The 66,456-nt window shown below is 44.1% G+C and overlaps 1 protein-coding gene across 1 annotated transcript; it reads right to left on the reverse strand.

The window, feature by feature from the left end:
- Positions 1-26,749: 26,749 nt before the first annotated feature.
- LOC126413233 (uncharacterized) lies at positions 26,750-52,025 on the reverse strand. Its single transcript, XM_050083131.1, has 3 exons — positions 51,897-52,025; positions 41,258-41,532; positions 26,750-26,936 (listed from the first exon to the last, which is right to left on the reverse strand). Exons 1-3 carry the CDS (start codon positions 52,023-52,025, stop codon positions 26,750-26,752), a joined length of 591 nt encoding a protein of 196 aa, XP_049939088.1.
- Between the last annotated feature and the right edge of the window lie 14,431 nt (positions 52,026-66,456).

Genomic DNA, 66,456 nt, shown 5'->3' on the forward strand with positions numbered 1-66,456 from the left:
GCGGCTCCAGACTGTAGCGCCTAGAACCGCTCGGCCACCCCGGCCGCCCTGACTCAATAGCCATAGATATCAATCATCCTGTACTCCTGTTGAACTTGGACGGCCTGTGCGTCGAGATTCTCAACACTATCCGCCAACTAGAACCTATTCCAAGTACGCATCACATCACTTTATCTCCGGTGCACGGGACGAACAAAGTCCCTGGCTGACAAGCCTTCTATGCGTAATATGATGAAGCAGACCCGGTCATTGGTCTCTATTGTCCTTCATAACATGATGAATATCCACTCTGCTCTTCCACAGACATCTCTAATGCGTCCCTACTGGTGTGTTACTTTCAACTGAAATGCTGCAATCCATTCGAGTTCCGCGTTCTACCCGTAGGTACTGCTCATGGTAAATGCATGTTTACAAACAACGTTAGGAGTGACCTTCCGATTGGTAAGATAAGATTCACAATAGCAACACGCCTGCACTACGTATTGGGACTATTCCATACTTTTGTTGATGTGTATATACCAATAACCATGACTCGATGCGGCGGAAATGGTAGCTCATCTGCGGCCAGCGTGAGGTGACCTCCAGTCATAATCAGATCCAGGTATCACTGGGCACACCTCTACCGACCTGTTAGACGCTACGTGATTCACTGTCAGGAATGCCAACGACGGAAGCATGTGCCGCTGTTACCTCCAGGGCCTTGCATTCGGAAGGACGACGGTCCGATCTCGCGTCCGGCCATCCTGATTTAGGTTTTCCGTGATTTCCCTAAATCGCTCCTGGCAAATGCCGGGATGGTTCCTTTGAAAGGGCACGGCCGACTTCCTTCCCCATCCTTCTATAATCCTATGAGACCGATAACCTCGCTGTTTGGTCTCTTCCCCCAAACAACCAAACAACAAAACAACCAAACTCTAGGGCATCTGGTACCGATCCCATCCCCAGTAGTGCCATTCCGCTAAACTGGGATCGTGTGAAGGTTACCAAAAGTCGACAACTGGAAATCTATAGCTGATACCAAAGCTGTGGTGACTGCCAAAGGTCCGGAAATTGCTAAGTTCCTTGAAGTAGCACGGAACTCCCCATCTATCTCTGATCGTGGAAAACTTTTCCAGTCGAGACTACTGTCAAAGATAATTTCACGTCGCGCCTTCACCGACAGGATGACAACTGTCTATCATCCACTGACGAATGGCCTCACAGAATGCTTTAATGAGACATTGGCAGATACGCCGTTGATGCACACTGATGTCGAGCAGAGAGACTGGGATACAGTACTGCCTGACGTGACATTTGCACAAACAAAACGAAGGTAGGCAGTACGTAGTCATCTTGAGTATCGTCCTGCTGAAACAGGAAACATGTTTCCGATGTCAGTTCCATCTCGCGATCGTGGAGCAGAAAGAATGCTGTTAACAATCCAGAGGTGCATATCAATGATGGGGAAATTGAAGAGCCACTCGACGATCGCTCACTACGATGGAAGGGGCTACCTTCGATAATTTGTCATAGTGAAGAAGCCGCAACAACACGACCAGAACATGGGCATCCGTCAACGGCGCCATACAGACGACGATTGACAAGATCTAGTTCCATGCTATTGTGGTCGGCTCAAATGATGACTCCTGGAACAGCTGGTCGTTGTTTCTCCAGGAGAGGAAGCAGTGGCACGATCTCTGGTGTACGCGATATGGCAAAGTGCTTGGTCTTGCTGGCTAGTGTGCCTCGTTGCACTGGTTCACAGCCATTTTTTTATTGCTTCGTATTGATCTTTCCTGGAAGATTCTTGAAATGTGTTACGTTACATAATGTTTGTCTATCTGGCATATTCAACGTTTATGCAAAGTCCAGCAATCTGGAATAATCTGTGTTCGTGTGTAAATATCAGCATTCTGGAATATTCGATGTTTTTATAGACCCGTGAGGTCAGTTCCGTTCTGGCTATGCGTTGGTGTCAGTAATAAAAGTGCTCCAGTGATCGGTGCTGTATTTCATTGACGACCCTGGTTTCGGATATCTATTAGATTGTCGTCTCGACGCGACGATATTTTAGAAAAAGAACAAAAAAAGTTCTGTAAGAGTACTGTTACAAAATAGAGAGAGAGAGACCCTGTATAAGCCCATAGCCTATTTTTCTCGAATAGCAACCGAACGAAGTAGTGCGGTTGTTGAGGCTCCGGATGAATTCGACGTGAGTGGGCTTCAAATACTCTTCCGCCCATTCACATTTAAGTTTCCCACCATTAAGGCTAAGGCCGAGACAGTTTCTGTGAGAAAGACACCGTCGATTTTGTTCCCCATCGTTCCACAATCCGCGCCTGCAGACTTTCTTTAATCACCATTTCGTTGACGTGACGGAACGTAACATTCTAATATGAAGATGGTATCTGTTCTTTCAGACATGTCCGAACGAACATATACCATCTTCATATATTTAAGGCTAACCGACTATTGACCTTCTTCTTCTGTGCGGATGCACACTACGAATGTAGTGTGTGGACATCAAGTTGGTAATGTGGGTCTCACGGGAAGCGTGCAAGGAATAAGACGCTGCAGTCGCACTATCCTCTATGCCGTCCGATGGCTCAGATGGATAGAGCATCCGCCATGTAAGCAGGCGATCACGCGTTCCAGTCCCGGTCGGGGCACATATTTTCAACTGTCCCCATTGATGTATATCAACGCCTGTCGGCAGCGTAAGGTCTTAATTATCATTAAATTCTAATATTCCTCTCTACGAGGTCTGTGGGTTATAAATCCTAACCTCCTTCGTTTCTGATAGGCCACTCTAATTTTTGTTTCACTATAAGACAGTTTCAAGGTAGCACTCGCCTTTACAGGTTCCCTGCACGATACAACGCCTTTCTGGAAGGTAACTTCCCTCTCTTGGAGACGAGTTAGCCGGCGGTGGATGAGCAAATATTTCAAGTTCCTTCGTGGTCGTCTTTTAACCATCCTGGACTCTGCCGGACGCCGGCCATGATAATCATCCAGGCTGCCGTCTTTGCCGGATATCATATGAAACGTTAACGCCTCAGGGTCGCCGGTCTCGCCTACTAATTAATGCCCTGAGAGACTGGAGCTATCCGAAACTGATTAATTCCGCAGGCGCTCAGATCATCTCCTCTGCTAGTGCTCTAGAGATCCGTTCGTCGATTGCCAGGAAATGCATGTTAAAGTATTAAGCTAGAACTTTTGTTCTCAGACTTTGACAGTTCTAATTTTTTATCTCATTATAGCAGTTTGGAAATTATTTTAACACAAAGAAAGCCAGAAAAATATTTTTCTGTCTCTGTTCCATTTTTTCAAAAGCGACTTGAGAATGCTGTCAGGTCACGATGGTGCAGCCATCGGCAAATGATATTATTTTTGATAAAGACAGTGTTTTGTCTCATTGACGCATAGAGAGCACCTTACATTTGAACACTTTGGAAGAGGACTTGATTCTATATTATAACTAGCACAGTCTTCACAAACAGCAACAAAATCTGACCACGAGATGGAAAAGTCTGGGTACGAATTCTATTTGGAAGTGAAAACCCCTTCATTCTTCTTTTGTTCTGAAAGAGTTGCGAGATTTTTTTTTGTTTCTATCACAGCTATCTTCATATTCAGTTTCTTTTGTTTCTGGGGAATAAGTGCAGACTGATCTATGGCATGGTTTCATTATCCTTTTGTTTGCTCAGCGAACTGTTCAGCCCTATTCTTTAGGAGCATCACCTGTTTCAGCATCACTAGTTTTCTCATTAGATGTACCAGTATCAGATAGAAAATCTGCCTGGAACAATTGCAACATATTATGTTTCAACTTTATTGCAACAGCCCGTCGTGCAAAAGCATGGAGCTATAAGTCTGACGAGATTTCTAAGTACAGAATTTTCTATACTAATCTTTTCTAAAAATCACCAGTATCTTGTCTTTTAAACTTTTAATACCGTAGACATTCCACAAAATGGGGAAAATATATGAAAACCTGATTATCACAGAAGGCTCTCAGAAGCAAGCAAAAAAGGACCGTTTTAGAATCGTACGCAATAGAATAGCTCGAGGATTCCGTGCGCTGGAATTGAAACTGACGCCGCTCGTAAGCAGCAGACAATACATCTAAACTAAGAATAAACGAGATACCGCGGTGCCGTCGGAGCCTCCTTCTTTAAAAACATAAATATATAAAAATAAAAAAGCGAGATGCAGAAGCCCCGGCAAGTTACAAAGGATTAAATTACGCAAGGAAATAATTACATTTAATGGTTTATTTAATTTAAAAATCGCTCTCTGTCATTCCTACTTTTTCACAGTTGGAAATACAGTCATGTCGAGGTTTCACTCCTTCCCTATCTGAAATGTAATCTTGAGTTAAATCTTGAAAATTCTCTCTATGATCACTTTAAGCTCTCTCCAAAACTATCGTCAACTCTAACAATGTCCTCCTCTGTGATCATTTCTAACCTCTCACCAAAACTGAAGTCAAAATTTTCGTCAACTTTCTATCAATGTCCTCCAACCAGAGAATGTTCCAGACGTTAATGGATCGGCTCTAATCACTCCTCGCTCCCACAGGTGTTTCCAGAATCCCGTCTGTCCTTTCGAGGCCCGTAAGCCGCACGTAAAACTACATCTACATCCACACACTGCAAACCACAGTCAAGTGTATGGTGGAAGGTCTGCTCAATGACCCAGCTATTAGGGCTTCTTCTCGTTCCATACACGTATGAAGCGTGGGAAAAATGACTGTTTAAGCGCCTCTGTGAGTGTTGTCATCAATTTAATTTTCTCCTCTCACTGCTTTCGGGAACGATAGATAGGAGGTCGTAATACATTCCTAGATCCGTAATTTAAAGTTTGTTCTTCAGACTTCGTATGGAGGCTATCTCGCCAGTAGCTTTCGTCTAGCTTCAAGAATCCGCCCTTCCAGTTTCTTCAGCGTCTCTGTGACAATCTCCCATGGATCAAACAAACCTGTCACCACTCGCGCAGGATGTCATGTGAGAAGAGGGTGAGTTGGGTTTCATGTGATCGATGTTTCCGGAAACAGTGCTGGTTGGCTTGGAGGATGTCATTCTCTTCGAGATACTTCATTACGTTTGAACTCAGACTGTGTCCTAACATTCCACAAGAAATGTATGTCAAGAGAGTTAGATGGAGGATCACTTCTCTTATCCTTCTTGTAGACAGGTGTGACCTGTGCTTTGTTCAAACTACTGATCTTTATTAAAGGGTTCTACGGTGGATTGTGGTTAGAAGTGCAGCTGACTCAGCGGATATTCGGTATAGAATCTGATGGAAATTCCATCGGGCCCTCGAGATTTGTTCAGTTTTAGTGAAAGTATTTTTTGTTTTCGTCAACACCGCTGATACTAATGTGTACACTGCCCAATAAAGAAAGTAAACTACCCAGAATGGCAGGAGGAAATGAAACGTAACGTGAACAATTACGAGGGTACGTGATGTTATTTCAGTGATCACAAAACAAGACAAATTTATCAAGATCTTGGAATATGAGTCCACTTGTCAGTATCACGTTGCACATCCTCTGACGTGCATGCATGCTGATTTAGTTGGAAATGTGTGATGAGGTCTTTGTATCCTCCCCTAGACAAGCTGGGCCACAGCTGTAGCAACTGGGCCTTGATATCCTGCATATGGATACTTGGACATACATGATGACTGAACTGATACCACACGCGTTCTGTCATCGACATGTCCGGGGATCATTCTGGCCACAGTAGTACCTCAACATCACGGAGACACTTTAAGCTTTTCTGGCGGTAGTGTTGTAAATACTCTTCACGGGTTTGCCGCCGTCGTACCTAGCCACCAACAATGTTGAACCACCTGACGATGTCGGAAAGTTGCTCCGAGGAAATATTGTGGAATTTGCACAACGTGTTCCGCATGCAAACCCGTGAACACTATTTACATCACGGAGGCAATTTGATAGACACCCATACCACTCGTGGACGAGCAATGTTCTGTTGAAAAATGGCATCACGACACTGTAGCATGTAACACATTAGGACGCACGCTGTCAGCAGTGACCGTTTTGCTGTCAAGAGTTCCCTCAGTCACTACCAGTACGAGTAACACAATTTTGCATCTCCAGATCATTGACAAAATGGGACATCTCCTCAAGTCGCCGCCATACTCGCAGGCCATGGTCACCGTCGTCAGCACATAAATGTCATTCATCGCCAGACACTATGCGACACCATTTATCTGCAGTTCCTAGTTTCTGGTTCAGCTCTTGCTAGTCTCCGATCAATGGTGCAGGACGGCACATGACGTTGCAAGGAGTCCATTACTTGTGTTCGGATAGCATCTATTTTTACATCTCCATGATTACTTAACAATTCACAAATAAGTGCCTGGTAGAGGGTTCATCGGATCACCTTCAAGCTATTTCTCCACTGTCCCATTCTGTCCATGAGGATGGGTGCCAAAATATTGAGAGGAGAAAGTTGCTGACTGACATTTCCTGAGAAGATCCCACAGCCAAGAGAAAACATCTTTGGTTTACTGACTGCCACATCAATTCGCGTGCCGGCTGGAGTGGCCGAGCGCTTCTAGGCACTACAGTCTGGAACCGCGCGGCCGCTACGGTCGCAGGTTCGAATCCTGCCTCGGGCATGGATGTGTGTGATGTCCTTAGGTTAGTTAGGTTTAAGTAGTTCTAAGTTCTAGGGGACTGATGACCTCAGAAGTTAAGTCCCATAGTGCTCAGAGCCATTTGAACCAATTCACGTGTGATACCCATCCAGTTTAAGTTTTCTATTTATTTATTTATTTATTTATTTATTTACAAGTGAAGTTCCGGAGGACCAAATTGAGGAGCAAATCTCTAAGGTCATGGAACCTGTCAGTACATGAAATTACAAGATAAATGTAATACCAGATAAAAATAAAATGTTTATGAATTCGAAAAAATTCAATCCATAAGTTTAAGTAAACGCAGTCAACAATATAACAAGAATCAGCTTACTTTTTCTAGGAACTCTTCGATAGAACTGAAGGAGCGACCCATGAGGAAACTCTTCAGTTTCGATTTGTAAGCGCGTGGATTACTGCTAAGATTTTTAAATTCGAGTGGTAGCGTATCGAAAATAGATGCAGCAGTACAATGCACACCTTTCTGCACAAGAGTTAAGGAAGTACGATCTAAATGCAGGTTTGATTTCTGCCGAGTATTAACTGAGGGAAAGTTACTTATTCTTGGGAATAAGCTAATATTGTTAACAAGAAATGACAGTAAGGAATATATATATTGAGAGGCCAATATCAAAATACCCTGACTCGTGAACAGGGGTCGACAAGAGGTTCGTGAACTTACACCACTTATTGTCCGAACCGCCTGTTTCTGAGCCAAAAGTATCCTTTTAGAATGGGAAGGGTTACCCCAGAATATAATACCATACGACATATGCGAATGAAAGTAACCTGAGTAAATTTTCGTGTCGAATGCTCACTCACTTCAGATACCGTTCAAAGAGTAAAAATGGCTGCGTTAAGTCTTTGAACAAGTTCCTGAACGTGGACAGTTTACTATCCATCTGAAAACCTAGAAATTTGAACTGTTCGATTTCACTCATCATATGCCTATTCTGTGAAATTAAAACTTCAGGTTTTGTTGAATTGTTTGCTACAAACTGTGAAAACTGAGTCTTACGGTGATTTTGTGTTTTTATATTCTACAAGCCATGAACTTAGGTCATGAACTACACTATTTGAAACCGAGCCAATGTTGCACACAACAGCTTTTACTATCAAGCTAGTGTCATCAGCAAACAGAAATATTTTAGAGTTACCAGTAATGCTTGAGGGCATATCATTTATATAAATGAGGAACAGGAGTGGCCCCAACACTGGTCCCTGCGGCTCTCCCGACTTGACTGTACTCCAGCCAGACCCCACATCACAGCCATTCTCAACATTGTGAATAATGACTTTTTGCTGTCTGTTGCTAAAGTAAGAGGTGAACCAATTGTGTGCTACTCCCCGTATTCCATAATGGTCCAATTTTTGGAGCAATATTTTGTGATAAACAAACGCCTTGGTTAAATCAAAAAATATGCCTAGCGTTCGAAACCTTTTGTTTAACGCATCCAGTACCTCGCAGAGAAAAGAGAATATAACATTTTCAGCAGTTAAGTGACTTCTAAAGCCGAACTGTTCATTTGATGGCAAATCATGTGATATAAAATGATCAATTATCCTTACATACACAACCTTTTCAGTAACTTTAGCAAACACTGATGGCATAGAAATAGGTCTAAAAATGCCTACATTGTCTCTTTCTCCCTTTTTATAAAGCGGCTTTACTACTGAGTCTTTTAATCGTTCAGGAAACTGAGTATTCCTAATGGAAGAATTACAAGTATGGCTAAATACAGGGCTAACATGTGCAGCACAGTACTTTAATATTCTGCTAGGCACTCCATTATAACCATGAGAGTCCTAAGTCTTTGCCAAGAAAGTTATATGATTCCCTGTAGAAACTAAATTTTTATTTAATTCACCAGCAATGCTCCGAAATTGATTGTTAAATACTGTACATATATCTGGTTTATCGGTAACAGATATATTTTTACTACGACCTGACTTTACATCGCCGGCCTTGTGCTGCTGACCAGACACTTCCTTCACAACTGACCATATGGTTTTAATTTTATCCTGTTAATTAGCTATTCTATTTGCATACCACGTACTCTTTGCCTTTCTAATAAGATTTTAAGCACCTTACAATACTGTTTGTAATGGGTTACTGCAGCTTGATTGTGACTACTTCTAACATTTTGATCTAATTCCCGCTATTTTCTACATGATATCCTTAACCCACTAGTAAGCCACAATGCCCATCTAGTAATGAAAAATGAATAAAAATATTGTCTATGCCTGTGCTACTGTTCCTCTGCACTCTAGTTGAAAAAAAAAGCAGTCTGCATCAGATCATCCGAATTTAGGAAATTTACCAACATCATTTTTCTTGCACCATCATACACAAAATTTATATTGAAGTCACCATATATATAACTATTTCTCGTACTTCCTACAAAGTGAATCAAGAGCCCTCTCTAGCTTGTGCAGAAATGCTCTGAAGTCAGAATTAGGGGACCTATAAACAACAACAATTAGAAGTTTAGTCTCACTAAATTCAACTGCCGCTGCACAACATTCAAATACCTATTCAGTGCAGTGCCCTGATAGGTTTATGGACTCAGATGGAATACTGTTTTTTACGTACATAGCCACTCTCCCACCCCGCCAGGAACTCCTTGAAAAACAGCCAGATAACCTGTATCCTGGAAAAGGAAGCCTCTGAATTGTCAAATTATTTAAGTGGTGCTCCGACATATCAATAATTTAAGGGTCAGCATCTATAAGCAGTCCACTAACTTTATCTCTAATACGTCTTATATTTTGATGGAGTATGCTAATCTCTTCTCTACTTGGAAACATGACATCCTCTGAAGGTGGGCCCTTTGTTAGAGGGACTTCTTTTAAGCAGGTAAGCAGGTATACCTGTCAGCTGACTTCAATCTAAAAAAAAGGTGCAGCTCTAACACCGACTGCTACAGGAATTTTTCCATGAGTGACCCCACCACCACCACCACCACCACCACTCACTACAGTGTCACCTATAAGCTTAGCCAGTCTCCCATTCCCATACCTATTGATGTGCAGGCCATGCCTAGTAAATCCTGATCTGCTGATAAAACAACTGGCGCCACTGAAATGTGACCCATGCCCCCTGCCATCAGCGCCCTGCTCAGCCCCATGTTAACGCGCATAACAGTCGCATTAGGATGAGGCCGATCATGACGCTGAAACAGTTGCACGAAATGCACTTTAGTGCCACAAGTTTTAGTAGATATCTTTACCAGGTCACCACCTACATCATATTCCCCGTCCCTATCAAGACTGTGCCCTGCTCCACCCACTATCACTACCCATTCCTCCTTTGTAAAATTCCTACATAACTCTCTTTGCTGTCAGTCACCTGAGCCAACCCTGCACTAGGCGTCACAATGCTGGTGACCTGGTAGTCACTCCCCAGCGCTTCCGGCAACTGCTGGCCCACACCTCTACCTTGCGAACTGCCTAGTAACAGAACCTTCTTTCTGTTTGACTTTGCAACTAACATAATCCTTCTAACTGCTGAGGACTGCTGCATGTTCCCTACATCTACAGCTACAAGAGTCTCCTCTCCACTCAGCTCTGACAGCTGGTCAAATCTATTGCATATACGCAAAGTATAACTGTCTGTATATCTCCTCCTCATAGCTGCCTTCTTGCCAACTGCCAGTTCCCATTCCCCACCACCCTTCACCCTCCTCAACCTATCTGGTTCCTTCTTTGCGCGTTATAACTGCACCTGAAGGGCACAGATCTTACACTCCTGCTCCTCTATCAACTTATTTCTACTACAGATTCTGCATTCCCAGAAGAGGATCTCGCTAGAATGCCCACTGGCTTCTCCACTGCATTCCCCCCAATGAAAATACTTTGAACAAATCCCTCACCGTAACCCACTGCTCAGAAACCTACGACAGGGCCCACACTTCTCACTCACGGTAAAATTTTACTGTTGCCGGAAAAAAACTATAAGTGTACGTTATCTAAGTTCAATTACACCAGTAGAACTATTTATAGAACTCACAATAGCGGTCTCGAAATTCTCTGTCTACTACGAAAGCAACTACTTGTATTAATACTACTACACCACAGCCAATACCAATACCAACAAAACTTCACAAAATTATTAGCTAAAACCAAAAATTCAAGTGGCCACTTCAACACTCAACGAAGTTAAAACACTGATCGAAAATTTTACTGAAATACACTCCTGGAAATTGAAATAAGAACACCGTGAATTCATTGTCCCAGGAAGGGGAAACTTTATTGACACATTCCTGGGGTCAGATACATCACATGATCACACTGACAGAACCACAGGCACATAGACACAGGCAACAGAGCATGCACAATGTCGGCACTAGTACAGTGTATATCCACCTTTCGCAGCAATGCGGGCTGCTATTCTCCCATGGAGACGATCGTAGAGATGCTGGATGTAGTCCTGTGGAACGGCTTGCCATGCCATTTCCACCTGGCGCCTCAGTTGGACCAGCGTTCGTGCTGGACGTGCAGACCGCGTGAGACGACGCTTCATCCAGTCCCAAACATGCTCAATGGGGGACAGATCCGGAGATCTTGCTGGCCAGGGTAGTTGACTTACACCTTCTAGAGCACGTTGGGTGGCACGGGATACATGCGGACGTGCATTGTCCTGTTGGAACAGCAAGTTCCCTTGCCGGTCTAGGAATGGTAGAACGATGGGTTCGATGACGGTTTGGATATACCGTGCACTATTCAGTGTCCCCTCGACGATCACCAGTGGTGTACGGCCAGTGTAGGAGATCGCTCCCCACACCATGATGCCGGGTGTTGGCCCTGTGTGCCTCGGTCGTATGCAGTCCTGATTGTGGCGCTCACCTCCACAGCGCCAAACACGCATACGACCATCATTGGCACCAAGGCAGAAGCGACTCTCATCGCTGAAGACGACACGTCTCCATTCGTCCCTCCATTCACGCCTGTCGCGACACCACTGGAGGCGGGCTGCACGATGTTGGGGCGTGAGCAGAAGACGGCCTAACGGTGTGCGGGACCGTAGCCCAGCTTCATGGAGACGGTTGCGAATGGTCCTCGCCGATACCCCAGGAGCAACAGTGTCCTTGATTTGCTGGGAAGTGGCGGTGCGGTCCCCTACGGCACTGCGTAGGATCCTACGGTCTTGGCGTGCATCCGTGCGTCGCTGCGGTCCGGTCCCAGGTCGACGGGCACGTGCACCTTCCGCCGACCACTGGCGACAACATCGATGTACTGTGGAGATCTCACGCCCCACGTGTTGAGCAATTCGGCGGTACGTCCACCCGGCCTCCCGCATGCCCACTATACGCCCTCGCTCAAAGTCCATCAACTGCACATACGGTTCACGTCCACGCTGTCGCGGCATGCTACCAGTGTTAAAGACTGCGATGGAGCTCCGTATGCCACGGCAAACTGGCTGACACTGACGGCGGCGGTGCACAAATGCTGCGCAGCTAGCGCCATTCGACGGCCAACACCGCGGTTCCTGGTGTGTCCGCTGTGCCGTGCGTGTGATCATTGCTTGTACAGCCCTCTCGCAGTGTCCGGAGCAAGTATGGTGGGTCTGACACACCGGTGTCAATGTGTTCTTTTTTCCATTTCCAGGAGTGTATTTCACAAGAAACAATAAGAAATGTCAGCTGGAAGCTAAAGCACGAAATTCACTAAACGCCTTCGACGCACAGAAAACTAAAAAGCACAGGGAGCGAACGTTTCCAAAAGTTTATTTGATTGTTATTTAGCCACAAACAGCACTAAACATCACTGAAAACTATTAAATTTAATAACTGTATAACAGGGCACGAATAACTTTATCAGTACTTAACTTTATACCCGCTACAGCTGCAACTGCACGCCGCAAAATGTAAACACATTACTGAGGCGTGAGGCTTGGACGAATTTGTAATTGTTATTTTTCGTAACTGTTATTACTAAATATTAAGTTGACTTCACAGATTTTAGATTTGTGTGATTCTGCGTGTAACCTAAGTTTGAAGGATTCATTTTAGTATTCATGTGAATGACTTCACACTTTCCATTATTTACAGTCAATTTACGCTTTTCACACCATAAAGATATCTTGTCTAAATTAGTTTGCAATTGCTTTTGATCCAGTATCATCTGCAAAGAATCTAAGAGTGCTTCTTCGATTCTCTCTTAAATCGCTTAGGTAGATCAGGAACAGCAGAGAGTCTATAATACTTCTCTGGCGAGCGCCAGACTTTCTGTCAGTTACTACGAACTATGACGTTTCTGACAGGAAATCACGAATCCAGTCGCACAACTGAGGCAATACTCTATAGGCATGCAGTTTGATTAGAACTTGATCATGAGGAACGAAGTCAAAAGCCTTCTGGAAATCTAAAAATATAGAATTAATTCCACATGCCCCGACGATAGTACGAATTACTTCGTAAGAATACAGTTAGTTGTCTTTCACTAGAACGATATTTTCTAAATCCATGTTGCTGTTTGTCAATAAAACTTTTGTTCTAAGTAATTGTTAATGTTAGCACTCAGTATATTTTCCAAAAACCTGCTGCAAGTCGATGTTAGTGATAAACGCCTGTAATTCATTGGATTACTCCTATTTCCATTCTAGGGTATTGATGTGACTTTAGGTGTGGATCTTTCGACGAGCGAGCAGTCGTATATGATTAGTAAACATGGAGCTATTATATCTGCATAATCCGACAGGAATCCGACTGGTATACAATCTGGACTGGGAGCCTAGCCTTTATTAAGTGATTTACGTTGCTTTGCTACACCGAGCACACATATGTCTAGCTTACTAATGTTGGCAGTTATTTCTGACTCGAATTCAGGAATATTTACTCCGTCTTCTTTGGCAAATATTTTTCGGGAAACCTTGTACAGTAACTCTGTTTTGGCAGCACTGTCATTAGTAACATTACTATGTTGTCACACAATGAATGTATTGATTATGTCGTGCCGCTAGTGTATTTACATACGACCAGAATTTCTTTGGATTTTCTGCTATACCTCGAGACAGAGTTAAGTTGTGGAAGCTATCAGAGCTGTCTCGTATTGAAGATCGCGCTAAATTCTGAGCTTCTGAAAATCTTCGCAAATCTTGGGGATTTTGCGTTCTTTTTTCGTTGCTTCTGCAAGAGTTCTGACTTGTTTTATGTAGCATGGGGGATCAGAACCATCTCTTATTATAATTTATTTGGTATATATCTCTTAATTGGCGTCAATACTACATTTCTGATTTTAAACACATCTGGTCTATGCTTACAGAGTCAGGTCGGAACGATTGGAGATTGTCTCTTAGGAAGGCGTCAAGTGAATTTTTATCTGCCTTTTTAAACAGATATATTTTGCGTTATTTCTGGTGGATCTGGATGTTACGGTGTTCAGTCTTTCAACAACGACCTTGTAGTCACGAATCCCTGTATCTGTCATTATACTCCCTATTTGCTCATAGTTATTTGTAGCTAAGAGGCAAAGTATGTTTTCGCAACCATGTACACTTGGGGGGGGGGGGGGGGTGCGTCCTGAACTAAGTGTTCAAAATAATTTTCTGAGAAAGCATCCACTTCGACTTCGGACGAATTAACCTCTGCCCATACTGACTCACAGTAACCACAGTCAATCAGGATAGCTTTTTACCAGTCAGGGTGTCTTTGTGCCATTTACGACTTTTGTAAGAAAATGAAACACCTACAGCCGTCCTTAGGTCTTATTTATTGTGTAGCTACCAGTTTCGGCACTTCAATGCGCCATCTTCAGACCTGCATTCATAAACAGTAATGATAGAATTATCAACTTAACAGTCATGCAGCACGAAGACAGATTAAAAACAGGATGACACTCAAGAATAAGGCTCTACAAGTGAATTTACAGTAATCATTTGATGGAACGAACTTCTAACAGCCGTGTACCGCAAGTCTCTAGAGGAACGGAGGGTTCCAAATGATTGGAAAAGAGCACAGATAGTCCCAGTCTTCAAGAAGGGTCGTCGAGCAGATGCGCAAAACTATAGACCTATATCTCTTACGTCGATCTCTTGTAGAATTTTAGAACATGTTTTTTGCTCGCGTATCATGTCATTTCTGGAAACCCAGAATCTACTATGTAGGAATCAACATGGATTCCGGAAACAGCGATCGTGTGAGACCCAACTCGCCTTATTTGTTCATGAGACCCAGAAAATATTAGATACAGGCTCCCAGGTAGATGCTATTTTTCTTGACTTCCGGAAGGCGTTCGATACAGTTCCGCATTGTCGCCTGATAAACAAAGTAAGAGCCTACGGAATATCAGACCAGCTGTGTGGCTGGATTGAAGAGTTTTTAGCAAACAGAACACAGCATGTTGTTATCAATGGAGAGACGTCTACAGACGTTAAAGTAACCTCTGGCGTGCCACAGGGGAGTGTTATGGGACCATTGCTTTTCACAATATATATAAATGACTTAGTAGATAGTGTCGGAAGTTCCATGCGGCTTTTCGCGGATGATGCTGTAGTATACAGAGAAGTTGCAGCATTAGAAAATTGTAGCGAAATGCAGGAAGATCTGCAGCGGATAGGCACTTGGTGCAGGGAGTGGCAACTGACCCTTAACATAGACACATGTAATGTATTGCGAATACATAGAAAGAAGGATCCTTTATTGTATGATTATATGATAGCGGAACAAACACTGGTAGCAGTTACGTCTGTAAAATATCTGGGAGTATGCGTGCGGAACGATTTGAAGTGGAATGATCATATAAAATTAATTGTTGGTAAGGCGGGTACCAGGTTGAGATTCATTGGGAGAGTGCTTAGAAAATGTAGTCCATCAACAAAGGAGGTGGCTTACAAAACACTCGTTCGACCTATACTTGAGTATTGCTCATCAGTGTGGGATCCGTACCAGGTCGGGTTGACGGAGGAGATAGAGAAGATCCAAAGAAGAGCGGCGCGTTTCGTCACCGGGTTATTTGGTAACCGTGATAGCGTTACGGAGATGTTTAAGAAACTCAAGTGGCAGACTCTGCAAGAGAGGCGCTCTGCATCGCGGTGTAGCTTGCTCGCCAGGTTTCGAGAGGGTGCGTTTCTGGATGAGGTATCGAATATATTGCTTCCCCCTACTTATACCTCCCGAGGAGATCACGAATGTAAAATTAGAGAGATTAGAGCGCGCACGGAGGCTTTCAGACAGTCGTTCTTCCCGCGAACCATACGCGACTGGAACAGGAAAGGGAGGTAATGACAGTGGCACGTAAAGTGCCCTCCGCCACACACCGTTGGGTGGCTTGCGGAGTATCAATGTAGATGTAGATACATCCATTGTATAGCATTAAATGAATGTCAGAAGTACCTGTAATTGTGATGTCAGCGCTCCAACCATCAACTGCCAATTGACTGGAGTAACATTCAATATACAACATCCAAAGCTATGTGTCAACGGATGTTCAAAGAAGATGGTCGACGTAAAAAAGACAGTGTAAGTGCATCTCACAATCGATTTTAGTAATCGAAAATAAAGGCAAGTACAAGAAATATCGTAACTGAAATATTTAGATAAATGTTGGGTTTTATCCACTTATCTATTTCAGTTTCGATATCTTTGTACATGGCTTTACTTTCGATTACTGATATGAGATATTTTTACACTGTCAGTTTTGATGACGGCCGAATTCTTTCAGTATTCGCTGATCCATATCTTTGGATGTTGTTTTTTTAATGTTTCTCCAGTCAGCTGGCAGTTGATGGTTGGAGTGCTGACATCACAGTTGCAGACACTTCCGGCATTCATTTAATAGTGGTTATTTGAGTTGTGCCTTCTGGTATTCACCGAGCGAGGTGGCGCAGTGGTTAGCACACTGGACTCGCATTCGGGATGACGACGGTTCAATCCTCAAACCATCCTGATTTAGGTTTTCCTTGATTTCCCTAAATCGTTTCAGGCAAATGCCGGGATGGTTCCTTTGAAATGGCACGGCCGATTTCCTTCCCAATCCTTCCCTAACCCGAGCTTGGGCTCCGTCTCTAATGACCTCGTTGTCGACGGGACGTTAAACACTAACCACCTACCTACCTACTTACCTTCAGGTATTTTTTTTTATGTCGTTCTGTAGATAGTTTGAGTAAACCACTTATGTTGGCCATTGATACAGCTTATAGACCCATATGGATCGTGATAAGCGCTTCGGCATCAACTAAGGTGAGTCCCTCCGTGTTCTCGGTGTTTTTGTGCGCATTTAGCGTATGAGTGGGGAGGGCTTTTCGGTACTGACGTAAGCTTTCTTGATAAAGCGACATAATTGTTTCCGTCCCTGTTTGTTCCCATATTAGTGGTACATCATTTGTAATTGTGGGTTGTTGGGTATCTATTACAGTCTGTCTTGTGCCGTGCCGTTACGATAACTCTCTTTTTCTTCTCTTCTTCACCCGTCCTTCCGCCCACTATCTATTTCTCCGGCCTTTCATGGCGGTTATAGCATTGACTAGAAACGCGCCTCTTACCAGATCAAATGGCTCTAAGCACTATGCGACTTAACTTCTGAAGTCATCAGTCGCCTAGAACTTAGAACTGATTAAACCTAACTAACTTAAGGACATCACACACATCCATGCCCAAGGAAGGATTCGAACCTGCAACTGTAGCGGTCGCTCGGCTCCAGACTGTAGCGCCTAGAACCGCACGTCCACTCCGGTCGGCTCTTACCAGATCGCATTGGTAGTTGGTTGTTTCGTGATGCAGTTGTTACTGGACTTAGTTGAGGCTATGTTATCACACTTGGTTTCGTACATGATAAATAGTTTGTAGCGTGCTTTAGAGGATTTTTCTGGTAATGATATATGCTGACGTGTACGTTGCTGTCATTGGCCTCCAATTACAGGCTTGGTGGTAGAACTGCGTGTGTTAGACCTAGAATTATAACTAGATATCTTTAGATGTCTCTTTCTTTTTAACATGAAATTATTTTAGTCGTATGTGACACATTTAGTGGCTATGCACCAGTTTTCAAGATTATATAGGTTTCTATTTGTCCTCACTCAGGTTACGCTAGATACTACTTGTGGCATTACCAGTGCTCTTCCTTTAATTGTGTACTGCCAACTTATAGATTGTTGTCACGTGTTCATAGTCCTACATTTAACAAACATATTAGATTTACTTATGATTTAGTTACTGGCACGTTGTGTGGTTTGTCTTTTAGACGATATGTATGGCAGGTACGTTCCCTTGAAAATGTAATTGCATGGCTGTAATGGCTTTTGGTTTTAATGTGGTGGAAAGACCAACTTGTGTTCTGGTTACAGTACATTCATTCATAACTATACCTTATTTTAGATCTCACTTTATTTCTTTGTGTTCACTTGTGTTTAATGCATATGAATCCTTTTTGCGCGATTTGCTAGTTTGAAAGCATTTACGATATTTCATGTAAATATGTTACTGAGTCATCCTTTATGGTGCACTGCATCCTCGTGGGCTACTTAGTGTCCTCGTGTGTGATTGTTTCTGGCAGTACGTGATATATGGATGCGTTCGCACATGAATTTCGTTACCATGAACAGTTTCTTGTGGGGTTTTTCAGATGTTCTACAAATATTATGTGATCAAAAGTATCCGGGCGCGTGGCTGAAAATGACTTACAAGTTCGTGCCGCCCTCCATCGGTAATGAATTCAATATCGTGTTGGCCCACCCTTAGCCGTGATCACAGCTTCCACTCTATCAGGCATACGTTCATTCAGGTGCAGGGAGGTTTTTTGGGGAATGGCAGCCCATTCTTCATGGAGTGCTGCACTGAGGAGAGGTATCGATGTCGGTTGGTGAGGTCTGGCGCGAAGTCGGCGTTCCAAAACCTCCCAAAGGTCTTCTATAGAATTCAGGCCAGGACTCTGTGCAGGCCAGTCCATTACAGGGATGTTATTGTCGTGTAACCACTTCGCCACAGACCGTGGATTACGATCAGGTGCTCGATCGTGTTGAAAGATGCTGTCGCCATCCCGAATTGCTCTTCAACAGTGGGAAGCAAGAAGTTGCTTAAAACATCAATGTAGGCCTGTGCTGTGATAGTGCCACGTAAAATAACAAGGGGTGCAAGTCCCCTCCATGAAAAACACGACCACACCATAACACCACCGCCTCCAAATTTTATTGTTGGTACTATATACGCTGGCCGATGACGTTCACCGAGTTTTCGCCATACCCACACCCTGCCATCGGATTGCCACATTGTGTGCCGTGATTCGTCACTCCACACAACGTTTTTCCACTGTTCAATCGTCCAATGTTTACGCTTCTTACACCAAGCGAGGCGTCGTTTGCCATTTACCGCCGTAATGTGTGGTTTATGAGCAGCCGCTCGACCATGAAATCCGAGTTTTCTCACCTCACGCCTAACTGTCACAGTACTTGCACTGGATCCTGATCCAGTTTGGAATTACTGTGTGTTGATCTCAATAGATGTTTGCCTATTACACATTACGACCCTCTTCAACTGTCGGCAGTATCTGTCAGTCAACAGACGAGGTCGGCCTGTACGCTTCTGCGCTGTACATGTCCCTTCACGTTTCCACTTCACTATCACATCGGAAAGAGTGGACCTAGAAATGTTTAGGAGTGTGGAAATCTCACATACAGACGTATGACGCAAGTGACACCCAATCACCAGACGACGTTCGAAGTCCGTGATTTCCGTGGAGCGCCCCAATCTGCTCTCTCACAATGACTACTGAGGTCGCTGATGTGGAGTACCTTGCAGTAGGTGGCAGTATAATGCACCTAATATGAAAAACGTATGCTTTTGGGAGTGTCCGGATACTTTTGATGACATAGTGTATGCCATGATCTGAGATGGATCCTACGTTTGGTCCTCTGACACGTCTCAGACATACATTTTATGTGCATGACGTAAGTGTGCCCCTCAGCTGTTTACAACTCAGCATTTTATATTGCGACACGACACATGGATCATGTTCTCCGCTTTACTTGTTTCTGAGGTTGTACTCTCTTTCGTACATTTTACAACTCAACATTTTATACTTTGGCACGACACGTAGATCATGTTTCTCCGCCTTACTTGTTTCTGAGGTTGTTTTCTCCTTCATACGTTTATCATCTTCTACAATTATTTTGTTTTTCAGTAGATTATTTCAGAGATGTGTAGATAATGTATGTCCGACTGGCCAATAACAGATTGAGATTCATTGGAAGAATCCTCAAGGAGTGGGGATCATCCACTGAGAAGACAGAGTACAAATTCCTCGTTCGACAAATACATGAATATTGCTCCTCTGTCTGGGATCCGAAACAGATCGGATTTTGAACTTCACTTCATTGGCAGAAATTATATTACGCACAATAATTTCACAAGTTGCAATCCTAATAACGAATGAGTCTATTATATCTCCTTACATCACCATTTCATCACACACATAAATTTGTTTGATAGATTTCTTCCTGCGTAAGTCTGGGCACGTAGATCATTTTGGCATACCAAATGTTTTAATGTGACAGAGCCACATTACGGCAAGTGTAACTTAGCCAGACACTTGGCACCGCATAGGCCTCAACGGAACACAAAGCCAGGAAGGCTTTCTGCATCTGTCGCTGGCGACATTAACATAGCAAGCACTCAAGAGGCACAGTGAAACTGTCGCGACTAAAAATAGTCTTGATACCTGTTTCTCTATTTTTTTTAATTCATCCACGTGAACTTTCTTCAAATTTATTCGATCGAACCAGCAGAAAGGTACACTGGCTTGGTGACTATAAGGTCTATTGCGTAAGAGAAAGAGAGGGATGGAGGGAGAGAATCGGAGAAAGAGAGAGAGAGAGAGTGACAGACAAAGAGAAAGAGGGAGAATTGTGTATCGTTGCTTTCGGGGGCTCAGGTGTCCTATCACAATAAAGACTGTTACGTAGGTCAGGAACTTCATGCCTCTCTTTGCAGAATTTATACATGTTTTGTGTATTTTATTTTGTATTATTAGTGGACACGTGACTAGGACCTGAGTTAAGGCTTAGCTCAGATCCTGTTTTTCCACATTTATAATTTTTGTTAGATTATTTTAACGCTCTGGTACGGGTAGCATGTATGGGTAAGTTTCTTAACTGTCCATGTCCCTGACTCGCCTTTCTCTGCCCATCTCCGTTTCTCCCTTCTCTCTGTCCATTTCTTCCTACCAACTCCTCCTCTTTTCTTTTTCTGATCACCTCCTCGCCTCTCCTCTCTCTCTCCACCTCCTCCTCTTCCCTTTCTGTTTATTTCCCCCTCCCCCTGCCTCTGTCCATCTTCTCCTTCACCTTCACCCACATGACATAATTTTGTAAGTATGTTTAGTGGCGTAAGTGGATACTGTCTACGGAATATCTTGCGAATAGAGTCAGTAGCAAAGAAGTAATAAATTCAAACGTCATGTCTGACGCAGAAATTTTACCGTGTGAACAGCGAACAGCGAAGAGTTAGCGATGAACTTTTTCCTTTCACCGTTTTGTGGGGGTTGCTAGCGAGAAAAAGTTTCGGAAAGCTTTAAAGTTATGTGTAATGTTTGTCGCAAGTCGCAAAGTGCACTCCTTCTCAAATAATGGATGAATGAAGTCTGGTTATTCGCATGTCTTGGGCTACACTTCTTTTCAACCTCACACTCACTCCTTTCATAGTTAAGTAGTTCTCATCCTCAAAGCGATTCTTTCCAGACAGTAAGTGATATTGTACCAGATATGGTTGAAATCCATCCAGGGTTGTAGCAAGAGATGTGGAACGTAGATACACAGGCAGGTACATCCAGTTTGTTAATGTGTATGGGTTTGAGCCCCGTGAGTTTTGCTACCTCAAGACGCACTCAATGTTTTAACTATAAAGATGAATTTATTGTGGGGTAAGGTTATACCTCTTAATGAGTCAATTATGAAAGAACCTTAAATTTTTAAATTCAGTCATGTGAAATAACTGTGTGAAATTCTGAAAGTCAAAGTTTTGTTGCTCCTGTAAGGTGTTAAACAGGCAGCCTGCAACTGGGATTGTGTGGCCGTTTGATCTATTTCGTACTATAAATTTCGTTTTCTTCTTACTCGTTATTTCATTGTTTGTTTCTTTTTTGCGATATACCACAGAGGTTGCAAATGGACTAGATGCTTTCGCTGCTAATGTTCTCGCACAAGATACCAAACATCTGAAAGCGAATAGGTACGAATACTTACGTTTTACAATACCAGGACGAAGAAGAACGTACACTGTACGTAAATGAGAAAGTAAGTAGATGAACATTTTTAACGAAAATTATTTCAACATCGAAAATATCAGATGAATTAAACAAGAATATTTAGCACTTGGAAAGACTATAAGGTGCAAAGCGCGAAACAAAAAGACGCTATTTACTGCGTTCTAAATTGTGTTTCATATGCCTGTCTTTCTCGAGAGAATAATGTTGTATTCTGAAACGCTTTGACGTTAGTTTTCCTATTCTTTCAGTTCCCAGCAATGTTCTGCTTCTGTCACGAAAATCACTGTGAATTTTACTTTGGTAAATTCCTTTACCATGTTTCGACGTGTTGGATGAACTCTCAAATTCACTTTACGTGAAAAACTGCAGACCATACAGCTATCACAACACACGTAATGTTGTCTCTGACGTGTAACGAAAATGACAAATAGTGAAAAGTGAGTCTTAATACAGGAATGATACGCCGTGGGTACTGCAGTAGACTTACTTATGAATATTCGATTGTAACAAGAAAGTAGCTAGTGAAAAAGGATCTTTAAGGTGTGCGTCCAGTAGCCAGTACACTTCCGCAAGTCACTTGCACAACCTACTTCTGCAAGTTATTGGACAGGGAAACACCCGCAGCAAATAGACTTCCGCAAGTTCCGTCAACTTCCACAACTTTCTTGCATGTCGTTGTAAGTTCTTGTCGAATTCATCAGTTGCTTGTAGTTTTCCTCAAGCCCGCAGAAGTTTCGTGTGTCCAATACTACTACGAAAAGTGTCGAAAAGAAGGATGGCGAAAAGATTGATGAGCCGAAGCAAATATACCATTTGATACCCTAAATAAATAAAATCGGCCACTTTCAGCCAAGTAAATCCGAAATCAATTTACCGATTACTTTGTTTCAGCAGGAGCGGAATTAGAATAGGAGTACAGACATCTTTATGTTTTAGGTATTTTTTAATGTTAGAGTAAACATCAATGCATTACAAGACAATTTCACAAATTTCACTAATTCACTCATACACACACACACAAAAGGAAAAAAGAAGTAGCTTCACAGGTTGGCAACACTCACAACGTAAACGAAAACAAAAGAACAGACATAAACACTATTGCAGTGCGGTATGAGAAACAGTTTAAGAATATGAAGTGCAAATAATGCAGAGCAAGAAATACTGCAGAATTGCAAAAACTGGCAAGTGCAAATGTCAAACCACCACCCGAGCCAGAAAAGAGGCATGATTAGTACGCTCGTAACGAGAGCAGGACGAATATGTGAGCCGCAACACCTCAAACGAGAAATGCAACACCTGGAAATTGTCCTGAGCAGCAATGGGTACTCCAAAAATTATATTAGAAGTGTAACAGAGCCAAACACTCGGCGAAGTAAGGAACCAGAAAAAGAAATATCGGGTACGGCCTTTCTGCCATACATTCCCAGAGTGACGGACAGAATCGGCCGTATATTGCGCAAACATGGCGTAAAGACGATTTTCAAACCGACAAGGAAGATCAAAGAGTGTCTTAGATCGGCGAAGGAGAAAAGAGACCCACTTGCAATGTCGGGAATATACCGTATACCATGCACATGCGGAAAAGTTTATGTCGGAATGACTGGACGATCGCCGGCCGCGGTGGCTGTGCGGTTCTAGGCGCTCCAGTCCGGAGCCGCGCTGCTGCTGCGGTCGCAGGTTCGAATCCTGCTTCGGGCATGGGTGTGTGTGATGTCCTTAGGTTAGTTAGGTTTAAGTAGTTCTAAGTTCTAGGGGACTGATGACCACAGCAGTTGAGTCCCATAGTGCTCAGAGCCATTTGAACCATTTTGAACTGGACGATCCATCAACACCAGGATCAACGAGCATAAGCGACATTGTAGGTTGGGGCAGGTGGAGAAATCGGCCGTGGCAGAGCACGCACTCAACGAGACCGACCACGTAATAAAATTCGCCGACACGGAAGTTCTGGCTGTAGAGAAGCACTATCACACGCACTTGTTCAGAGAAGCTGTAGAAATACAAAAACACGCGAACAGTTTGAACAAGAAAGAGGAAAGCCTTAAGGTCAACGGATCCTGGCTTCCCGCACTGCAGCGAACGACCGTCGCAGGTACAAGAGGAGAACCGCACCGGAAATGACCGCGGAGAAGCCCTCGGACGTTGGCGCGCCAGGTACATATAGTCTGCGCCCGCGAGCTCGGCTCCAGTTCACCACCGGCAATGGAGGGTGAAGCTTTGACAATGCCAGCCACTCGTGCTGGCGAAACGTCAGAAAAATCATTAGATGAACGTCAGCCGAAGAACCCGAGACAGAAGCCAATAGGCAGTTTGTCAACAAGTGCCCAGCGAAAGCCTTAACAATTTTGCCTTAACAATTGTGAAACGAAGTCTTTCGACGCCAACCACTGGTAGCAAGGACGGAAGAAGCAGAATATGCAATGAAACATCGTAAGCAACTTGCACACCAACTTTATAAACGAAACGTTGTTTTTAGCCTAAAGCAATAAAAAAATGTAGAAACATATATATCCAGTATGCAGAATAACGACAAAGATGTCATAAATATAAGCGAAACGCGTCTGGTGTAACTCATTTTAATTAAATTGCAGTCAGCTCAAGACGGATAACATATAGTAACACAGGTAATAAATACTCTTTGGAAAAATCTAACAGTAATTAAAAGGTGATCTCATGGTCATATAGCTTGCCGCATTTTCGTGTCCTGTTCGGAATATATGACTGAAAAACATACGAGAGATGTTCGAAGTTTGCATAAAACGTTCTCAGAAAATTTTCAATCTCACTGAAAGGACCTAATTTTAGTCCGTTTAATAGTTTTTCTTGACAATTGAAATGTGTGTGCCTCTATATCCATTTCTTCACCCCAACATCTGATTCTTTTTAACTTTGTTTTCCATCACTATTTTTCTGTAGTAACAAGGAACAAAAGCTGAAATTTTAAATTTAGGATTTGAGAAACCTTTCACGCAAGAGGATCGTACAAACATACCGCCGTTTGAGTCTCGTACAGATATCCGTATGGAGGACATAGTGATAGACATCCTTATGGTTGTGAAGCAGCTGAATAGGTTGAAAATAAATAAATCGCCAGGTCCTGATGGGATTCCAATTCGGTTTTACAGAGAGTACTCTACTGTATTGGCTCCTTACTTAGCTTGCATTTATCGCGAATCTCTTGCCCAACGTAAAGTCCCGGCAGACTGGAAAAAAAGCGCAGGTGGCGCCTGTATATAAGAAGGCTAGAAGGACGGATCCTCAAAATTACAGACCAATATCCTTAACATCGGTTTGTTGCAGGATTCTCTAACATATTCTCAGTTCGAATATAATGAATTTCCTTGAGGCAGATAAGTTGCTGTCCACGCATCAGCACGGCTTTAGAAAGCATCGCTCCTGCGAAACGCAACTCGCCCTTTTTTCACTTGATATCTTGCGAACCATGGATGAAGGGTATCAGACGGATGCCATATTCCTAGACTTCCGGAAAGCGTTTGACTCGGTGCCCCACTGCAGACTCCTAACTAAGGTACGAGCATATGGGATTGGTTCCTAAATATGTGAGTGGCTCGAAGACTTCTTAAGTAATAGAAACCAGTACGTTGTCCTACATGGTGAGTGTTCATCAGGGGTGAGGGTATCATCTGGAGTGCCCCAGGGAAGTGTGGTAGGTCCGCTGTTGTTTTCTATCTACATAAATGATCTTTTGAATAGGGTGGATAGCAATGTGCGGCTGTTTGCTGATGATGCTGTGGTGTACGGGAAGGTGTCGTCGTTGAGTGACTGTAGGAGGATACAAGATGACTTGGACAGGATTTGTGATTGGTGTAAAGAATGGCAGCTAACTCTAAATGTAGATAAATGTAAATTAATGCAGATGAATAGGAAAAAGAATCCCGGGAAGTCGGATAGTCGTGTTCGGTTCATTGGTAGAATTTTGGGAAGATGTGGTTCATGTGTAAAGGAGACCGTTTATAAAACACTAATACGACCTATTCTTGAGTACTGCTCGAGCGTTTGGGATCCCTACTAGGTCGGATTGAGGGAGCAGTTCAGAGGCGGGCTGCTAGATTTGTTACTGGTAGGTTTGATCATCACGCGAGTGTTACGGAAATGCTTCAGGATCTCGGGTGGGAGTCTCTAGAGGAAAGGAGGCGTTATTTTCGTGAATCGCTACTGAGGAAATTTAGAGAACCAGCATTTGAGGCTGACTGCAGTACAATTTTACTGCCGCCAACATATATTTCGCGGAAAGACCACAAAGATAAGATAAGAGAGATTAGGGCTCGTACAGAGGCATATAGGCAGTCATTTTTCCCTCGTTCTGTTTGGGAGTGGAACAGGGAGAGAAGATGTTAGGTGTGGTACGAGGTACCCTCCGCCACGCACCGTATGGTGGATTGCGGAGTATGTATGTAGATGTAACGTAACAACGGTGGCGGCTGGTATGGCTCTTAAGGACGACACTAAACCTCCAGTAGCCCATCTCGGGTGCAAACGCTTCTGTAAGCACTTGTAGCAAGTTCCTGAAATTAATTTACCCAAGCGGCTTCCAGAAGCGAGCTCTTAGGATGTTTTGTTCTATTATAAACATCTAAGCGAATGCTTGCAAAAGTTACATGCCGAAGTTACTTGCTGGCCGATACACGTCTTCAGTACAGTATTACGGCAGACTCACTTCCCACGAGTAGTCGAGTGGGACAAGCAAGACGCTCGTGAAAAGGAGCTGTAGTGGAAGCGGAGAGATGCGGTAGCAGAATGTGTGGAGACAGAGGGCGTCTCGCAGTCCCCCATTCATATTCATCCCACGAAGACAGGACTGCAGAGCATCCGGTGTCACCCGCAGCGCGGCGTCGGCCGTGTGAGTCCCGGGGCTGTTGCTGAGTCTGTGGGGACGCGGCGCGGCTCCCTAGAGGTCTGGCCGGGCGTCCCCCTGCCATTCCCAGGGTTCGATCCTCTGGGAGAACGCGTCCAGCGGGGATTCTGCGCATGCGCCGTACGCCACTCCGCAGTCGCCTCCGGAAGCCCCGAGCCGCTGCGCCGCCAGGTACTCCGCCAGCTCGCTGTCGCCGTCGTCATCCGCGTCTTCGGACGGACTGCAACAATCGAGCGAGCTTTCTCAGTGGGCAGCCACTGGTTCTAGCGCCTGCTACCTGACTTCCATTTCTTAGTTGACTCTTCCATGACAGCCTAGGGCCGGGGAACAAGAAGGTCACAGCACGGTAGGGGCAGTCGAATTGGGTAAAATTTCCCAAATTAGCGTAGGTTGGAGATACAGCGTCGTGGACTTACAGCCATAGGATGAAAGCCAATCAACAATAGGCGCGCGGAACTCTGTCCTGTCAAGCAAACGCCTCTGAGGACATATCCAACAAGGCAGGAGTTTTCGATCATTCTGTCGACGATTTTAACTTTGTAGCTACCTTTAGCGTCGCTGATTAAAATCTAGGCAGTAAACATCACAAACAATTCGGGTGCTAGCTAATCAGCCATAGACAGGAATTAAAACTTTGCCTATCTCGAACTGTTAAAACCTTAGTCTTCAGCTAATTTAATTACTAACTGTGCTCCTTAGTATAGCGGGCACTATCTAAGAGAAGTTAGTTTAAATGCACACACATTTAGGTATCCTCGTCGCTGAGTCATTCTCGAGTTCGTTGAGACGAGGCAAAACCACTTTCGTCTGGCCATAACAGTGCGTTCTTTGATTGCTCCGGAAGAAGGCTCGTCACACTAGAATACATGAAAGATTAATTCACTTTACTTTTGCCACACTTTTTCGCCACAGGGACAATGGATAATTTGCAACTGTCATGAACTAGCAAAGCATTACTTGATGCTCTAATTAACAAACAGTTCTCTTGACGTACAGCGTTCAGCATTTTCATGAACAGGCCCTTCATAAACTTTAACTCTTGTGGGTCCTATACTATGATGTCACGAACTCTGGTAGGGTTCTTCATAGGTCGACACTACGAGGGTTGGAACTTTAGTAGTGCTAACTATTTATTTACTGCTCGTACAAAATAGATACGTGTTTCAAAGTTTTACTAACCTTCAAAGTAGTCACCGGCATTCTGTATAACCTGTTGCCAGCGATGTAGAAGTCGTAGGGTACTCTTAGCAGTGCCAGTTGTGTTGACAGTTCAAACGGCGCGGCCTATTGCCCGACGAATTTGTAGCAGTTCTAAAGTGAATGCCGTGAAGTGTTTCCTTCAGTTTAGAGACTGAGTTGAACTTACGAGGGCTACGCCAGAATTGTCATGCAAAATGATGGTCAGGTTCTGCAGAAAGTGTCATCACTTCTGTCTCTAAGATGGTCGTAGGTTGTGTCCCAAAATTGAACAGTATAGAGACAGAAGTGATGACACTTTCTGCTGGACCAGACCATAATTTTTCAGGACAGTGCTCAAGGACGTACCGTGCAAGCTGTTACTGATTTGTTTTACTGATGGAGCTGTTCAGTGCTATACCACCTACTGCACTCCCCTGACTTAAGCCCTTGTAAGTTCAAATCGATTTCTAAACTGAAGGAAACACTTCACGGCATTCGCTTCAGAACTGCTATAAATTCGTCGGGCAATCGACCGCGCCGCTCGGACTGTCAACACAACTGGCACAGCTAAAAGTTTCCTACGACTTACACATCGCTGGCAACAGGTTATACACAATGCTGGTGACTACTTTGAAGGTTAGTAAAACTTTGAAACACGTATCTATTTTGTACGAGCTGTAAATAAATAGTTGCCACTATTAAAGTTCCAGCCCTCGTATATTGACCTCAGTGTGACGACGCTACTACGCTGAGAGGAAATGCGAGATGTTCAGGAGCGCCCCCAATACGTCGCTGGGGATTGTAGCGAGCCCTAACTAATGTCTGCGGCATCGATTCGCATTACCAACTTTGGTGTGACAAAGTGATCTCCGTATAGCAAAATGAGTTACGACCATAGCTAGAGTCCTGGATAACCTACAGTTAACTGGAAAATTTTGCTTACTCGACGTCCCTTACCCTGCTCTTACTCTAATTATAAAATTGTTTTTCTCTTCTCTGTATTTTTTCCTTTTGTCTAAAATGCTACGAAAAGTAATCAGATTATACATAACATTCGAAATTGTCCAACTTACATAATCTGAAAAGGTATTAAAGATAGCTGAAGGTGCCCAGATAATTACATTTTTGTTCGGGGAGAGGAGGAGGGGAGGAGGTGGGGAGAGGTCGGGGCACAGGGTGGGGGCGATGAAGGATGCCAAGAAAAATCCATAACTCGTTGAAAGCTGTACAGAAATTTACAATCAAAATATTTAGTCGACAACGCTTGATAATTAGCAATTGAATAACTACACTGGTATCCAAAATTAAAGCAACAAATGGAAATTTGGAAGGCTGCTTTATTTTGCCGCAAAACTGTTGATAGGTAAGTAGAAACAATGTCAAGATCACAGATCGTAAACAACTGCAACATGCATAACGGTAGACAGGAATGTTTTTCCTTCTTTTCCAGCTTAACGCATTTGTACACACATTCCGACAACTGGTTAATCTGCTCAGAATGGGATCTGACCACCCCTGGCAGCAATACGGGCCTGACGATGGCAGGATATATGTGAATGATGTCATCAGTCTCATGCTGAGGCAATTGTGCCCATTCTTCCTGCAAAGCTGCCCATAAGTCTTGGAGAGTGAATGGTGGATGCTGACGTGATGGAATTTGTCTCCCTAATGCATCTCAGACATGCTCTATGGGATTCAGATCAGGAGAGAGCAGGCCACACTATGCACGTAATATCTTCCATTTCCAAGAAAACATCGACCACCCATGCTCAATGAGGTCGAACATTATCGTCCATCAGTACGAAGTCTGGACACCGCAGCACCTCGCAACAACCACACATGACGTCCCAAGATCTCGTCACGAGACCTTACACCAGTTACACTTTGCCGATACACCCGTACAAGCTCGTAAAGAGTTGTTAAAGTGGTGCAGATAATCCACACCCTCCTCGACGTTAGTTTCTTTCCACAATACTTGGGTCCAGAAACGTGTTCCACGTTACCTCCAGATGGAGATCCGTCGAGAATCAGTCTCCAGACCAAACTGGGGCTCATCTGTGAAAAGAACGTTGTCTCACTGTTCGATCGTCGAGCTGGCATGTTGAGCACTCCATCCAAGACTTTACGTTCTGTGAAGACGCGTCAGAGGTGCACATACTGCAGATCTACAATAAAGGCCACTCTGGCGAAGCCTTCTGTGCACTGTTTGCCTCTATACAAAACAGCCAGAGGATGCTGCGAGGTCAGACGCCAGTTGCCGTACAGTACTAAGCCGGTACCGTAGTGCCCTTGCAGCGAGATAACGGTTCTCTCTTCCTGATGTCACACGTGATCTACTCTGCCCTGGTCTTTGGGATACAGTTTCGGTCTCTCTAACTTGTCGCCATATCCAAGGAACAGCTAAACGGTTCACTTAAAGCCATCGAGAAACATCAGTTTGCGACTGTCTGCTTCCATTCTTTCCATGGCCCTCCACAGCAGAGTCTGGTAGGCATCTTCTCTGTGCCATACTGCACCGTCTGTGATTGGGTGTATAGGGATTGTGGACGTGGAAATGTCAGGCAAAAACTATCCGTTTGATAGGTTCCCTGACGTCACTGTTGGCGTCGTTATCCGGTGACCGAGATGCCATCTTCCATTCAGAACACGACAGTACGGACATCTGTTGACAGTTGTTATGAGTATATCGTGAATTAGACACAAGACGGGGAAATAGCGATTTGTTTCATTTACTGTGGACACGAGTGTAGTACCATAGTTTATAAGATGCAAATAAAAAATCAAATTTATATTGTGACACATTTATTCAAATAAAGTACAAAAAAAGAACAAATGGTCTGTCTGACAAAAACTGACATTGAAATTTTTGGTGAATATTAGATGCTACACTAATTGATTAAAATGTTGATTATTGCATCGCTGCTTGCTAGAACAACGTTACAATAACAAATAAAAAGCACGAAATTCTTAACATTTTGTAGTTTTAATTCATACAGTTGTCCGGTTTTCGACTTCCTAGGCCACCGTCAATCTCTAACTATCGTCGTCAAAGATGATGCAGTACTCGTGCATAACAATGAAAAAGATTTTACAGGTGGTGAGTGAGGTGCAAATCAGAGTAAATGTCATCTTTGACAATCAGTAGTAACGTCATTGAAACTGTTAATGCTAAAGAGGAAATAAATGTAACATGTAACCATTATAAGACTAAACATCGAAAAAACAGTGTGTGTGTGTGTGTGTGTGTGTGTGTGTGTGTGTGTGTGCATGTGTGTATGTGTATATGTGTGTCCGAAAATGAAGCAGAAGAGTTGATAATGAGAACGTTCCTCGCACTGTCCTCTTCTGTTTCCTCCTTTTCAGAATATTTAAGTACGTTGCCAAGTTTTGAAATGTATGCAGATCCTACTGGATATTTGAGCAGTTCGTTTCAGATAGTATTTCAAGATATATAACTGCATCATCTTCAAAACATCTAACATTACTATTTATAATCAAGATAAGATGTTGCGTCCTCCATACCAAGAACTCCAGTCACAAGTTTTATTAACAAGCGTTGGTGTCGCGCTGAGTCAAGTACATTCTCGAAAGCACTATAAAGCGTGGTCAGAAGCAGTCTGAAAAGCTTGTAAGGATGTTGCAGCGAAGGTTGTAGTGCGACATATAAGGTAACAAAAATATTCCATACGTTGCGCCGTTTCTGAGTTACCTAGCACTGAAGTTAGCCAACCAGGTAGTTGCGCTAACAAATTCAAGCAATGCTCGTGCTAAAATGCGGTAATATCCAGACATGTGAGAGTCCGTTAGTTCCCACTTGTTGAAACGCTCATTACCTGTTACAATATGCTATTTTCGGAAGTCATCAACGCCAAAGAACTCGAAACGGCGCAACGTACTGAATTTTTTTCTTAATAATCATTTCTCATCGCAACCTCCCTTCCAACTCCCTTACTACACTACTGGCCATTAAAATTGCTACACCACGAAGATGACGTGCTACAGACGCAAAATGTAACCGAGAGGAAGAATATGCTGTGATATGCAAATGATTAGCTTTTCAGAGCATTCACACAAGGTTGGCGCCGGTGGCGACACCTACAACGTGCTGACATGAGGAAAGTTTCCAACCGATTTCTCATACGCAAACAGCAGTTGACCAGCGTTGCCTGGTGAAACGCTGTTGTGATGCCTCGTGTAAGGAAGAGAAATGAGTACCATCACGGTCCGACTTTCATAAAGGTCGGATTGTAGCCTATCGCGATTGCGTTTTATCATATCGCGACATTGCTGCTCGCGTCGGTCGAGATCCAATGACTGATAGCAGAATATGGAATCAGTGGGTTCAGGAGGGTAATACGGAACGCCGTGCTGGATCCCAACGGCCTCGTATCACTAGCAGTCGAGATGACAGGCATCTTTTCCGCATGGCTGTAACGGATCGTGCAGCCACGTCTCGATCCCTGAGTCAACAGATGGGGACGTTTTCAAGACAACACCCATCTGCGCGAACAGCTCGACGACGTTTGCAGCAGCATGGACTATCAGCTCGGAGGCCGTGGCTGCAGTTACCCTTGACGCTGCATCACAGACAGGAGCGCCAGCGATGGTGTACTCGACGACGAACCTGGCTGCACGAATGGCAAAACGTCATTTTTTCGGATGGATCCAGGTTCTGTTTACAGCATCATGATGGTCGCATCCGTGTTGGCGACATCGCGGTGAACGCACATTGGAAGCGTGTATTCGTCAGCGCCATAATGGCGTATCACCTGGCGTTATGGTATGGGGTGTTATTGGTTACACGTCTCGGTCACCTCTTGTTCGCATTGACGGCACTTTGAACAGTGGACGTTTCATTTCAGATGTGTTACGACCCGCGGCTCTACCTTTCATTCGATCCCTGCGAAACCCTACATTTAAGCTGGATAATGCACGACCGCATGTTGCAGGTCCTGTACGGGCCTTTCTGGATACGGAAAATGTTCGACTGCTGCCCTGGCTAGCGCATTCTCCAGATCAGATTGAAAACGTCTGGTCAATGGTGGCCGAGCAACTGGCTCGTCACAATACGCCAGTCACTACTGTTGATGAATTGTGGTATCGTGTTGAAGCTGCATGGGCAGCTGTACCTGAAAACGCCATTCAAACTCCGTTTGACTCTGTTGTGGGTTGGCAGGAGAGCCAACACCGGGGTAATAGAGGAAGCCGAAAGGCACGCGTTTTAGCTCACGCAGGCTGGCGTGAGGTCTGGAACAGGACAAGGAAATTAGACTTTAGAAAAACGGACGTAGCTGGTGGAATACCTAACTTTAATCCATTAAGATGAGCGTCGCTCTTGACTGTACATGATTCAGTATCAATAGTAACTGGTAATGGCGCCTTGCTAGATCGTAGCAAATGACGTAGCTGAAGGCTATGCTAACTATCGTCTCGGCAAATGAGAGCGTATTTTGTTAGTGAATCATCGCTAGCAAAGTCGGTTCTACAACTGGGGCGAGTGCTAGGAAGTCTCTCTAGACCTGCCGTGTGGCGGCGCTCGGTCTGCAATCACTGATAGTGGCGACACGCGGGTCTGACGTATACTACCGGACCGCGGCCGATTTAAAGGCTACTACCTAGCAAGTGTGGTGTCTGGCGGTGACACCACAGACTCAATGCCCAGGCGTATCAAGGCCGTTATTAGGGCCAGAGGTGGTTGTTCTGGGTACTGATTTCTCAGGATCTGTGCCCCCAAATTGCGTTAAAATGTAACCACATGTCAGTTCTAGTATAATATATTTGTCCAACTAATACCCGTTTATAATCTGCAGTTCTTCTTGGAGTAGCAATTTTAATGTCCAGTAGTATAAGTTTTCAGACTGTTTCTGACCATCCTCTCGTATAATGCACGCCTTTACTCAGCAGTGTTGAGTCTCTTTCAGTTGAGGGCGGTGGTTGCGCCGTGATGGATCACGATAGCTACGCAACGATTTCGTGGTTTAGTGGAGTCCACTGCACGCACTGCACGTCACGTCACAGCATCATAGAGCGTCAGGGGCGTTATATCTTTCTAGAGAGACGTCTTTAAAGAAATTTCTCGTCAAAATAAATCAACAAAGTTCGTGCGGTACTTCACAAGTAGTCTACGAATTTATGTTTGTTCACTGTTGGGCATTCGAGAAATGGCACGACAGCATAGACAGACTGTTCTTGCCTCTCGCTCCACTCTGGCCTTAGTTGAAATACGTGTAACAACTGTTGAGATGAACATTAAAACTGCACACCATATACACTTAAGAGCCAAAGAAACTGGTACACCTGCCTAATATAGTTTAGGCCCCCCGCGAGCACCTATAAGTGCGGCAGCACGACGTGGACTCGCAAATGCTTGAAGTAGTGCTGGAGGGAATTGACCCCGTAAGTCCTGCAGGGCTGTGCATAAAACCGTAGGAGTATGAGGGTGTGGAGATCTTTCTGAACAGCACGTCGCAAGGCATCCCAGATGTGCTCCATAACGTTCATATTTGGGGAGTTTGGTGGCCAGCGGAAATGTTTAAACTCAGAAGAGTGTTCCTGGAGACACTCTGTAGCAATTCCGGACGAATAGGGTGTCACATTGTCCTGCTGGAATTGCCCAAGTCCGTCGGAATGCACAATGGACTTGAATGGATACAGGTGATCGGACAGGATGGTTATGTATGTGTCACCTGCCAGAGTCGTATCTAGACGTATCAGGGATCCCGTATGACTCCAACTGCTCCACACCATTAGAGAGCCTCCACCAACTTACGCAGTCCTCTGATGACATACAGAGTCCATGGATTCATAAGGTTGTCCTCATAACCGTACCGGTCCATCCGCTTGATACGATTTGAAACGAGACTCGTCCGACCAGGCAACATGTTCCCAATCATCAACAGTCCAGTGTCGGTGCTGACGGGCCCAGGAGAGGCGCAAGCTTTGTGCCGAGCAGTCATCAAGGGTACACGTCTGGGCCTTCGGCACCGAATGCCCACATCGATGATGTTTCGTTGAATGGTTTGCATGCTGACACTTGTTGATGGCCCAGCATTGAAATTTGCGGCAATTTGCGGAAGGGTTGCGCTTCTGTCACGTTGGACGATTCTCTTCATTCGTCGTTAGTCCCGTTCTTACAGGATCTTTTTCTGGCCGCGGTGCTGTCGGAGATTTGACGTTTTACCGGATTCCTGATATTCACTCTACACTCGTGAAATGGTCTTATGGGGAAAATACCAACTTCTTCGCTGCCTCGGAGGTGCTGTGTCCCATCGCTCGTGCGCCGACTATAACACCAAGTTCAAACTCACTTAAATCTCGATAACCTGCCATTGTAGCAGCAGTAACCGATCTAACAACTGCACCAGACACTTGTCTTACGTAGGTGTTGCCGGCCACAGCGCCTTATTCTACTTGTATTTGAATATGCATGGCTATACCAGTTTCTTTGGCGCTTCAATGTATATGGCACACAACAAATTTGCAACTAGTACGAAGTGCACTACAACCTTGGACATGCAAATGATTAGCATCTCGGCCCAACTTCATTAACTAGGGTCGCCGGCTGTTATGGCCGAGCGGTTCTAGGCGCTTCAGTCTGGAACCGCGCGACCGCTACGGTCGCAGGTTCGAATCCTGCCCCGGGCATGGATGTGTGTGATGTCCTTAGGTTAGTTAGGTTTAAGTAGTTCTAAGTTCTAGAGGACTGATGACCTCAGAAGTTAAGTCCCATAGTGCTCAGAGCCATTTTTTTTCATTAACTAGGGAAACGTAAATCCACATTCATTCTGTATACAATGAAAGATAGCGCAGTGGTTTCTCCATTCGGAAATTGCAATTGAACAATTGTGATAAAATCCTGTAGTATCTCGTGTCAGATAGAAAACGGCTACCACCACCTGCTGTGGTTTGGCAGAAGCAGACGCGTGGCCAATAGAAACTATGGTTTATCGTCTATTAATATCTTGCTTGCGTTGAGTGGCATCTCACGACTGCCATGCAAATATATGGAATCGACGGCTACAGGTGAGCCGTACTGAACGCCATGAAGAGTCACTAGTTAATAATTAATGAGTTTTTCGCCGTGTTTGTTTGATTTATAACCGATCTGACTATATTGTGTACACAGTGTTTGCACGCTTAGCCCAGTAGCCTTGTTCAAAGCTTCGAGCATAGTCTGATATGTCCTCGCTTTCTGGACTCAATCATACTATTGAGTATTGTTTGTGGATAGGTCCTGCTTATGCACTACTGACCATTAAAATTACTACACCAAGAAGAAATGCAGATGATAAATGGGTATTCATTGGACAAATATATTATACTAGAACTGACATGTGATTACGTTTTCACGCAATTTGGGTGCACAGATCCTGAAAAATCAGTACCCAGAACAATCACCTCTGGCCTGCTTGAAACGAGGTAGCTTCGCGATAACAGATGGCGGCAGGAATAGCATCCGGCCATCCCCAACCACTAACATTGCCAAATCTGAAAATTAACCTGCCGATCCCTCTAAAGTACGGGATGAACGTCAGGAAAAAGAAGGGAGATGAGATGTTATGATAACGGTACAATCACAAGAGATACGTTCATAGGAATTTTCGACCTAGGAACAAAGTTCGACAGTGCAAAATGTAGCAATATGTTGGAAAAACAAGAGTCAGTAATAGAGAAAGACGGGAAATATACAACATGCATAAAAATAAGAAAAAACTGTAAGAATAAAAAACCATGAACGAAGTGCTCAGAATAACAAGGGTATAAGACAGGGATGCAACCTTTCTCTCCTACTGCTCAGTCCATGAAATGAAGAAGAAATGACGGAAATAAAGGTTTAGGAGTTGGACTAAAATTCAGGAGCCGGCCGAAGTGGCCGTGCGGTTAAAGGCGCTGCAGTCTGGAACCGCAAGACCGCTACGGTCGCAGGTTCGAATCCTGCCTCGGGCTTGGATGTTTGTGATGTCCTTAGGTTAGTTAGGTTTAACTAGTTCTAAGTTCTAGGGGACTAATGACCTCAGCATTTGAGTCCCATAGTGCTCAGAGCCATTTGAACCATTTAAAATTCAGGATGAAAGGGTATCAAAGACAAGATTCGCTGATGGCAGTACTACCTTCAGTGAAAGCGAGGAAATATTAAAAGACATACTTCGAATGAACACTTTACCCAGCTAAAAAAATGGGCTGATAGCATGGCGAAGAAAGACTAAAGTAAAGAGGAGTAGCAGAAATGAGATTTGTGGTAAAGTAAACACCAAAGCTTGTGACCATGAACTAGGCAAAATGAATGCATTCTGCTGTCTTGGAAGCAAAACAACCTATGATAGACGAAACAAGGAGGAGATACAAAGCAGAATGGTACAGGAAAATAGGACATCCTTGACCAAAAGAAGTCTGCTGGTATCAATCACTGGCCTTAATTTGAGGAAAAAAGTTCTGAGAATACTGTTCTGGAGCACAGTATTGCACGGTAGTGAACAATGGAATGTGAGGGAACCAAACACCAAGGCAATATAAGCGTTTGAGATGTGCTCCTGTAGAAGGATATTGAAAATGAACAGGTTCTCCGGAGAATCGGCAAGGATAGAAATATGTGCAAAATATGTGGCGAGAACAGCACATAAGAGCATGGCCTGAGACATCAGGGACTAACGTCCATGGTACTACAGGGAGCTGTAGAGCGTAAAACAATTTCTACAGGCAGAAACCGGAGTGTATTTATTTATTTATTTATTTATTTACACGTCTAGTTCCGCAGGACCAAATTGAGGAGCAAATTTCCAAGGTCATGGAACGTGTCAGTACATGAACTTACAACATAAAAGTAATAACAGATAAAATAAATGTTCATGAACCTGAAAAAAAGTCAGTCCATAAGTTTAAGTAAACGTTATCAGCAGTACAATAAGAATCAGCTTCATTTTTCAAGGAACTCCTCGACTGAACAAAGGAGTGACCCATGAGGAAACTCTTCAGTTTCGATTTGAAACGGCGTGGATTACTGCTAAGATTTTTGAATTCGAGTGGCAGCTTATTGAAAATGGATGCAGCGGTATACTGCACACCTTTTTGCACAAGAGTTAAGGTAGTCCGATCCAAATGGAGGTTTGATATCAGATGAGTATTAACCGAATGAAAGATGCTTATTCTTGGAAATAAACTAATTTGGTAACAAGAAACGACAATAAGGAATATACATATTGAGAGGCCACTGTCAAAATACCCAGACTCGTGAACAGAGGTCGACAAGAGGTTTGTGAACTAACACCACTTATTGCCCGAACCGCCAGTTTCTGAGCCAAAAGTATCCTTTTAGAATGGGAAGAGTTACCCCAAAACATAATACCATACGACATAAGTGAATGAAAATAAGCAAAGTAGACTAATTTACGTGTCGAAGTATCACTCACTTTTGATACCGTTCGAATAGTGAAAATGGCAGCATTAAGTCTTTGAACAAGATCCTGAACGCGGGCTTTCCACGACAGCTTACTATCTATCTGAACACCTAGAAATTTGAACTGTTCAGTTTCACTATTCATATGCCCATTCTGTGAGATTAAAACGTAAGGTTTTGTTGAATTGTGTGTTATAAATTGTAATAACTGAGTCTTACTGTGATTTAACGTTAGTTTATTTTCTACAAGCCATGAACTGAGGTCATTTAATGCACTACTTGAAACCGAGTCAATGGTGCACACAACATCCTTTACTACCAAGCTAGTTTCATCAGCAAACAGAAATATTTTAGAGTTACCCATAATACTAGAGGGCATGTCATTTATATAAATAAGGAACAGGGGCGGCCCCAACACTTATCCCTGGGACACCCCCCACTTGACAATACCCCATTCAGATCCCGCATCACAGCCGTTATCAACATCATGAGTAATGTCCTTTTGCTGCCTGTTGCTAAAGTAAGAGGTGAACCAATTGTGAGCTACTCCATATATTCCGTGATGATCCAACTTCTGGAGCAATATTGTGAGATCAACACAGTCAAATGCCTTTGTTAAAAAATACGCCAAGCGTTCGGAACTTTTTGTTTATCCCATCCAGTACCTCACAGAGAAAAGAGAATATAGCATTTTCAGTTGTCAGACGACTTCTAAAGCCGAACTGTACATTTGATAGCAAATCGTATGACGTAACATGATAAATTAACCTTACATACACAGCCTTTTCGATAACTTTTGCAAATACTGATTGCTTAGAAATAAGTCTAAAATTATCTCTATTATCCCTTTCTCCCTTTTTATAAAGCGGCTTTACTACTGAGTACTTCAATCGCTCAGGAAACTGACCATTCCTAAAGGAAAAATTACAAATATGGCTAAATACAGGGCTAACATGCGCAGCACAGTACTTTAATATTTTGCTAGACACTCCATCATAACCACGAGAGTCCTTGGTCTTCAGTAATTTAATTATAGACTCAATCTCCCTCTTGTCTGTATCACAGAGGAGTATTTCAGACGTTAATCTCGGAAAGGCATTTGCTAAGAAATTTATATGATTTCCTGTAGAAACTAAATTTTTATTTAATTTGCCAGCAATGCTCAGAAAATGATTGTTAAATACTGTACATATATCTGATTTATCAGTAACAGAAATATTATTACTGCGAACTGGCTTTATATCATCGACCTCGTGGTGCTGACCAGCAGCATATATTCTGCATTCAGGAAATATACCGTCAATTCACATTAATCCGTTCACTGCCTATGTTCCACATCAACATACAATAGCCACCCACAGATGGCCGCTGGCAGCACTAGCTATGGAGGGTACGTAAAGCCTCTAGGGGGACGTGGAAAACAGTGGTTTCACTGTCGTAAGACGGAAATGGAGCGATCCATCTGAAGACGAAACGCACATGATCAGTGGCTTTCGGGCCAAAGATGGATGCATTTACGAAACGTCTAAGTTTGTAAAGCGATTGCGTCCTCCGTGATTAAAGTGGCAAAATGGCGCTATCCAAAACCGGCACTGAGGCAACGGTGGTGCACCACGGGTCGTAGACAACACAGGCGACGACGGTTGCGGAGATGTGTACGGGCGAATAGACGCGCAACCGTTGAGCAATTCACTTCCCAGAAGGACCAAGAGGCTACCAGCAGTGTCTTCTCAACGACCATTCAGCGAATGTTACTATGGGCCTCCACAGCAAGTGCCTGGTTCATGCACCACATTGGTTGCTGTTCATCGGGATGTAGGGTGGGATCTGGACGCCAACAACACAACTGGTGGTCTTTTCAGGTGGATCACGTTTTATGGTCCATCAGACAGCGTGTACGGCGTGAATCGTCTCAAAGAAAATGTTGCAACAATTTTCGGGGCCGGCCGCGGTGGCCGAGCGGCTCTAGGCGCTTCAGACCGGAACCGCGCGACTGCTACGATCGCAGGTTCGAATCCTGCCGCGGGCATGAATGTTTGTGATGTCCTTAGGTTAGTTAGGTTTAAGTAGTTCTAAGTTCTAGGGGACTGATGACCTCAGATGTTAAGTTCCATAGTACTCAGAGCCATTTGAACAATTTTTTGAACAATTTTCGGGAGGGTCTACGGTCGAGGAGGGAGTGCTAGCATCTGGGTAGTGTTTTCGTAGCATCCCCTGCATGTTCTTGTCATTCTGGAAGGCAGAGTAGATCAACATAGGTATGCATCTATCTCTCGGGACTTTGTCCACCCTTGCATGTAGTTTGTTTTTCCTCGGCACTATGGCCTTTGCCATCAAGACAATACAACGTGTCACACAGCTCGTAGTGTGCGTACGTGGTTCGAATAGCACCAAGATGAGCTTATCGTATTCCCCTGGCCACGAAACCTCCAGATTTCTACACAATCTAGGATTTGTGAGACGTTTGCGCCATAGATCCTCAACCGAGAAACCTCCTGCAATTGGACACGGCATTCGAGTAGATATGACTATGTGACTGGACAGTAGAACAGAGGACGTTCGGCGCAAGTCCTGCCCTGAAATGAAGACGTTGGCACGGCAGAGGAATTCGTCGAGGGTCGCATAAAACCAGGCAAGAAACTGAGGACCCAAAAAATAAATCATACAAAATCTCTTGGTAAGTGTAAATAGGGACTGGGATGCAGGAAATATTGGAGTAGATGTTACATAGAAAATGCTGTGGGACATGTGGGACTTGTGTGAGATGCCAGATGGGCAAGAGAAGGGTAGTTTGAAGCGTTCGTTTGCGTTGCAGTAGGTCAAAATGTAAACCGTGTGACAACTCCGGTGCACTACAGGTGACATGTGCAGAACGGTAAGCTCGCCGCTGCTGTTCATTGTTTTGCGGCTGGGAAGCTGAAACGTGAGCACACTCTTCGCAGCTGCAGAGGGGGAGGGCGGGCACTTACGTGAGCAGCAGGGTGAGGAGTTCCTCGAGCAGGCCTGCGGCGTGCAGAGGCTCCGCGGCGGCGTGGCACACGGCCCGCAGCAGGCAGCGCGCGTCGCCCGCAGCTTCCTCCAGCCGCCGGTAGAGCGCGCGCGCGCCGCGCCGCCCGCCCCTCGCCACCAGCAGCGGCTCCAGCTGCGACGCGTTCACCGGCACGAAGAACTGCGCCTGCAGCGCGTAGCCCATGGACGCGCGCCGGTTCGGGATGTTCAGCGGGATGCCTATCCCCAAGGTGAACTGAAACAGCACACGACGCTTCGGAAATACGTTTATATTAATGGAATCTTCTCGGATTGTCAGCCGAGTCGTGGTGTCATGTCCTCGCAACATTTCGTCGAGCTTCCTCCTCGTCATCTTCAGACGAAACGTCCAGGTTCATGTCCAGTTCGTTCCTTTTACAGATGTGTTAACTCGTTCATTTGTGGGAACTAGTTCACCGATGACGGTTCCTTTTGGGGAACCGTTCATTTTTACTCGTTCACTGTGCCTGTTTTATCTAACTGTGTAAGTTACTTGAATTTCCATGAAAAATATCAAGAACGCACAAGTATTACCTCTGCATGATAAAGTCATTGATTGCCTTGTGTAGATAAGTTGTTCATATACATCTACATCTACATACATACTCCGCAATCCACCGTGCGGTGCGTGGCGGAGGGTACCTCGTACCACAACTAGCATCTTCTCTCCCTGTTCCACTCCCAAACAGAACGAGGGAAAAATGACTGCCTATATGCCTCTGTACGTACCCTAATCTCTCTTATCTTATCTTTGTGGTCTTTCCGCGAAATATATGTTGGCGGCAGTAAAATTGTACTGCAGTCAGCCTCAAATGCTGGTTCTCTAAATTTCCTCAGTAGCGATTCACGAAAATAACGCCTCCTTTCCTCTAGAGACTCCCACCCGAGATCCTGAAGCATTTCCGTAACACTCGCGTGATGATCAAACCTACCAGTAACAAATCTAGCAGCCCGCCTCTGAACTGCTCCCTCAATCCGACCTAGTAGGGATCCCAAACGCTCGAGCAGTACTCAAGAATAGGTCGTATTAGTGTTTTATAAACGGTCTCCTTTACACATGAACCACATCTTCCCAAAATTCTACCAATGAACCGAACACGACTATCCGACTTCCCGGGATTCTTTTTCCTATTCATCTGCATTAATTTACATTTATCTACATTTAGAGTTAGCTGCCATTCTTTACACCAATCACAAATCCTGTCCAAGTCATCTTGTATCCTCCTACAGTCACTCAACGACGACACCTTCCCGTACACCACAGCATCATCAGCAAACAGCCGCACATTGCTATCCACCCTATTCAAAAGATCATTTATGTAGATAGAAAACAACAGCGGACATACCACACTTCCCTGGGGCACTCCAGATGATACCCTCACCCCTGATGAACACTCACCATGTAGGACAACGTACTGGTTTCTATTACTTAAGAAGTCTTCGAGCCACTCACATATTTGGGAACCAATCCCATATGCTCGTACCTTAGTTAGGAGTCTGCAGTGGGGCACCGAGTCAAACGCTTTCCGGAAGTCTAGGAATATGGCATCCGTCTGATACCCTTCATCCATGGTTCGCAAGATATCAAGTGAAAAAAGGGCGAGTTGCGTTTCGCAGGAGCGATTCTTTCTAAAGCCGTGCTGATGCATGGACAGCAACTTATCTGCCTCAAGGAAATTCATTATATTCGAACTGAAAATATGCTCGAGAATCCTGTTGTTCGATTTTCTTAGCTTAATGCGTCCTTAGAAAGTATCAGATTAGTCAGCTGATGTGGCGGGCCAGTGACCGAAAGCCATATAGAGATCAGAGCAGGCTGAACGAAAGTACAGATTATCGAATCTGTTTACGACTCACCGTGGACCACCACAGAAGCCATTCATTTTCGATGGAAGCTCGCAGTCGTACAAGTACAGTGTCTTCGTTTTCCGTTCCTCTTCATAAAATAATATATACTCGAGTCTACTTTTAGTGGCAAGAAATAAGTGAAATAAACTGTCACCTTTCAGTCCAACATTAATAGCTTTCTTTTGCAATGCAGAGATGTATAAATCAGCTACACATCGAAGTGCCATACTATCTTTGTGGGAGGCGAAGAGTTTTGGAAAAGTCACAAGGTCCGATACAGGAGCAGAAAAAGTGGGTACCAAAATCAAAAGCGTTTTATCAGCAAAGGAGGCAAATACTAAAATATATACTGAGATCGTCGAAACCTCCTAAGTAAAAGGAAGAAGACTCTTTTTTTTCTTTTCAAAATGTTCACAACATAGCACACATCATTGCATTGAAGATCGTCGAATTAGATAACCTATTTTTTATAAGTCACCGGGTGAAAGGCGCGCCAGGGTTTATGCATGGAATCGATCATCAGTTATTTGAGAAAGAAAACTTCTAAGCGAGTACAAGCAACCATTGTCAGACGAGAGTGAAACGATTATTAAATTCAGCAATTCATTAAATACTTATTAATGTACTCCAAATATAAATCTTACACACGGATGGATTTGAAAATAAAAGAAAACTAAAGTTCACTACTACCTGAATGCTGATGATTTTCCGCATATTTCGGTCGTTTAACTTACTATGGAAAAGGGCACGAAAAAGTTGTCCATGAAACTACCATTGAATGGGGTTTAAGTTAAACCATTAGTTTCTTTCATAACAGCATAAAACACGATCACTTTTAGTGGTGCATTTTGACTAAAAACGTTTTGGAAAAAGAAAGCAGAAAATCACGAACTGAACATCTAGCCACAAGGACTGCGGAGAGAATAGCGAAGGTCGTCCTAAGCATGCTAATACAGTCCAAGGAGCGATCTCAGTCAACAAACGTAACTACAGGCAAGTCTGTCAATGGTGCATAGCGAAGCCGTTAGAGAATACAGAGAACTGCGAGACAAGTACAGGGCAGCGGTATTTTCTGACTGTCACGTCGGCAGACGGGCCTACGTGATATGCGGGTGGCGGCAGCAGCATGGTCTTCTGCATGAGCGGGCTGGCATCATGGTATGAAACCCGAGTATCTCTGACTTTTCCTCCATATTGGTACTACGTTTGGGCAGGGAATCCGGATAACTACCGGATGCTAAATCGGTGGAGGCAAAATGAGTGACTACAATCTCTGCTCGCACCACCCAGAAGATCATTCAGATTCATGGAAGGTAATGACAGCGGCCATGATAAAAAGGCCCCAATGGCGCCCAGCACCAGCCATGTCACTGCTGTGCGGGAAGGGGAAATCGCCAGTCTGGGCACCCCACTTCTAACCATATTAGACAGGGTCGCGCGCTTGATCGATAATGTGTCCCAGCAGATGTCGCCAGTAGTGAAGGCACATGTGGAAACCCCCAAGTCGCTAGCTGCACAGCAGCCTGCGACTGAACCTTATGCTCAATAGCACCGTAACAGGTCATCCTCGTCGATCACTGACCACTACCGTGCCGTTAACTCAATACGGTAAGAAGTAACCACGAAAAGGGAAACTAGATCGTAATTTTAAAAGACGTCTGCACCGTAACACCGTTAGAATGGGAGGCAAATCATCTCTGGTGCTAATACAGCGCTTAGTAAAGATATAGAAGCCTCCTATGAGAAGATTCCACAGTGTAGAACACCCATGTCCATCGCCGGCCATCCAGATTTAGGTTTTCAGTGATTTCCCTAAATCGCTCCAGGCAAATGCAGGAACGGTTCCTTTGAAAGGGCACGGCCGCTTACGTTCCCCTTCCTTGTTGCTATTCAAACTTGTGCTCCGTCTCTAATGATCTCGATGTCGACGCGTTGTTAAACCCAATCTTCTTCCTTCCTTCCTTCCTTCCTTCCTTCCTTCCTTCCTTCCTTCCTTCGCTGATGTAATTTCCGTCAGCCTCCCATCCCAGGCCATGAATTCATCTCTGCCTTCCAACCCTAACCTGCGCTAACCATTGGGAATGAAGACTCTAAACCACCTCTTCCTTCAACAACTGGCGTTCCACTCATTTCGTAACACTCACACTACGATCGGCCGAAAAAAATCTAATTTTTTTTAGTCGTAAAACTGCGTAAGAATTCAAAACAAGGAGATGAAAAAAGTAAACGAAATGTAATCAAATCAATTCATATCTTCTGGTCACGCATCAGCGCGAAAGTTTGCGTAAATTAGCAAAAATTCGCAGTGTTACGACAATTTTAACACTTTTTAACTCGCCACCATCCAAATGTAATAGCTGAAATTGTTATGTATTAGAACCATACAAAATATTGTTAAAGTATTATCTGAATTCGTCAACATCATTAGATAGCTGATTAATTATAGTTAAAGATCAAAAATATTACAGCTTACACTTTTTTTCGTTGACAAAGTTGAAATATTTCAAAAGAAAGTATTAGTGAAACGCAGTAGTGTTATTAATAATAAAAAAAAATTTTATCGCTTTAGCCAGCCGGGATGGCCGAACGGCTCTAAGCGCTACAGTCTGGAACCGCGCGACCACTATGGTCGCAGGTTCGAATCCTGCCTCGGGAATGGATGTGTGCGATGTCCTTAGGTTAGTTAGGTTTAAGTAGTTCTAAGTTCTAGGGGACTGATGACTCAGAAGTTAAGTCCCATAGTGCTCTGAGCCATTTGAACCATTTTTTTTTTTTTTTGTTATTGTTTTAAATTATGAAAAACTGATTTTTTTGTAACTGAAAGCCAAACAAAATAACGTAGAATGTCTCCTTTTATTACTTATCCTCACCTGGAGGCACATGTAGATAAGATTCCTTGTTAAAGTTAGGCATGGCCGATACTGCTAGCAGCGTTGTTCCAAAGGCTCAGTTCCGCAAACCTTTTCTGAAATTTCCGTTATGAATTGCGCACTTTGTTCAGCCATACTGTACGCGAACTGGAAACATCAAGAATGAGATTTTCACTCTGCAGCTGAGTGTGCGCTGATATGAAACTTCCTGGCAGATTAAAACTGTGTGCCGGACCGAGACTCGCAGGAGAGCTTCTGTAAAGTTTGGAAGGTAGGAGACGAGGTACTGGCAGAAGTAAAGCTGTGAGGACGGGGCGTGAGTCGCGCTTGGGTGGCTCAGTTGGTAGAGCACTTGCCCGCGAAAGGCAAAGGTCCTGAGTTCGAGTCTCGGTCCGGCACACAGTTTTAATCTGCCAAGAAGTTGGAAACATCAAGATTGTCTCATGCCAATAGTGACTGAGCAACATATGTGATTTAATCTCATCGTCACTGATTCCTCTCAACAATGGTTGAGAATATACACCATAGTCCATCCAGTTTTGGCGGCATGAACGTTCTGATAATTTCCCTCTCTCCATCTAACTGTGCAAGCTCTATAATGCGGCTTGTTTTATCTCGTGCCACGACCATGAGTAACATCGAATGTTCTGAGTGGGCAAAGAAAACCTGTCGCAATCGATCACGGAGACGGTAATACCGAGTAAATCTTCTGTCAGATATCGTGAACATTATATCGATTGAAACACAAGCTTTGGGCTGTCTGTAAAGTGTTCACGTTTTTAGGAAAGCAAAGTCCGATTGGTCGCGAAAACGAAAACACAATCAGAATCAAAACTGTTTTATTTGCAACTTTAGTTACACCTCTCAGCTGCTTCTCTGCATAGTCGCCACTCCGACTGAGACATTTGTCAAGCACGTATCAACTTCCCAATACCTTCGTCATAGTGGACAGCAGCCTCTGCTTTCTGCCACTGCTCTACGATAATCTGCATCTTGTTGTCTGTGCCAAACTGCTGTCTTCATAGCGGTTCATGTGAACCGAGGTGAAAATCAATCAGAGCCAAGTCCGGGCTGTATTAAATGCTCACTTTGCGCTTAGCACAGAAAAGAGCGAGGTGACGCGATCGACGGGCATAGGCCTACTGGAGGCAGTGTCCAGCACATCCGTGCAACGCTTCATCGGATTTCATGGTGGTTTTCACTTCGCTACGGAATAGACCCTACTTTTCGAATAGCCCTCGTACTACACGATACTGGCATTGTATGATTACAGGATAAATTCAACTATTATTGAAGTTGCGACGTGGGGTTTTCTTCACAAAGTATGATGGGTGAGTTGTGTTTGCTGTTGTCAACCACCTGGAGAATGATGTCAAAAAGCAACGTATATTTTTCCTTGAACTGATCAATTTTTCCATTCAAATAATCTTTATTTTTAGTTTGTTGGTGTGATTTATGCCTGTAATATTTATCACGCAACGCATTTACATGCTGTACGATTCTCTAGTCTCAAAGAATGAGTGCTCTCTGGAAAAAAAAATCTGTTATTCTTTTAGTTATTGCACTGGCAGCTTTTATAAAACTGGCGCTCTTATAATAAGCGGCAGCCAAATGGAAATGAAACAGATGGAGAAAAGTAAGTACACTGTTTATTATTTCAAAATCAATCTCTGAAACTGATAACACTTTTATCCCATTGTGAGACAAGACGGTCAGTGCCTTCATTGGAAAGTGTTTGATGTTGCATACGTAACCACGATCGTACCCAGATGTGCACCTCTTCGTCCGAAGGAAATCGACAGCAAAGAATATCTCTCTTCTGGGTTCCAACGATATGGAAATCGTATGAGATCGGGACTGTATGGAGGATGTGTAAGTATTCCTGCAAAGTAGTCAAACAACCTTGGCATGTGAGCCCTCCCACTTCATCAATACAGTCCCGATATCTACCCATGTGATTTCCATGTCGTTGGAGCCCTGAAGAAACACATTTGGGGCCGTTGATTTGCTTCGGACACAGAGGTACAATCAGTCTTCGGTAGGTAACGGCAAGGATTTTTTCCTGACCGTCTTGCCTCATAGTGGGATAAATTTATTAACAGTTACGGCGATTACTTATGATGTAATAACAATTTACTTACTTTTTTCATTTGTCTCGTTATCATTTGACTGCCCCTTATACTAGCTTCCAACTCCAAGTTATATTTCTTCCATGAATGTGTAGGATCACCTCTTGATAAGTAGGAAGCTCCTTTGTTGAAAAATCTCTAGGTATACTAAAATATAAAGCAACCAGATAGCTGTCTTGTAATTCTTAGATACACGCATAGTTCAACACTACAACGTCACAAAGTAACACAAAAATTATAACAACTTTATAATGAACGTTAGTTTTCATGTCAGCTGGAAGAGTGTTTAAAACAGACATGAGGAACAAGTGTCAACTAACAAAGATTGCGAGGAGCGAAGGTGAGAGAAGCTAGTTGGTGACCGCCGGCTTCCTTGATCTAATGACAGTGAGCACGTGTGCGAGATTCGGTTTAGGATTTTTGCGGTATTTTGTTAAACGTGACAGCTGATTTAAATCATTATTTTTGCAATTCTTTTTACCTCTTCGAATAATAATAGACTAGAGGTATTACATTTCACTTGTAAAGGTACTGATATAAATCCTATCCGTGACGGATCGGATGTATCCTTACGCATCTTTGTTCCAGCGAGGTAACGTCGCTGACGGGGAAGTACCATTGTACGGACAACGGCGGTTTCGGCGCCAGTCCGGATTGAGTAGCCGTGTGGAGCAGATTGCTTACGCGGAGAGCTTTTAAAAGCTAGGAAAAGTTTCATAATTGGCAGAATTAATTTATTTAATTACTCAGGAAATGACATTTAATTCAACTTCGACCATAAAGAAATTGTGGTAAGGAGTATGGGACCAAACTACTGAGGTCATCGGTCCCTAGGCTTACACACTACTTAATCTAACTTAAACTTAACTTAACGCTAAGGACAACACATACACCCATGCCCGAGGAAGGACTCGAACCTCCACCGGAGGGGGGCGGCGGGGGGGGGGGGGGGGTTGGAGCCGCGCGAACCGTGACAGGACGCCCCTGATCGCACGGCTACCCGGTGCGGCCCCTCGTAAAGTATCGAACAGCAGTGGCAGACTCAGACCAAGTGATATCTAGTGAACGGTTCTGGCTGTAGAACGAGTGAGAACAGATACGTAGGGACATATTACTTGTGACTGAAGTATAGCAAATCGTGTATCAAATCAGCGTTAACATCATTTGACGTATTATTTTAATGCTAATGTTTTGGTAGAATTTATGAACAATCTTGTAGAAGAGATGGATAGGACACGTACCAATAGGCGCAAGGACAGAAACTTTCTTGATGTGTCACGTGTACGTTGGTGATGAGTTCGTCCTTGCTTGTTGTCAGACACGATCTCTCAGATGCCTGTGGATTTCAGACGGCCAATTACTACAAATGCTTTTAATTTAAAATGATGAGCGACTTACACACTTCGGGAAGTTAAATAATACAGCCGGCCGTTGTGGCTGAGCGGTTCTAGGCGCTTCAGTCTGGAACCGCGTGACCGTTACGGTCGCAGGCTCGAATCCTGCCAGGTGCATGGATGTGTGTGATGTCCTTAGGTTAGTTAGGTTTAAGTAGTTCTAAGTTCTAGAGGACTGATGACCTCAGATGTTAAGTCCCATAGTCCTCAGAACCATTTGAACCATAAATAATATAGATGTCTATCTAAGAAAAACTGTATTTTTTTTTAATTTCCGCAAACTTAGAGCGCATGCACGGCCAGAAGATAGCAATCGATTTTTATTGATTTATTTGCTTATTTATTGCTTCCGTTGTCTTCCCAGCTCGCCTTTTTTTCTCAGTACTACGATTTGAAAAAGAGAGGTTCGAATTTTCTCGGCCCACCCTGACCTATATCTCACCTATCAGTTACTTCTCGCATAGACCCCTCCAATACTTCTCACAACATAATACCTGATCACTGCTACATCACACCACCCGGATCACTGCTGACAGCAGCCTACACAGACCGTCCTTATAGTGAAAAGAATATACACTACTGGCCATTATACCTCCAACACCAAGAAGAAATGCAGATGATAAACGGGTAATGATTGGACAAATATGTTATACTAGAACAGACATGTGATTGCATTTTCACGCAATTTGGGTGCATAGATACTGAGAAATCAGTAACTAGAACAACCACCTCTGGCCGAAATAACGGCCTTGATACCCCTGGACATTGAATCAAACAAAGCTTGGATGGCGTGTACAGGTACAGCTGCCCATGCAGCTTCAACACGATACCACAGTTCATCAAGAGTAGTGACTGGCGTATTGTGACGAGCCAGTTGCTCGGCTACCATTGACCAGACGTTTTCAGTTGCTGAGGGATCTGGAGAATGTGCTGGCCAGGGCAGCAGTCGAACATTATCTGTAACCAGAAAGGCCCGTACAGGACCTGCAACGCGCGGGCGTGCATTATCCTATTGAAATGTTGGGTTTTGCAGGGATCAAACGAAGGGTAGAGCCACGGGTCGTAACACATCTGAAATGTAACATCTACTGTTCAAAGTGCCGTCAATGCGAACAAGAGGTGACCGAGACATGTAACCAATGGCACCACATACCATCACGCCGGGTGATACGCCAGTATGCTGATGACGAATACACGCTTCCAACGTGCGTTCACCGCGATGTCGCCAAACACGGATGCGACCATCATGATGCTGTAAACAGAACCTGGATTCATCGGAAAAAATGACGTTTTGGCATTCGTGCACCCAGGTTCGTCGTTGAGTACAGCATCGCAGGCGCTCCTGTCTGTGATGCAGCGTCAAGGGTAACGGCAGCCACGGCCTCCGAGCTGATAGTCCATGCTGCTGCAAACGTCGTCGAACTGTTCGCGCAGATGGGCATTGTCTTGAAAACGTCCCCATCTGTTGACTCAGGGATCGAGACGTGGCTGCACGATCCGTTACAGCCATGCGGATAAGATGCCTGTCATCTCGACTGCTAGTGATACGAGGCCGTTGGGATCCAGCACGGCGTTGTAAAGGTACTGATATAAATCCTATCCGTGACGGATCGGATGTATCCTTACGCATCTTTGTTCCAGCGAGGTACCGTCGCTGACGGGGAAGTACCATTGTACGGACAACGGCGGTTTCGGCGCCAGTCCGGATTGAGTAGCCGTGTGGAGCAGATTGCTTACGCGGAGAGCTTTTAAAAGCTAGGAAAAGTTTCATAATTGGCAGAATTAATTTATTTAATTACCCTCCTGAACCCACCGATTCCATATTCTGCTAACAGTCATTGGATCTCGACCAACGCGATCAGCAATGTCGCGATACGATACACCGCAATCGCAATAGGCTACAATCCGACCTTTACAAAGTCGCAAACGTGATGGTACGCATTTCTCCTCCTTACACGAGGCATCACAACAACGTTTCACCAGGCAACGCCGGTCAACTGCTGTTTGCGTATGAGAAATCGGTTGGAAACTTTCCTCATGTCAGCACGTTATAGGTGTCGCCACCGGCGACAACCTTATGTCTCTGAAAAGTTAATCATTTGCATATCAAAGCATCTTCTTCCTGTCGGTTAAATTTCGCGTCTGTAGCACGTCATCTTCGTGGTGAAGCAAATTTCATGGCCAGTAGTGTACATCATCTTGTCCTAAAGATCATCACTTATTTTAACGTCTACAGTTATGTGATACCAAGTTTTAAAATCACTGAATCAAAAGGCCGAACGGCGGTCCACTGGCGTCCCATCCCCACAAAGGGAAGGTGAATAACCGTCAGACAAGCACCTGCAGCACGCCGTTGTTGCCGAAGACGAGCGCCCTGCGGTGCCGGTCGTGGTCGTGGGCAGCCCTGGGCGCCGCCAGACACGCCAGCAGCAGCAGCAGCAGCAGCAGCATGCCAGCAGGCCGCAGCATAGTCACGACTGCTGGAGGGAGGACAGACAAGCGCAGGCCCCGCTATACCGCTGCCAACACGGCCGGCGGTACCGCTACCGCCGCCACGAATGGGACCACCCAACTGCTAGCCGCCCAAACGGAGCAGTGATCCGTGCCGTTAAGACGACGACGACGACGGCAAAACAAGTTAGCGGACAGGACGTGTGCGCCCAGCCTAAACCGTACTGCGGACTCAAATCGACCCTCGACACCTGGCATTCGCGGGCCGTGCGCTATTGATTTCCCTGTCCGAGATGCTCCACAGACACACACGAAGCCACTAGCTCCACTTTGTACTTTCTTATGTTCTTTGTCGGTCTGTAATGGGTGTTCGCAATTGGTAGTATCCTTCCAATTGAACACTCATATCGATACGTATTACAGAGCTGGATCTATGTATGTATGTGTGTATGCTCATATCTCCTCCTAAACTACTGCACCGATTTCAAACAAACATGGTGCACGTATCGTGTCACGCAACAATCGCTATAGGGACAAGAACCACCTATCTACACTAAAGACCTTGCTAAAGACGCGAAGTTTAACCGACAAGAAGAAGATGCTGTGACATGCAAATGATTAGCTTTTCAGAGCATTCACACAAGGTTGGCTCCGGTGGCGACACCTACAACATGCTGACATGAGGAAAGTTTCCAACCGATTTCTCATACACAAACAGCAGTTCACCGGCGTTGCCTGGTGAAACGTTGATGTGGTGCCTCGTGTAAGGAGGAGAAACGCGTACCATCACGTTTGCGACTTTGATAAAGGTCGGATTGTAGCCTATTGCGATTGCGGTGTATCGTATCGCGACATTGCTGCTCGCGTTGGTCGAGATCCAATGACTGTTAGCAGAATATGGAATCGGTGGGTTCAGGAGGGTAATACGGAACGCCGTGCTGGATCCCAACGGCCTCGTATCACTAGCAGTCGAGATGATAGGCATCTTATCCGCATGGCTGTAACGGATCGTCCAGCCACGTCTCGATCGCTGAGTGAACAGATGGGACGTTTGCAAGACAACAACCATCTGCGCAAACAGTTCGACGACGTTTGCAGCAGCATGGACTATCAGCTCGGAGAACATGGCTGCAGTTACCCTTGACGCTGCATCACACACAGAAGCGCCTGCGATGCTGTACTCAACGACGAACCTGGGTGCACGAATGGCAAAACGTCATTTTTTCGGATGAATCCAGGTTCTGTTTACAGCATCGTCGTGGTCACATCCGTGTTTGGCGACATCGCGGTGAACGCACATTGGAAGCGTCTATTCGTCATCGCCATACCGGCGTATCACCCGGTGTGATGGTGTGTGGTGCCATTGGTTACACGTCTCGGTCACCTCTTGTTCGCATTCACGGCACTTTGAACAGTGGACGTTATATTTCAGATGTGTTACGACCCGCCGGCCGGAGTGGCCGTGCGGTTCTAGGCGCTACAGTCTGGAGCCGAGCGACCGCTACGGTCACAGGTTCGAATCCTGCCTCGGGCATGGATGTGTGTGTTGTCCTTAGGTTAGTTAGGTTTAATTAGTTCTAAGTTCTAGGTGACTGATGACCTCAGAAGTTAAGTCGCATAGTGCTCAGAGCCATTTTGTTACGACCCGTGGCTCTACCCTTCATTCGATCCCTGCGAAACCCAACATTTCAACAAGATAATGCACGAGCGCATGTTGCAGGTCCTGTACGGGCCTTTTTGGATACAGAAAATCTTCGACTGCTGCCCTGGCCGGTACATTCTCCAGATCTCTCTCACCAATTGAAAACGTCTGGTCAATGGTGGCCGAGCAACTGGCTCGTCACAATACGCCAGTCACTACTCTTGATGAAGTGTGTAATCGTGTTGAAGCAGCATGGGCAGCTGTACCTGTTCACGCCATCAAAGCTCTGTTTGACTCAATGTCCAGGGGTATCAAGGCCGTTATTACGGCCAGAGGTGATTGTTCTGGGTACTGATTTCTCAGGATCTATGCACCCAAATTGCGTGAAAATGTAATCACATGTCAGTTCTAGTATAATATATTTGTCCAATGAATACCCGTTCATCGCCTGCATTTCTTCTTGGTGTAACAATTTTAATGGACAGTAGTATATGTATGTATGTGTGTATGCTGATATCTCCTCCTAAGCTACTGGACCGATTTCAAACAAACTTGGTGCACGTGTCGTGTCAAGCTACAGTCGCTATAGGGACAAGAATCACCTATCTATCATAGGAGGTGCGACAACAAAGTAATGAGTCTGATGTGAAAAAAAATGTTGCTTACCGTTCTAGTCAAGTCTAGTATTAAAATTACCAAATATGCAGCAACCACATGGAGCCCACCGTTCGTAAGTCTAGTATTGTCCCTTCAAAGTAGTACCCTTCTCATTGCACACACTTTTTTCAGCGCTTCTGCCATTGATGGTCACATTTCTGGAACTCTTCTTCTGTAATATCCTCCAAGACCCTCGTCACAGCTTTTCGGATATCTTATGTTGTTTGAAAATGGTGTCCCTTGACCGCCGTTTTGACTCTTGGAAAATAGAAAAAAGTGGCACGTAGCGATATCTGGTGAATAAGGTGGCTGTGAAATACTGAAATTTGTTTTGAGGTTACAAACTGCTGTACTGACAGTGCAGTGTGGGATGGCGCATTATGGTGATGGAGAATCCAGTTATCAGCAATGTTGGCACGGACACGAAGATCTCTTTTACGAAGTCTTTCTAAAATTTCTTTGTAGTAATATTGGTTAACTGTTTGTCCACGACGCATCCATTCTTTATGAACAGCTCCCTTGGGATCAAAGAAGCACACAAGTATGCATTTCACTTTTGACTTTGACATGCGAACTTTTTTTTTTGTATGGGCGATCCCTTTGAGCACCATTGCGAACTTTGATGTTTTGTCTCTGGATCGTACTGAAAAAAACAACTTTCATCATCAGTGATAACACGGCTCAATAATTCTGCATTGATTTCCGTTTGCTCTAACAGATCAGCTGTCACATTTTTCCGTGTTTCTCGCTGCTGTGGTGTGAGATTTTTGGAGACGATTTTTGCACAAAACTTTCTCATACCAAGATCTTCAGTTATTATTAGACGAATCGTTTCTCGATTGCTGTTCAGTTCTTCTGCAATCATTTTCACGGATAATCTTCGATCAGATCGTACTAGTTCACGCACCCTGGCCATGTTGACATCCGTCCCTGAGGTTGATGGCCGTCCACTGCGGTCTTGATGTTCAACATTCGTTCTGCCTTCACTAAACATTTTATGCCAACGGAAACCTTGAGCCCTTGACATAACCTCCTCTCCAAAAGCCTTCTGAAGCTTACCGTAAGTTGCTGTCGCGTTTTCACCCAATTTAACGCAAAAAGAAATGGCACACCGTTGCGCCATTTTATGTGGTTCCATTTCCGTGACGAGAGACACAAACACCACAACTCACGACTGAGCAGTTGCATCGATGTGCCACTTCGACTAGAAGCAGCTTATAGACCAAGGTCAAAGATATTGTGCCTACGCAAGCCTGCAGGATTGCCACATCTTGCAAAGAGAATCAGTCTTATTACTTTATTGTGGCACCTCGTCGTTTAGAGTATACATCGTAGCACTGAGATTCGTGGAAAAATGCCACATCATGCATGACATTTAAATTTATTACTTATGTGCTACTCACTCTATTCGCAATAAATTGAGCTGGCAGTATCCACATACGCCGCTAACTGCACCTACAAACCTGTATCATGATACCATACATACTTTAGGAGATATGAGCTCATAAACAATGAGATGCGTGCGAAACTGCCGTATCATTCGTGACGTTTAAATGTATTACTTCTTAGCTTCGAACTCTATTCGGAGCGTACTTCTTAGACAGTACCCACATATTCCACTGAGTGTACCTACACAAATATGACATCATAAACACTGAGATGTGTTAAAAATGAGCATCATGTGTGAAGTTTCAATACATTTATTCCGTACTGCTTAGACACTCATAAAATTTAAGTAAATTCTTTACACCTGTTAACGCTTTTGACAGCTTTCGAAAGCGAACGGCAAACAGCTGCAGATGAAAAGAATAGGCGTCTATAGAGCATTGTAGACACATGAAGCACCTGCGCCCAGCTACCTGGATATGTAAATAGAAATATAGTCTATAATCAGGTTCTGAGTTAAAGAAACGTTACATAGAATTTGTATTTTGCATGCTATGAATTTGGAGATAGCACTTATACATTTGTATATTACGCGTATTTTTTTCTACGACTCTTTCGTAATTTCAAAGATGTTTCCAAAGATGTTTTCATGAACACATGAAACTGAAATTTTTTGATAGTACGGTATAAACACAGTTCATTCCTTTTTGTTTCTAATGAAAAATTGGCAGAATAAATACCCAGGAAATGCAGAGTTTGTCAACTAGTCTGATAATGAGTTTTAAGGGCATTGGTCGCAATATAATGTAGTAACGAGATGATAGCCAGCCTCGGTTGATTGGCAACCATCCTGATATCATGCTTACTATATAGTTGGCACCTAGCTAGAGTCTTAAGCACAGCGATATCGTACAGTAGTAAAGTCGTATGACACTGCTGGTTGGAAGTTCCCGAATGGCAGCCGCCTAGTTGGAAGGATTTCTCTCTCCTTTCCCTGCAGTGGCACTTCTCTTTCGCTAAGTGTGAGAGTTGTGTGTTAAAGTGCATCTGATAAGTGTAGGTGACCATTGTTGTGGTTGGCAGGAGAGCCAACATCGTGTTACTAGAGGAAGCCGAAAAGCACGCGTTTTAGCTCACGCAGGCTGGCGTGAGGTCTGGAACAGGACAAGGAAATTAGAATTTAGAAAAAACGGACGTAGCTGGTGGAATACTTAACTTTAATCCATTAATGGTGAACGTCGCTCTTGACGGTACATGATTCACAGTATCAATAGTAACTGGTAATGGCGCCTTGCTAGGTCGTAGCAAATAACGTAGCTGAAGGCTATGCTAACTATCGTGTCGGCAAATGAGAGCGTATTTTGTCAGTGAACCACCGCTAGCAAAGTCGGTTGTACAACTGGGGCGAGTGCTAGGAAGTCTCTCTAGACCTGCCGTGTGGCGGCGCTCGGTCTGCAATCACTGATAGTGGCGACACGCGGGTCCGACGTATACTAACGGACCGCGGCCGATTTAAAGGCTACCACCTAGCAAGTGTGGTGTCTGGCGGTGACACCACAGCCATAATGCATAGTGTGGTTCACATCTGTGTTGCTTGATGATGAGAGAATGGGGAGTGTGACACCCTGTGCTGGTACATAGCCCACTCGTCTCAAATAGCACCAGCGGTGTCGTCAAGTTTAATGTCCCCATCCAACGGACGGACCACCGTCAACAATAACACGTGTTCTCCCTTCATTAGATACTGCAGAGAGATTCGGAATTTAGCCCAGGACACTGGCGCAAATGCCGTTCATCACGAGTTTTCGCCACCACTAATCTTCCCTAAGGGAAAGCAGCCAATAGCACTGGACACACCCGACGTTGCTCGACTTCGGCCGTCTGAAGAGAACTGATGCACTGAAAGACGCAAGGCGTTTGGCAACAACTTCGTTACTAAGGGCAACTTATTATCCAAAATGTGGACAAAACCAGCGTATAAAATCGGCAGGAGTCTTCTACGCTGCCATGCTTTGACGTGCCATTGGATACTGAGAAATTATGGTTAGTAAAGTTGTTGATGTTAATACTGTGCTTTCGTGAAAATTACAGTTTAAGTACGGTATGAACTGAGGATGGTCGCTAGTCAGTTGAAACCGGATATCACGTGGTTGTTATTACATTATATTGCGACCAGGGACATTACAGTTTATAACAAATGATAAAGATTGCTGCGCCTCCCGCATGTGACGGCGTCCCACATAAAAAAGAAAAAGAAAAGATATTTGTCTTTGAGTTATCGCCTGCACATTATTTAGCTTGGCAAAAATGTTCACCGTATGAGTCATGTATTTCTACAACATTCTTTTCTCTAGATCTCAGGTCGTAACAAGTCAGATTTTCTGAAATCATTAAAGACGTTAAGAGGGTTTTACCAAGGGAGATGGTAAACAACCAAGCAAGAAAATTTCATAACGATAAGTTTGGCGACGATATTCCATTGTCCGCAGCTCGTGGTCGTGCGGTAGCGTTCTCGCTTCCCACGCCCGGGTTCGATTCCCGGGTTCGATTCCCGGCGAGGTCAGGGATTTTCTCTGCCTCGTGATGACTGGGTGTTGTGTGATGTCCTTAGGATAGTTAGGTTTAAGTAGTTCTAAGTTCTAGGGGACTGATGACCATAGATGTTAAGTCCCACAGTGCTCAGAGCCATTTGATTTGATATTCAATTTTTTCTTCGCATCGCATTTGTTAAACTCTACAAAAAAAAACCGCCTCAGGCAAGGTGAACTAGCAGTCCACCGATAAAAATTCAGAGTTTGTTCACAGACGTTTTCTGAGTATTTAGGGATAAGGGACTAGTGATCTCCTGTGGTTTGTTACAGAGAAGTAATGTCATTGTGGTGTAAACTGTTTATTATTATTATTTACTGATTCTTCCGCTTCTTCTTGGTGGAACAATCTCATATTTAGGGTTGAATAACAAGTACACTGGTTTTGTTCTACTGACTTTTTTATTTCAAACTAGTTTTCGGTTTATTGGGCCATGTTCAGTAAAAACAACTGACTAGCGTTTGAAAGAGGCACTAATTCTTTCGAAACCAAACATCATATGCAAGGATTCAGTACATTTGCATAGGGTGTTGTGCATCAAACTTATTTCTTAACGTTGAAATTACTCTTTACACAATGGACAATATTAAGCACAATAAATAATTATACTACACAGTACTACAGGTTGAACGGTTATAATGGCAAAGTTTGTGAGAACATTGGCTGAGGAATTGTTAAACTGAGCACTTATCATTTATGTTATGCAACAAACAAGGTTTTTGACATTGTAAACTAAACTTTAGGCAACGAAGAATATTATAAACAATAATTAAAATACGCAATGTTACAGTAATGCAGGTTACGTGTTTATGATAGCATAGTCAGTGAGGTCGTGACATTGGTTGAAAACTGTCTGAGCGCTAGTAACTTAGATTCTGCAACAAATACGTCTTACACTGCAAATTATACTTTTTGCAGTAGGCATTATTAAACACAGTAATAGTTAATACTATAAAACTGTCATTTTAACCATGTACTTTATTTGATATTGTCCATTACAGAAAATGTGACTTACAATGTAAGACATGTTTGTTGCTCAACGCAAGTTACTATACTGCTATAAGTCAGGAAATTAAGCTGCAACAATCCATCCTCGTAATTAAACTTGAAGATAAAATTATTTTGCCATACGAAGATCACTGTACCATACAAGTTGAAAACTATTTCTTACGTTAATGTGTAGCAGAAAAGAAAAGGAACGGTTCCACAACAGTTTTGCACATAAGCGAGGCGACTTATTATTTGTGGCCCTCCCACCCCCACCCCCACCCCCCGTCACACACACACACACACACACACACACACACACACACACACACACACACACACACCTTTCCCCTCGATGCTCTGTGGAATACACTGCATACAAATCTTGGACTTGGGCGTTACTTTCAGCTTGGCACCCCAAGCGCCGCCACTAACGTGGTATTTTCTTTATAGAACTGACACGGGTTTGGAGCCTCTGTTACCTGTCTCTGCTTGACGCCCCAAGCGGCGGCCTATGTCGATTGGGCATTAAACCGACCGAGGACAAGAATGTCTGTTCCTGGTGTTGTGCCGGACGACAACACCCTCGCCGGCACAGCGGTGGGTTCTAAGATTTGCTGCAGGTGGAAACTGATGGAAATATTGGCTCACTTTATCGCAATATAGCTATGAAGATTAACTTAACTTGGAACATACCATTTCCATAAGAATGAAATTTACAAGACTCTTCACTTGATGAATAACTGGCATAATGTTTACTTTAGGTTCTGCCTAAGGCATTTAATAGATTGGCTCTATCTAAGATGATGCTGTCGTCTTGATCAATGTCAGTAAATTGGGCGAGCGTCTCTCTGCTCAGATGTAACTAGACTGTCGTTGTAGTGTCACGGAGAGGCTTCAGGAGCAGTGGCTACGCCAGCGTTTCTCATGCATGCTTTCTGCATGCAGCGGCTATCGTTTCCTGTGGTTCCATTACGAGGTGCCAACCTTGCTTTGGCACCCTGTTCTTCAGACGACACCACATCTGCTCTTGCAGCGGACAAAAAGAAGAGACTAACAGCTGAAAATCGAAAGAGGCAGGATGCGAGTGCGAAAAAGCCCTCAACGAACTCCATAAAGTACTAACCTGTGAAAGGTCATGTTACGGTCTTACTCGCAAAGTTTCCGAAACAATGAATCACTGCCGGGATTATAGGGTTATTCGTAAGTACAACCGGGGTTCCAGAAGACTACTGCTCGAAACCTACTCGATTCCCGGTATATTATCCCTTCCTTTCTGTTAATTATTATTATTAAGTGAAACACAAGAAAGGGATTATATATATATATATATATATATATATATATGTGGCGAAAGATAAATATAATATTATGTTTCAAATGAGCCCCAAGCTCCCTACAAATTATTTCAAATGCTTTCGGCGAAATATAATGCAGGCTAAGATCATTGACCTAGAATAAACCGTATCTTTGAAAGTATGCATTTTTTGACGAAATAAAATTAGTGAAGCTTTGCACTTTAGTTAACTGAATAACTTGAAATGAGTCTTCCTGCTCCGGCTGTGGTGATATGTTACACAAAAAAAAAAAAAAATTTAAATACGCCGCTTAATGGCCGCCAATTGTTGCCAGTCAAAGATCAGCGCTACTTGCTTCGCAGGAACTGAAAAAATGCTAAATAACTTCTTGCAATTATTAATTCAGGAAGAATTGTTTTTATGGGTTCTTTAAGTAACACAATGCACTCACTTTTTGTAAATATATTTCCACTAAGCACAGAATACACATTACGTACGAGAACAAAGAGAAAAAAAGCTACTGCTTTACAATAGCAAGTGTACCTACAGGGTGTTTCAAAAATGACAGGTATATTTGAAACGGCAATAAAAACTAAACGAGCAGCGATAGAAATACACCGTTTGTTGCAATATGCTTGGGACAACAGTACATTTTCAGGCGGACAAACTTTCGAAATTACAGTAGTTACAATTTTCAACAACAGATGGCGCTGCAAGTGATGTGAAAGATATAGAAGACAACGCAGTCTGTGGGTGCGCCATTCTGTACGTCGTCTTTCTGCTGTAAGCGTGTGCTGTTCACAACGTGCAAGTGTGCTGTAGACAACATGGTTTATTCCTTAGAACAGAGGATTTTTCTGATGTTGGAATTCCACCGCCTAGAACAATGTAACCAAAGGACCGAAAAGCGATACAATAAAGGTTCTGTTTGAAAAATTTCAACGGACTGGGAACGTGACGGATGAACGTGCTGCAAAGGTAGGGCGACCGCATACGGCAACCACAGAGGGCAACGCGCAGCTAGTGCAGCAGGTGATCGAACAGCGGCCTCGGGTTTCCGTTCACCGTGTTGCAGCTGCCGTCCAAATCACGCCAACGTCCACGTATCGTCTCATGCGCCAGAGTTTACACCTCTATCCATACAAAATTCAAACGCGGCAACCCCTCAGCGCCGCTACCATTGCTGCACGAGAGACATTCGCTAACGATATAGTGCACGGGATTGATGACTGCGATATGCATGTGGGCAGCATTTGGTTTACTGACGAAGCTTATTTTTACCTGGACGGCTTCGTCAATAAACAGAACTGGCACATATGGGGAACCGAAAAGCCCCATGTTGCAGTCCCATCGTCCCTGCATCCTCAAAAAGTACTGGTCTAGGCCGCCATTTCTTCCAAAGGAATCATTGGCCCATTTTTCAGATCCGAAACGATTACTGCATCACGCTATCTGGACATTCTTCGTGAATTTGTGGCGGTACAAACTGCCTTAGACGACATTGCGAACACCTCGTGGTTTATGCAAGATGGTGCCCGGCCACATCGCACGGCCGACATCTTTAATTTCCTGAATGAATATTTCGATGATCGTGTGATTGCTTTGGGCTATCCGAAACATACAGGAGGCGGCGTGGATTGGCCTCCCTATTCGCCAGACATGAACCCCTGTGACTTCTTTCTGTGGGGACACTTGAAAGACCAGATGTACCGCCAGAATCCAGAAACAATTGAACAGCTGAAGCAGTACATCTCATCTGCATGTGAAGCCATTCCGCCAGACACGTTGTCAAAGGTTTCGGGTAATTTCATTCAGAGACTACGCCATATTATTGCCACGCATGGTGGATATATGGAAAATATCGTACCATAGAGTTTCCCAGACCGCAGCGCCATCTGCTGTTGAAAATTGTAACTACTGTAATTTCGAAAGTTTGTCTGCCTGAAAATGTACTGTTGTCCCAAGCATATTGCAACAAACGGTGTATTTCTATCGCTGCTCGTTTAGTTTTTATTGCCGTTTCAAATATACCGGTCATTTTTGAAACACCCTGTAACATACAGCAGAATAAATGATCTGACTCGAAGTGATTTTATATATCTTTTTTCTCATATATAATGGCAAAGATAATAATGTTGGTTTCGAGAACGTTATGCACTACGATCTCATCTAATATAAATGTCTTTTTATTACATTGCAATCGATATAGTCTTTCTTCGAACCTAATTTAATACATTTTCATAATTAACTTGTCGTTTATGTCCATGTAATATTATTCAGAGTCCTTTTATTATTTACTTCAAATATATCGGCTTGAATATTTCAAAAGGGACACAATACCGGCCGGGTTGGGAATTTTCTCTGCCCGGGGACTGGGTGTTTGTGTTGTCCTCCTCATTTCATCATCATCATCAGTCGTGACGGTGGCTAGATTGGACTATGTAAAAAAACTGGAGTGTGAAAAAAATTGGGACTTCGTACGGGCGCTGATGACCACACAGTTGAACGCTCCACAAACAAAGCATCATCATGATCGTCACCTACAATCCATACACAAAATAGACACATGTCAGCGCATAAAGCATATCTCCAAAGTCTTTAACTCATATTACAGGTGCTCAATCTGGGCACAATTAGCGATACGGTAACCGCAGTAAGCGCTTACACAAATTGTCGGAATGATGCGACAGCAGCCCCCATTGGAAATCTGTGCGTTGGGTTGCCTACCTACAAGTGCAAACCAGTTCGATGGAACAGTATGGAGCGTGTGATTTGTCTACCTGTCCTGACACGTCGTTGTGAACCATTCCTCTTCGTCCGTTCATCTTGGAGCTACTGCACCGTCTGATGAAGTCCTGTCGTGGCTGCAACCACAGCCCACGAACATATTAGCGTCGTGTGGTGCGCCAGACAGTTCACGTGTCTTATTGCTCGGTAGACTTCCTCCAAAAGGTTTGTTGGTGCACCTAAATGATTTCTAGGCGCTGCTACACATTCTCTGTAAACCCAAGGGACGCCAGTCTCGCTTAGACTCGCGAGACAGGGTTTAAAGAAGTTACCTTCTCTATACCACAAATCGATGCTTTGAAGCCATTTGACAACATTAAAAAGCTCCCAAATCCGACCACTGGGTTGGATAACGCACACCATAGTCTGTGACTACACCATTCTGCAAATACCACACGAACGTAGGGTGAAGTCAAATAGAGTAAGGACATACAGGAGCACTCCACACTTCCAATTTATATTGGAGGAAAACACAATTTGTTCTTCTTCTTATAATCCTTCACAAGTTCGCTCCGTTCGTTACACAACGCCTCCAGCTATCCAATTGATCCACGCTATGTTAGGTGGTCTATTACTTAACAGTCCGTGTACATTCGCTAACATCACCGCCCATCTCGAAAACAAGCAATAGATTCAGACGTTTCCCACGTACTCGAAAGGCAATGCACGTCCGAACACTTCTGTATCTAGAGAACAACCTTGCTGCTCACTGACAACACACTTCCGAAACACGCCTCCACGGTACCTTCACCCTAGACAACTTCCGCTCCAGAAAACTCCAGCTCGCCTCCTGCTCTCTACCACAGCCACCAACTGACACCACGATTCCGCGAGGTGCCCACAGCCCCACGGCGCTCCTTTCTCGTGCTGACATTTCGGCCAATCAGCCTCAAGATCAGAAAGCAGACTATTCGACTGGCTGTCTTCTGCTCACTCTCGCAGTACTATTGTAAAGTGCTGCTTCTTGCCGACAACGGCAGTAGTTTTCTTCCCAAAAGGTACCAGGAAACGCCAACCATTCTGTGGGAAACACTTGCCTTTAAACCACCCGATTACGATGGGCCACACCTGTTAGCCGGATTAAGTAAAGACCCCATTGCGTTCCAGGCTTGAGAACAGTTCGTCGCCGCGCGAGATTAGCCAAGCGGTCGGGAGTGCTGCAGTCATGGACTGTGCGGCTGGTCCCGGCGGAGGTTCGAGTCCTCCCTCGGGCGTAAGTGTATGTGTTTATCCTTAGGATAATTTAGGTTAAGTAGTGTGTAAGCTTAGGGACTGATGACCTTAGCAGTTAAGTCCCACAAGATTTCACACACATTTGAACTTCTTTAACAGTTCGTCCAGAAGCTGGAAAAGAGTCGCTTTCGCCCACAGTAGCGAGAAGAATCCGCTGACGCTCGCGGCCCGGAAACGCTTTGGCACAATACCCCTTGTGCTACTGCGCAACAGCGCAATTAGGAATCGAAACCTTGTAAGGTGGCAGAATAAATGAAGGTCAATTTTGCACCTTACATAAGAGTTTTATACATCATAACAGGAAGGTGAATATGACACATAACATCGGCGCTAATGAGCAGATTTGCCTACAAGTTTGTAATGCAAAAGGGATGACACTTAATCGACGGTATTAACACACTGCTCCTATTAAATGCATGTCAACGAGCAGAAGGTGAAACAAATAGCGAGACGAAACGTTTTATGTGGAAGCCAGCGAGGGAAGATGCAGAGGCCGCACCACGCGAGGCACCAGGAAAAGCTCTTAAAGGATGTCCCGCTGCGGGAGTCAGCGACCGGACAGGTGATGCATGCTGCAGAGCAAGTAACGGGCCACCACAAGTAGGACAGAAAGAAGCTGTAGAAAACTGCGTTGCGGAATTCCAAATGGATACGAACTAAACCAGTGACGCAGTTGATCACGAACAGCGAATAGTACACATGTGAGCGGGCGCGAAACATCCGATTGGCGTAAACGAACTAGGAAAGAGTAAAGTGCCAAGATTTCGACGCAGTTCAATGATAGGGCCCTTGCAATTGGCAGGGGGACTTTCCACAAAATAAGAGGAACGCTCCTATTGGTCTAAAAAAGCCGTGACGTGGAGAACGAAAGAACCCAGGTGGAGAGAGAGTTCGGCTACGGGACAGACGAGAGCGAAATTTTCGGGGACTCGTGTCTGAACTGGCGTCAAGGGGAGAATGGGGCGCATAGCTCTCTGTATGACGCAGAGCGGAAATTTGAGTGAAGACTGCGTTCACTGCTGCTAGATATTAGCTGAAGCGTCGTTGAGCTCCCACTGAGGAGAAACGAACCAGCCAGTTAGGTAACTGTCCTTGCAAAGACCGAGAGGGCATTTTAATATGCTCGCTGCTCCAGCCATGCGCGTACATATCGCCATATTCCAAGACTAGGGATGAGTACGTGTTTTCTCCCATAACGAGAAACGTCGGGAGAGTTTCTGCTGGAAATATCAGCAGAGGCTTAATTAGTTTTTATCGGAATTTCAGAGGACGAAAGCAGCCATGCAGACGACAGCTCATTGCAGCTAAGGTAAACACTGCGCGCAGAGGCGTATTTACCAGCTTGCGACCACTGTAAACTCAGCGAACTTGAATAACCTTTTGCCCATCTTGTCGCAAAACCAACCATCCTCTGTAGACTTGATTGTCATCCTAAATAGTACCGAACTTTGAACCGGAATCGGATGGTTTATCGTAGTACTGACCAACATCGTGAAGTAGTCGTAAGAATAATTTTGTAAAGAAACCTCTAGTTAAAATTTACCATTCTGGGGTTTAGGATTATTTCACTTTCTGAGGACGAGATGCGTTCGTTTGACTACTACTGTCACATTGTAAACTGAGTAAATGCATGTATTTCTGTGATAAGATTGTAACATTGAACCAAAGTTATTTACAGCTTACACAGTTGTTGTTCTGACCTCCAAATCTTATAACTTGAAGAGTCACTCTATCCATTCATGTATGTCTTCTTTTCTATCTCTTGAAGCTCTTACCAATCGTCTTCTGAAACCCTGGAGGTACTTATGAAAAATACTACTTATAGCATGTGTAAAAAGAATTACATACACAAAATTTTAGATTTTTGGAC

This window comes from Schistocerca serialis, chromosome 7, assembly GCF_023864345.2.
Source record: "Schistocerca serialis cubense isolate TAMUIC-IGC-003099 chromosome 7, iqSchSeri2.2, whole genome shotgun sequence".
Classification (NCBI taxonomy): Eukaryota; Metazoa; Arthropoda; class Insecta; order Orthoptera; family Acrididae; genus Schistocerca; species Schistocerca serialis.

Coding starts and splice junctions, on each gene's coding strand:
- LOC126413233 (XM_050083131.1), bottom strand. CDS start 52,025: ATGCTGCGGCCTGCTGGCATGCTGCTGCTGCTGCTGCTGCTGCTGGCG. Junction 41,533..51,896: donor GCAACAACGGCGTGCTGCAG/GTGCTTGTCTGA, acceptor GTGCTGTTTCAG/TTCACCTTGGGGATAGGCAT. Junction 26,937..41,257: donor CTCCTCACCCTGCTGCTCAC/GTAAGTGCCCGC, acceptor CGATTGTTGCAG/TCCGTCCGAAGACGCGGATG.